This window comes from Mytilus edulis, chromosome 1 (assembly GCF_963676685.1).
Source record: "Mytilus edulis chromosome 1, xbMytEdul2.2, whole genome shotgun sequence".
In the NCBI taxonomy this organism is placed as follows: Eukaryota; Metazoa; Mollusca; class Bivalvia; order Mytilida; family Mytilidae; genus Mytilus; species Mytilus edulis.
Window position 1 is genome coordinate 74,228,134 of NC_092344.1, and position 60,948 is coordinate 74,289,081.

General features: G+C 31.5%; 2 protein-coding genes across 5 annotated transcripts; one reads left to right on the forward strand and one right to left on the reverse strand.

Annotated features, from left to right (window-relative positions):
• The first annotated feature begins 3,899 nt into the window (after window positions 1–3,899).
• On the forward strand, window positions 3,900–20,472 carry LOC139489822 (TBC1 domain family member 22B-like). 2 transcript variants are annotated; one of them, XM_071276674.1, is made up of 12 exons: window positions 3,900–4,096; window positions 5,764–5,820; window positions 6,262–6,476; window positions 7,609–7,797; window positions 10,508–10,578; window positions 11,894–12,022; window positions 12,960–13,025; window positions 16,176–16,296; window positions 16,956–17,138; window positions 17,694–17,821; window positions 18,394–18,489; window positions 19,460–20,472. In XM_071276674.1, exons 1-12 carry the CDS (start codon window positions 4,017–4,019, stop codon window positions 19,592–19,594), a joined length of 1,470 nt encoding a protein of 489 aa, XP_071132775.1. In that variant the 5' UTR covers window positions 3,900–4,016; the 3' UTR covers window positions 19,595–20,472. The 2 variants fall into 2 exon arrangements, with proteins under 2 accessions (XP_071132775.1, XP_071132771.1); XM_071276670.1 differs by lacking the exon at window positions 12,960–13,025 and adding an exon at window positions 13,936–14,001.
• A 12,587-nt stretch (window positions 20,473–33,059) lies between these two features.
• Window positions 33,060–56,771, reverse strand: LOC139489835 (glucose-6-phosphate 1-dehydrogenase-like). Of its 3 annotated transcripts, XR_011656245.1 has the most exons (13): window positions 56,441–56,771; window positions 51,748–51,785; window positions 49,863–49,971; window positions 48,957–49,165; window positions 46,615–46,776; window positions 44,980–45,105; window positions 44,098–44,191; window positions 43,753–43,879; window positions 40,229–40,318; window positions 39,128–39,336; window positions 38,434–38,603; window positions 35,405–36,840; window positions 35,114–35,338 (listed from the first exon to the last, which is right to left on the reverse strand). XR_011656245.1 is itself a non-coding variant. In XM_071276682.1 (12 exons), exons 1-12 carry the CDS (start codon window positions 56,660–56,662, stop codon window positions 33,347–33,349), a joined length of 1,656 nt encoding a protein of 551 aa, XP_071132783.1. In that variant the 5' UTR covers window positions 56,663–56,703; the 3' UTR covers window positions 33,060–33,346. The 3 variants fall into 3 exon arrangements, 2 of the variants coding, with proteins under 2 accessions (XP_071132783.1, XP_071132789.1); XM_071276682.1 differs by lacking the exons at window positions 35,114–35,338; window positions 35,405–36,840 and adding an exon at window positions 33,060–33,446 and having other exon boundaries at window positions 56,441–56,703; XM_071276688.1 differs by having other exon boundaries at window positions 35,114–36,840; window positions 56,441–56,754.
• Window positions 56,772–60,948: the final 4,177 nt, after the last annotated feature.

Consider the following 60,948-nt stretch of genomic DNA (forward strand, 5'->3'; position numbering starts at 1 on the left):
GGTTTTCATATATCTCGTAGCTAATGGTCCCTTAAAATGCATATTTAAGAATTGAATGCTTCTTTTTGTAAATTTATTGGGGTGTAAAAGCGTTGACCGAAGTACATTTTGTATGAAGCGCGGAAGCGCTTCATTCTAAAAATGTACGCACGGTCAACGCTTTTACAACCCTATAAAGTTACAAAAAGAAGCATTCAATACTTATAATTACATTTTTTTAGCTATGATCAAGAAAAAACGAATTTTATATTGTTTTTATTTAATTCACCTGTGCACTTTATTGTGGGACCACGTGTTATCATGAATGAAAAGTTTTATTGAGTGATACAATTGCTTACGGAATAACACGTGATGTGCTGTTAGCTAATCAGAATAAAGTATTATAATGAAACATACATCTAATGTAATTATTAGTCAATACTGGGCAATAATTAAAATGATAAATGAAAAATAAATAAATAAAATAGCCTCCACTAGACCAGGGTGAGACGAGAGCAAGGTACGTTCAAAGTGGAAAGGGATCAAGTTAATATAAATTGCAACACTTGTTTCCCAATCCACTATAAATAAATATGTTTAAATTAAATTAAGGTTCGTTCATATATTTTTCATTGTTTTCTCTTCAAAAATGTCTTACAACTACTAGTAAAATAAGACATGATAAATTACTTCAAAAAAGTTTATCTCGTGAGATAGCACGAGACTACCATAACACATAATCTCACATTTTGTTTTACAGCTGAGACTATATGTCTTTCCTTTTTTAATGTGTTATAGTAGTTTCGGGTCGTCCGTGTAAATTAAGTTCGGAAACTACTTTTCGAGACATATATAATTATATAAATACCCATCAAACTAGGTGAACATTTCAACACGGTAAAGAAACCACATAATATTGGAGGAAAATTGTCTTAAACTTGTCTTAAAATCGTCTTGTGTCCAATTTCATTCCATAGATCTTTATTATTTTAACGGTCTAAGTTAATATTTGTTACTTAGAAAACCTCTTTGAATTATGTATGTTGTAAAAACGAAGTCTGTGACAATATTATAATTTAATTCATTTTAAATGGAAATTTATTTATCAACAACATAGAGCTTTCAAATAGAAATGAGATTAGAGATTTGAGGATATTCCAATAAATGCATCTGTCCCAGCGTTGATATTATATTTCCTTGGCGGGTTTCATCTAATGAAGGGCGTATGTTAGTTATACGTCCCGGCTTGATCTAATGAATTAGATAGCATATATGACATATATCATTATTTCATATCCGTTGAGAATAAGATTCTCTTATTGGATTAAAAGAGGTCACATGACATTCATTATTCTTCAGTAATAAATTCCATCGGTCATTAACAGAAAAAAACGGACCAGAAAACCGGTCGTTAACGAACTTTTACATGATAATGACCGGTGGGGCGTGGTTTCCGTCTGATAATGACCGTTGGGGCGTGGTTTTCGTCTGATAATGACCACTGGGGCGTGATTTCTCTGTTAATGACCGGTGGGGCGTGGTTTCTCTGTTTAGAGAGATGTACCTTTTATAAAACATTTTCCTGTTTTTAATATTATATTTAGGTTGTTGAATTATTTATTATATGTTTTCGTTAATTATAAAATTCAAGATAACTTGATTAAGTATTTATATACTGAAAAATTGCACTAAAATGAATGGCAGTATTACTACGACTGGTCTTCACTGTTTGCCATAGAAATCGTGCAACTACTCGAGTTCGCTGTAGGCATTTTTAATTTATGAGAATTTTCCAAAACATGGTTTCTCAATGAAATAAACATACTAGTTCTTAAAAAAATAGTCATTATCGTGATACATGGACTGCCCGTAGGACAGTCCATGTATCACGATAATAACCAATTTTTCAAGAACTATTATATAAATAAATATTCTTCATAGGTCCACTTTTTATCGTCTAACTTTGCTTATTATTTTAAAATTCATATACATTTATCTATTACAAGATATTTCTCTCTCTCATCATTACCACTTTGTCATATTTTTAATTTAAGTATCAAAAAATGTATTTTTCCATCTTCATTTAAACTGGCAAAGTCATACCAGTTTATAAGAACAAAGGCTCAAAACAAGATGTTTTTTAATTACAGACCAATTGTAATTTTACCACTCATTTCTAAAATCCTTGAAAAACATGTGAAAACACACTTAGTAAAATATCTTAATAAACACAACTTATTGTATAGAATGCAGTCAGGCTTTCGTGCAAATCATTCTTGTCAAACTGCGTTAACAGCTTTAATAGATAAGTGGCTTAAAGCCATTGATGATGGCGATCTTGTTGGGGCAGTTTTTCTAGATCTAGCAAAAGCCTTTGATCTTCTCAATCATGAACTGCTTATTCAAAAATTAAACAAAATTAATACAAATTTGCTTATACTTCATTACGCTGGTTTACATAATATTTGGCTGACAGATATCAGAAAGTATCTATTTCAAATCAGTGACATTATCAGACGTACAAAAACAAAAAACGGGTGTACCTCAAGGATCCGTATGAGGACCGGTGTTGTTTTTAATTTTATTAATGATCTTCCTTTGTCTAATCCTAATCATAACACCGATGTATTTGCTGATGATAGCACCATATCAGTCATTGGTTAAAACAAAAGTTGCATCAGTCAAAAACTTAATACGGTTTTACAAGATATTTTTCGCTGGTGTGAGGACAATAAAATGGCTGTAAATGTATCTAAAACAAAAGCTATATGCATTGGATCTAAACAAAAGCTTTCCGTTACATCAAATGAAAACATTAATCTTGCTTTAAATGGACAACAAATTATAGAAAGTACATGTGAAAAGGTTCTAGGTATTTTTATTTATGCATCTCTTTCTTGGTCTTCTCATATCGATTCTATAATAAAAAACAGTTAACTCTTCTTTAGCTTTACTAAAAAGGATAAAGAAATATTTAAATCACAAAGCTAGACAAATGTACTATAACGCTTACGTTTTACCTCACTTAGATTACTGTTGCTCAATGGGGAAACTGTAATAACTTTCTATTAGATAGTTTACTAAAACTGCAAAAAAGGGCAGCAAGAATAATTTTAAATGAACATGATTACACCAAACCTCCAAGATAATTATTTCACGAATGTAACATTGTGCCAATCACACAAAGAATACTTTATCACAAATCATTACTAATGTATAAGGCAAAACATGGCTTAGCTCCAGAATATATGTCCATGCAGTCGTATTTTATCAGCTTCTGCAAACCAAAAATATAATACGAGATTTTCATCCTCAGATAATTTTATAATTCCAAAACCAAATACAGAGTTGTATAAGTCTAGTACTGTCTCGTACACTGGACCAAAAGTGCGGAATGCTCAAAAATTCAAATACAGTATCAGAATTTAAACATAAATACAAATATATGTACTTTAAACATTACCATCATATTTGTACTGTAATGCCATATCATAATAATATTGTTTATTGTATTTTAAATTGTATATAATCTTTATTTATCATTATTATTGATGCACTGTTTATTTTTAATGTAACTATTATTGTTTTAAAAGAGCCTTATTGAAAATTGATGTAATCCAAATGAGTTACTCTCTTTAAATACAGATATTATTATTATTATTATTAAAATACTGTTTTTAATTGGTGCCGAATAAACTTTAAAATAGGAGGTCGTTTGTATAATTTTTGCTTTCTTTAACGGTTTACCACATATACCTATAACCGATTTCGTGTAGTAAACATGGCTGAATTAGTTAATTGGGTAATTTATGGTAAATCATTTTGTCGAATTGATTCGATTTAACAATTTATGTAAAAAAAGAGTTTTGAGACGACCATTCAAACGCCGAATGGACCACGAATTGGGAGTACATCTCGATCATCGGAAGTAAACGTCAGCCATATCATCAACAACTTTCTGTAAAATAGGAAAACTGAATTATAGTTTATGTCGATGATATTATGCATCACACCGGCGTAATAAGACTTCACAGGAAATGTCTGCTATCAGTTCTAATCCTGTGAAAGACACAAACAAACAAAGCTTCTGGAAGAAAGAATCAAATGTTCCAGGAAGGTATACCGCAAACATACTGTTTATAAAATAGAAGCGTTTGAAACTTTTCCTGTCAACGTGAGCTCAGTGAAAACTATTGACTTCTTTTTATTGGCATAATATATATTTAAACTTACAATACACACAAAAATAACTACATTTATAAAGATGCAGGAAAGCATAATGCATGAAATAGTAACCAGATTATTTGTTATGTGTAACTGTTATTTTTATATGGTCCAATATGGCAATAAAAATTATTGAAATCCACATTCGCTACCAGGATCCCTCTGCACCCTACATGTTTGCATTGTTTTAATGGTTGTGGTTTAGTTGGTGTTAATTTATATGACTTATAAGTTTATTATTATAAGATATAAAAGATGAGTTTTTTTTATTGTTTTTGTTGTGATATTATTATACTTATTGTATAGCTATAACTACCTTGTATGGCGCCGTATAGCTTCTACAGTTGGAGTTGTTAGTTGTCCTTTACATCAGGATCACGTCCGTACAGCTAGGCCGATTTGTAACAACTCATTAGTCCATAGCTTGCCATTCGGAACACTCTGGACTCTTCATGTAGCTTATTCTTGTACCGATGTGCTCCACATTTTAAAAGAAACTAAAGTGTCATTATACAGTTTTGGCTGGACCAAATTCTTTTAGTGCTCTTTGCAGGGCTTCAGATTTTTTTTTGAAAATGCACTTACCCATCGGAAAGTTATCTTATAATTTACTTTCCAATATCAATTTTCACTTTCTCCGTTATTCTCCTCCTAGTCTGAAAAAAGCTTATACAGTCATGTTAACAACAATTAAAAAACGTAAACAACTTTATTTACATTCCTGTTTTAGTCTTATAATTTCTTTCGCAAATTGGCAGAGATGAAATGTGTATGCAAACTTGTGGCTTCATGACCTCCATTACTGTATGACTGTTTACTGATAATAATTACCAACTGATGTATACGCAAGGAAATATATATGTGATAACTTAGGGAACCAGTTTCTTAACTAGATTTTGTCCCAAACTTTCTTTGTCAGCAGGCGCGGATCCAGCCATTTTAAAAAGGGGGGGTTCCCAACCCAGAGGAAAGGGGGGGGGGGGGGGGGGGGGGTTGTTCCAACTATATGCTCCCATTCAAATGCATTGATTGGCCAAAAAAAAGGGGGGGTTCCAACCCCCGGAACCCCTCCTCTGGATCCGCCACTGGCCAGCATGATCAAACAAGAATATTACACACACTAGAAAGTACCACTTACTTACCTGACAGGAAACTGGTACCTGGGTTTTTTCCTACCCAATGATTTATTTACTTTCCCCAGGAAACGGGAATTCAAAAGCCTGACTTTGAAATCTTTTTTCATAATGAATATGTCGTTCATATAAGATTATCTTTCATGTTTTTCATTTAAAATCTTCATTGTTTTTTACTCACCATGCTCATACCAAGCTTTTAAACTTCCGAAATCGAAACGATTTTGTTAGAATTTTGTTTCCTGGTCACACTGCAGTGACAATCATCAGTATTACCAAAGACATACATGTATATATACACATATGTGTCTCTGGTATTAGTGCTGTGGAAGTCAGGTCTTATAGTTGTTATAAATTTTGAAATCTTTGAAATTACCACTGTGTAAATATCTTTAACAAGATCAAAATCATGTCTTTTTTCTTTCAGCATAAAACCTGTTTATGGAGCCCAACATCCACCTCTTCACGAGTCAATACCAAAAAAGTATGTTGTTGATACTACTGAATACACAAATTTTTATTTTAAATATTTTATTTACATGATATAGTATAAAATAAAGAATTAAGAAGTTAATAAATGTAATGTTGTTTTGACCAAGACTGCATACAAGTTTAAAGAAATAGTTACTTTGCTGAACATTTAAATTCGTTGTTTATCTATAACCATCCGACAATGAAATCTACGAAAAATAATTTGGTATTCATTGAAAAATAATCCACAGTATGAAAGGTGAAAAAGGGCAAAATATATGATTTAAGTTTTGGAACCAGTAATTGATACAATATTTCTCTTAACAAAAAATCACACCATTTGATCCAGGACAAATCAACAATTTGTGTTATAATGACAAGGCAAAATCAATTTCTAGGAAAATCATTTATGAATTTGAAACATCATTAGATGCTTTTCGTTATTTTATTGTAGGGAAGAGAAGATGAGAAGTGGTAAAAAGGACGCATTTCATGACTTTGAGAATAAAACATCTGATGCTTGGGATGATGGAGACGATGACTTACTGTTGATGTCAAACATTCCTATGTCAATACGAGATGTCCAGTCAACAGCTAGAGCAGTAATAGACAATCATAGTCGTCAACAAAAGGCCAAAAGTGAAACACAGCGAACAAATGCATTAAAAAGTAAGCATAATACAATGTGAAAATCTAAAGACTTTGAATTAGCAGTCAGTCAATAATTTGAATAATATCTAACCCCTACACATATGAAGGATTTAAAGAACATCTTTGTCTACAAATGAGTCAAACATGTACATGATGTAGATCAGCAAGAATAAATTGTATATAAGAAGATGTGGTATGAGTGCCAAGAAGACAACTCTCCATCCAAGTCACAATGTATAAAAGTTAACAATTATGTGTCAAATGACGCCCCTCAACACAGAGCCTGAAGTCACACCAATCAGCAACCTATTAACATGATGTAGGTCCCAAAAATGACTAGTGTAAAACCATTCAAAGTCAAATAGATAAACCAACAGTCTAATCTATATAAAAAATGCACATGAAATTAGGTTTTTACATGATCAATGCATTAAAATCTACAAATTATATATATTTAAGTCTTATTTTGAAAGACTAACATCATAAAGCCATTATTCCGATAGTCCACTGGTGCGTTCTTTGTTTGCTCTTCTGATCATGTATCTAGCATGTCTAGGTAAAGGTATCATTTAATGAGCTTTTCTGGTATTAACAATACTCAAAGTACCTCTAGTCAGTTTTGTGTATCTCAAAAGTTCAGAAAACAGTCATGCCCAATTAACTCGTGTATCAACCAAAAGGACTGGAGACTTAGTCTTGTAAATCTGAAATATGTAGAAAAATGATTAAACATATCTTGTAAAAATTTAACGCAATATATAATTATGCCCCACCTACGATAGTAGAGGGACATTATGTTTTCTGGTCTGTGGGTCCGTTCGTTCGTCCATCCATCCGTCCGTTCAGATCATCCCGCTTCAGGTTAAAGTTTTTGGTCAAGTTGTTTTTGATGAAGTTGCAGTCACTTCCACTTGAAACTTAGTACACATGTTCTTTATGACATGACCTTTCTAATTTTAATTCTAAATTAAAGTTTTGATTCCAATTTCAAGGTCAACTGAACATGGAAAATGATAGTGGGAGTGGGGCATCCGTTTACTATGGACACATTCTTGTTGGAAGATTTTGAGATAGTATACTGCTGAAACCATTGACAATATCATGATCACACAATAACTATAACGATGTCACATGTTAATGTATTTTTCAGGTCATGTGACAGCTGTTCCTTCAGCATTATCAGGACACGCAGGTCCCGGCGTTGGAGTCCGTCTAAATTATGGATGGCAGCCACCCAAGTCTACACCTATCAAATTCTCTAAACCAACAATTCCCGACAGAGAGGCAGCAAAGTTGGAAAAGTTTAATTCAGTTTTGGCTGGACCAAATACTGATTTAGGTTTGTGTGTTAAAAAAAAAGAAGCATTGGTATATGCACAATGATCCACTATACTTTATGTAATGAAGATAATAACAAAGTTAACTTTACATGAAACCCATCAGACATGTTTTAGCAGTTTGGCACTCATCATGTTCAAGATAATACCTTTCATCCATCTATATTTCTTGATCTAGACAATTTGGTGATATATATCAATGATACAGCAACTCTATGATCTAGTATATATAGTGTTATAAAAAGTTTCTGGGATATATTGGAGTGAGAGAGCAATGCTGTATCATCATATTAAAATCTAAAAGAAATATTCTGTTGTCAACTTACAAGAGTCTTTCATCAAAAGACTAATATAACATATTTCAGTCTATATTATAGTGATTCTAGGAAATTTATGCCAACAACATTGTCGTAGAGTGGGTGGCAAAGTAATGCATTGATGTGGATAACTATATGAATATTTGCATACATGTAGCTATTTTTGGGGAAGACGGCTTCAAGCCGTCAATCCCCAATGGGGTTGACCAGAGTGACATTCCCTCACATTATTCATTTTGTTTTTATAGTGTGGAAAACCCCCCAACAAATCTTACTAAGAATGATGAGATGGGGAGACACAAATGAATAAATTGACTTTAAACACTTTTTTACACATTTCCCTTGTTTCTCTCGAAATTATCGTATATTGAACTCTCCTTTACACTATTTACGTTTCTTTTACAATCCGGAAAAATCAGTATGACGAGATATTCTAAATATATCCAACCTACATTATATTCTATAGTGACGTCATTGTTGGAATGCCACACTATGCATAAGCAGGAATATCCTTCACTGGTTATTTAAATCATTCTCAAAGATTGTGCACTTATTAAAAAATAGTATTTGTTGAATTTAAACAATAATGTTTGCTGTAGATGATTTAAACATCAACATGCAATACTTTAATTTGTAGGTCATTAACTTTTAAAGTAAACAGGAAGTCCGAGGGGCTACATGAGATCGGGGAGAGAAACGATCTTTTCCATTTTTTTTTTTTGTAAAACTCTGTTTTTAGAATCTTCCTCCAATTCAGGAGCACCTCAATTTATGAGCTAATTATCCACTAAAATAAACACTTAAAATGTGACATTTAGTATATGATAAGTAGCTTTTCATTAAAACTAAATTTTGTGTACCAACATAATCATTGTAATAGTAACAAAAAAAATACAAATGTTGCATTTTGTAGTTTAAACCAATTTATTCATGAAATTTTTATAAATATTTCAAAATGTAGGATTTGGAAACAAGCTTCACACAGTTTACATCAATCATATTGTTATTTTTATTAGTACCTGTATCCCTGTGATGAGAGATATAACTGCGAACTTTAAAACTGAATAGATTTTTCAGTCCTAACTTTCTTAAGAAAAAAATTAAAAATTTTAAGAGTACTGTCACAAAAAATGGAAAATGGCCCTAGCGTACAGTTCAGTCGTACACTATTAAGATTTCAAAAATAATTGTAGTTGTTGTTAAATGACAGAATTCAACTAGTTGAATTTTAGATAATTAACTATCAACTTTAATTGAATGTTTAGATTTAGAAGATGCAGATCTCTTCCATTGAATCCTAAACTAAAGAAACGAAATTACATTAAACAACAATTGATTCCAATAGTGTCAACCTTCCACATGTTCTAGCTGTTCTTTTTTTCATTCTTTATATGAAGACTATCAAAAGATAACCCCCCCAAGCCCCACCCCAAAAAAATGAAATAGAAACAAGGGCCGTCTTTCCCCTCAGAGCTATTCAGCTCTTTGATTCTCAATAACCATTGTTAAAACATAACAGAATTAGCTTTTAGCTAAAGATGCAATCATTTATATGACCTGATAATGAGTCATTTAACTAAATGTAATGAAACTACATTAAAATTATTAAAATAAAAAGGAGGAAGCCAAATTTGAACGTACTTGTACTTTATTAGCCTGTAAAAACCAACACTAATCATCAAGGGGTTTACTATGAAATTCAAGTAGTTTTGAATTGGTAATGACAAATGACTTCATTTTATTTTAAGGTAGATCATAAGTAAATATTTTTTGAGACAGAATTTTCTTATACTTAGCCAGAATGAAGATTTTAATATGCTCTTTTCAAATATATAATAAAAAGGAGGGGTCACCGTGCTATTTTTCAAGCTATGAGTCGTTGAAAATTGCCTAAATTTGGTTAGATTGTTCATGGGAAAACACATTTGTGTGCATAAAAAAAAATCTATGAGATAGAATTTTGAAAAAAATTGTGAAAAGATAGGTTTTGTAATATGTTTTAAGAAAATAAAAAGAAAAAATGGTGTCACCGAACTTGTTTTCTAGTTACAAGTAAAAAGAAAAAAATTCCCTATCTGTCCAGTATAAATTTTTTACTAAAAGAGTTATCTTCCCTTAAATGGCTCGTTTGAAAAAAATGATTCTAAAAGCAAGAAAAATTATATTTGTTTAAATATTTTGGATTATACAATAAATTGCCAAGTTTTCTTTATATTATTAAACAGTCTAACCAATAAATTGCAAATCTGTCTTCAAATTTGCAGATTTAGGCAAATAACTATACCGATTTTTTACTGTGATTGTTCAATCCAAGATGGCGGTATACCATAAATCTACCTTAAATGCTTTAAAAGTAGTTATATATTGTTAAATTATATTCTATATATTTCAACAGATGAATTAAGAAAGTTAAGTTGGTCTGGGATACCAAAACCTGTTCGTCCAACTTCATGGAAGATATTATCAGTGAGTATGCATTGTATTGAACAATTGAGAAAATGAATCTGAATTTGAGATAATCATTTTGTGTAATAGGTGATTCAGACAAAACTGGGGATGTTTGGTCAGTATATCATAATAATAAATTGACTAAATTTGTTAAGTCATGTACACTTTTAGTTGGTACAGTTTAAATCACAAACATACATACATACATACATACTTTATAAAAGTAAGAAGATGTGGTATGATTGCCAATAAATCAAGTAGACCAAAGATAGAGCATGTAACAACAGTATGGCACTGTGCAGCCTTAAACAATGATTAATATCCATAGTAATCTGTAAAATGCCACAGCATTTCAAAATATAAAGACAATTTAAATGAAATATTTACGACCTGATTTATGTATGATACAAAATTTTACAGCTCATAGTTTAAGGCAGTTACAGACTTTGTGGTAGAACAAACTTAAAAAATGGAATGTCTTCATTCTGATTTTTAGCTCACCTGGCCCAAAGGGTCCGTCGTCGTCGTCCGTCGTCGTCCTGCGTCCGGCGTTAACTTTTACAAAAATCTTCTTCTCTGAAACTACTAGGCCAAATTAAACCAAACTTGGCCACAATCATCATTGGGGTATCTAGTTTAAAAATTGTGTCCGTTGACCTGGTCAACCTACCAAGATGGCTGCCATGGCTAAAAATAGAACATTGGATAAAATGCAGTTTTTGGCTTATAACTCAAAAACAAAAGCATTAAGAGCAAAACTGGCATGGGTTAAATTGTTTATCAGGTCAAGATCTATCTGCCCTGAAAATTTCAGACGAATCGATAGTCAATTTTTAACAATTTTCATAAAATTTGTAAATTTTTACTAACACTTTCAACTGAAACTACTGGGCCAATCATTAAAGATGGGGATATATGTACGCAGTAAGAATGTTCAGTAAAGTTAGATCTACAAACATATCACCATCACCAAAACACAATTTTGTCACGAATCCATCTGTGTCCTTTGTTGAATATTCACATATACAAATGTACCAAGGTGAGCGACACAGGCTCTTTAGAGCCTCTAGTTAAAATACAAATTGATGAACTTGAGATCCAGTTGCTGTCATAAAACTATATATTAATGAAATACTACAGATGCCACCCAAATCATGTGACCCTTTATTAAAAATCTGTAGTCAAATTAAGTGCATATAATCCAAATAATATATGTGAGCATAATTCTATTGTCATTTTTTTGTTGAAATTGTATATTTAGAAAGCATTAATATTAATTATTCTGAATTCAATTTAATGCGATGGTTGAAATAACCTAAATTTGTGTTTTCAGGGTTATCTTCCTTGTAGTGTAGATCGAAGAGCCCCAACATTAGAACGGAAAAGGAATGAATACTTTGGTTTTATAGACCAGTATTTTGAAACCAGATTTCAAGAAATGCATGAATCAACATTTAGACAGGTATAAGACTGTGAGGTCGTAGCGATAAAGTAGAGTTTAATATACTTAGATTAAAATTAAGGATGTACTTAGGTGAAATTTAAAAAATTAAGAAATTAAACTATAAGTCGAAAGAGCATCAGTTTAGGAACAAAATAAGCTAAAAATATTGATAGGTCATGGGCTCCTTTTTGTGATATTTCAGTTTTTAAAAATGGCGGGAAAAGGCTGACTCAGACTTTTACCTTACATTTGCATTGGTATTATTTAGACTCAAATCAAAAGAAAAAAATTAAGAATCTGCTTCAATTTTAGAACATGACTTTTTACGACCTATTGAAGACTTTTATGAAAAGAAAAATGGGTGTTAAGGGGCAAAATATTTTTACCCTGTATTGTTAGAAAAAATCTAAGGATTCTGAAAATCTGACACACATTTCCAAAACCTCACCTAAGTACATCCTTAAGTGAAAATAAGATCTTTGCTGTAATGATTGATATTTTGATCAACTATCATCTTCATGAAAAATATTATTTAAAGTATTGTGTGCAAATGAGAAAGCTTCGTTCATTCAATAGGGCCGGTAATTTTAAATATTGATGTATTCACAATTACCATTATTGTATAAACATATAACAGAATACCCTTGTCGTGTTAGTAATAACCAATAGGTTTTACATTTACATTAAAATATATCTCGCTCTTCTGGTGATCATTAAGCATAAGAATTTAGCAACATCAATTCATATTTTAGAGTAAAATATTTGATGTCTAAATTCTCCAACTTTGGACTCATCTTGCTACCTGATAATTATTTGGAACTGAAGAAAAAAAAAATTGGTTTATTACAAACTTAATATCCGTAAAGCTGTTCAAATAAAATATTACTTTCAGACACATGTACAAAAATGACAAATTGCATAACCTATAGATTTTTGAATGAAATACTACTTTCAGATACACATTGATATACCTAGAATGAATCCTTTAATACCTATATTTCAACAATTACTTGTACAAGAAGTAAGTTTTCAGGAACCTCTGTTGTCATGGTGATGGCCTTGCCCATGTCTGTATGTTACCCATGTGGCATTACCACATGGTAGTCGTAAGACTTGCCTTATTTCCTTTATTCAAGCATGTCTTATTTGGATTATAGAAAATATTAAAGTTTTGTTTTATTTTATCTCTGCAGTAAATTAGAAATTGAATACTGGTATAATTCCATATAAGGCATGTTTGTTACACAATAGCATGTTGTATGTCACCTTCTGTTTTTAAAGCTATCATGAAAACTTTTTACTTTTTGGGGTACAATTTTCTAAGCTTTTATAGTGCTCCTAAATTATATCAGCAGAGGCAATAATCAGTGAAACATTATACAAAGATTGCATGAGAAGAGGGGAGACATTATATGTGTTACTTCAGAAATTTATTTTAGTCCATCATGCAATATTTGTATAATTGTTGTGGGAATTTATCTTGTGTCTTTACAGACGATTTCAATTATTATGAAGCTAAAGGTATTATCTTTGGTTAGCTTGCTTGCTAGCTAAACCGTGAAGTCATTGTTAGCTAAGGTAAACTACCCTCCTTAAGAGTAGAATTGTCCGACAGATAACTAATCTATCTGTCTGTAAGACTAGGATACTTCAAAATGAGGGTAGTATACCTTTCAAAACAATGACTTCACGGTTCTGCTAGATATTACCTTTAGCTACATACTCATTGAAATTGGCTGTAACAAAAATGAATGTGATGTATTTTTTATTAAAGAAAAAGGCTTCTGTGGAGTTGTGTCCCCCTAAGAAGTTTGGTCATTCTTCACTATAATGATTTTTTTTCAAATAGAATGTCTATGAAAATTGTACCCAACTAAAGTAAATATTTTTCCTTAGGTTTAATAAGATTTTCACGTAAGATTTTATTACAGATATTAAAAGATATACCAAGAATGACCTCGCTAGCACATTTACTGCAGCAAAAGGTTGTTCAAGAAGTGAGTATACAGAACGGGTGTGTGTAACTTTAGTTTACTAACCCTTACTGACACCAAGGACTAACAGTAGTCATGAATTAATTATAACAAACTTATAAATTGTTAACACAACAAATAGTAGACAAAAATATTATAACTTCATACTCATATAGGTCTTAATTCGTAGATATATCTTATTTTATCTATATCAAACCTGTGCACATTTATTTCTATACTTCATACAAAAATATTCCTTTTGCCACTGTTTTTCCAAAAATTGCCACACTTCATGAAAGTGTTTTGCAGATTTTCTTATTCAGTCCATGGGAATATATCCATTTTGTAATAATTTTGATTTTATTATGAATTTATTTGGAATGTATTTTAAACTTGTTTTGGTTAAGATATAAGATTTTCGAAAAAGTAAATTGTGGTTTTTTTTGGGGTAAAGATTGCATGAAATGCAATCAAAACCCTATGTTACTGACTTAATATCTAAATCTTTCAAACTTATCACTATCTTTTTGATACACAAAATATTGTGCATTGATCATAACATTCTATACATCCTATCCTTGAACATTTCCAGAAATTTATCACAGTAATATATGCTCAGATATTCCAGTAAAAAAATAATGCTACACCTATTAAGAAAATTACATAACTTTTACAAGGTGCAGGAATTTAATATCTGTTCTAAAAATATAAATGTTGCCATCTTTAAAAATTGGAGTTATCTCCTATTGTCCAGAACTTTTAGTTGAATCAACTACAACCAATGCTTTATTCAATTGAATATTTATTAATTCTACTTCCCACTGATAATTAGAAGAAACTTTACCATTCATTGCTTACAAGCACTTTGATTAACAATTGTGTCCATGCTATATGTCACAGATGGGATTTGTATTCATAAACTAAATGGTCATAAACATGGACCTCCAATATTAGATTTAAAAAAATTTCATGAGGTGTAAAAAAAGGATTAAAGTTTTATTTAACACTTATTACATCTATTAGTGCATTTACCACCATGATTGATATAAACGAAATATTTTTAAAGTTTCTTTAAGCATGGTAAGGGGTTATATGATTTGAGTGAATATTGACTGAAAAATGTTGCCATATCTATAACTTTGCTCTGCAGTTTAAGAAAAAAAATCTATTTGCTAAAGTGTATTTTTAATCATTTAGCATTGTTTCAGAAATCAATTGCATATTGCATATAGGTTTGAAAAAAAGAAGCTTGATTAAATTATTTGGTATTTACATTAAGATATATTATTTTCCTTAAAATTTAAACAACCGTAGACTTACTAGTAGCTTATAATGTATGCATGTATGTCAAATGTGGTGCATGGTGTATGTATGTTTATCATTATCCATTATCGAATACTTTGAAATATTTAAGTTTATGAAAATTGAAATATGTTTGCTTATGTTGTTATTTCAACATAGGGGATAACTGTTGGTCTTATACACTATTCAGTTAACAATGAAAAATAACTGATACATTTTAGATATACACAAACATTTTTTTTCTACTATGCAAAAAAATTAAAACTGGAATATGCGATAAAATGCATCTACATTCATCACTATCAATTGATCTAAGAAAAAATAATACCAATATTTTCATTTTGCTGATGATATCCTACAGTAAACACAAATGGTTTCTAAAATGATGAAATTTTGAAAGCAGATCAAAACATGAGATGACTTAAAGAATGATGATTAATAGCAGTACTCAACTACAGTTTTATCTAAGGATTGTATGACGAAACACAAAAAAAATCATCCAAATTTGTCCATGTGAATTATAAGTCAATAAATTTTAAGAACATGAAGAGAAACAAAAATAGCTGTATTGACTTTTTAGCTATGATATAATGTAACTCACATTGTTTTTATATGTACACATATTTATACATGTTTAAACTGTATGTAATGCAAGATTGTTCAGTCAAATGATTGAAAGACATGCAGAAGTATTTATTAGGTGTCTTTGTTTTTGGCTTAGCAGATAAATAATAGTAAATGGTGTATTTGATCATTTACAACGCATGAATAAATTGCACCTTCATATTGAAAATAAATAGATAGCCAAATCACTGTAAATCAGTTTTTTTCATCATGCTAAGCGGTTTTTGCTTTTGAAAAATATACATATTTATATATGTTTTTCTCTTCTTCAGATTTTTGAAAGAATACTGTATATATGGGCTATACGACATCCGGCCAGTGGTTACGTTCAGGGAATAAATGATTTAGTTACTCCATTCTTTGTTGTATTTTTGTTAGAATATATAGATAATGGTAAGTAAAACTGTATTTGAATGAGTAAAAATCATATAGTCTTCAGTAATTCTGCAGTTTATATGTTCACAATTGAAAAAGATTAGAAACAGAAAATACACTTTTCTCATAAGTGATTTGCATTATATTGATCAGGCTAGAATGTACAAATATGAAAATGTAGAAAGGCAAAATGAAAACATGTAGACATGGTATCATTATTTATTCAAAATTAAAAATCAATACACATTTTTTTTTCAGATTTTGTCCATGTCATAAAGTTACAATTGAGTTTCTTTAAAAGTCTATTTGATTTTAAAAAGTAAAAAGTAGCTGATTGTAAAACTGTTTCAATGAAATTTTACATAGTATATATAAAAAAAGAAGATGTGGTATGATTGCCAATGAAACAACTCTCCACAAGAGACTAAAATGACAGAGAAATTAACAACTGTAGGTCACCATATAGTAGTGTCTTGCAGTTGTCTGGCCCCTTTTGTCACTTATTCCAGTACTCTTCTATATGATACTGGTCCAAACTATGACGATGTTATACATTCTCTTGAACAAAGTTTCACATTCCATAAAATTTAGATATATTCTACTATTCTATTATTTAAGCACTGCACACTTTTGGAAATTACAGTATTTATATGATAGCAAACCCTTTGTCTTTACAGATTTAGAATCTGAGAACTGTGATCTGACTGAGTTACCACAAGATACTCTTAACATAATAGAAGCAGATAGCTACTGGTGCATGTCAAAGCTGTTAGATGGTATACAGGACAATTATACATTTGCTCAGCCTGGAATACAGATGAAAGTGAATGCTCTTAAAGGTCTCATTAAACGAATTAATGGTAAGTAAAGGAAGCAAACATTTGAAAGGTACCCTGTTAATTAGTGTATGGCAGATTTCATTTATCCAAAAGATATATTGTTTTGACTCCCATTGGATATTTGAATAGAGACTCACAAATACAAAATAAAAGATATAATTGCATATCTGTAAAAATAAGTCAAAATTTTATGCCCAACTTTAATAGGACATTATGTTTTTCTGTCTCTGTGTTTGTTTGTTTGTCCATCCGTCTTTTCGCTTCAGCTTTAAGTTTTTGGTCAAGGTAGTTTTTGATAAAGTTGAAGTACAATCAACTGATTCTTACATTTGTGTCTTAGTACACATATTCTCTATGATATGAACTTTCTAATTATAATGCCAAATTAGAGTTTTTACTCCAATTTCATTGTCCACTGAACATAGAAAATGATAGTGCTTGTGGGGCATCTGTGTACTAATAACACATTCGTTATCTTGTAATATCTAAATGTTTTGTTAATTGCAATTGACATGACAACCTACTTTTTGCTGTTTGTTTATTACATTACATAAATATTCTTCTATTTCTTTCCAGTTCCTTTATATGACCATTTAGAAGAACAAAATGTAGAATTTTTACAGTTTTCCTTCCGATGGATGAATAACTTATTAATGAGGGAAATTCCCTTACGATGTACAGTCAGACTCTGGGATACTTATCAGGTAACAATAACCCACATTTATATTATTTTGTCTTACTAGAGTGTAAATGCAATTATATTGCTGAACTTACAAGAGCCCCTCACCCTTGCAAGCAAATGGATCCAACTTTATTGACTTCATAGCAATCAACAACATCAAAATGCCAAATTCCCTGTAAAGGATTAGTGGTTCTTGCTGGATACCTCTTGATTCCCTCATCAATAAAAAAACCAACTTGATAAAGGCAAGATTGCGGATAGTTGCATTTAAACACCAAACAAACAACTAATAACAAATCTAATAAGAATTTTATTGTAAGCTATAAAGTTCTTGTGAAGATATCCTGTAAGCACAACTTTAAAATTGTGGATTAAATATGTAATTCAATTCATTTTATATGTTTTTCATACTCTAAGGAAAACAATATGAGGAAAATGTACATGAAACAGCAAACAGATGAACTATAAAAAAATAACCAGCATATCTTATGAACATTATTTTATTGTTGTTTTTCATCATGGAAGTTTCTCTATTGTCTTTATAATAATGAAAAACTAGCACCTGATATTGATGTAATTTTGTGTTATTTTCAGTCTGAACAGAATGGGTTTGCTGATTTTCATTTATATGTTTGTGCTGCATTCTTAGACAGATTTTCAGGTGATTGCTTGAGAGAAAAAGACTTTCAGGTATGTAACTTTACTTTTTAACAAACACAATTATCTGATTATACACTTTCAAATAATGTTTAATGAGAGGTTAGCAACCATCTGTCAGGGTGTGTGCCTAAGGAAAGCCCACTGAAAGTGACTTTAGCATTTTTTTGTCATTTCAAGTAATATTAAATATAAAGATAAGATATGAAATGATGCAAATTTCCACCAGAGACTTAATTATGTAGAATCTAGCAAACATAGGTCTTTGTTCAATCTTCAACAATGCGCTAATCCCATACTGCAAAGCAAGCATGTGCTTTGCAGAAATTAAAAAAAAATCGCACTATTTTTCGAATAAAAGAAAGTTTTGGTAGATGTCAATGAGAAAGCAACAAAAATATTGATTCAAAATGAATAAAAGAGACAATTGGAGGTCAGGATATGTTCCTCAATAATAGAGAAATATATTGTCTCTTTGACACATTCCCCATTTGCATTCTCAATTTGATTTTATTATACCCAGGTATATAAATTTACTTGCAACTTCACCTCATTTTTTTATCAACAAAAAAACAGTAAGAAACCAGGAAAAAACCATGACAACGGTTGAAAAGATTTCTGAATTTATGCAGGCGTTGTAATAAATGGCAGGGTTAATCTAGCTTAATTAAATCAATAGTAGATAATACCATAACACAGAATGCTCACAGTAAAAGAGGGGCGAAAGATACCAGAGAGACATTTAAACTCATAGATCGAAAATCAGCAATGGCTAAAAAAGAGAAGACAAACAGACAAATAATAGTACACAAGACTACAACATAGAAAAACTAAAGACTTAGCAACACAAAACCCAAATACAAACTGGGGGTGACTATCTTAAAGTACTGCTGATATAGAAATCATGTTTTTATATGTGTTTTCAAGGAATATTGATTAATCCACATTGTTTACCATCATTTTATGTGATCAGCGATTTTATTTACCATTTTCTTTATTGCAGGGAATATTAATGTTTCTACAGAATTTACCTACACATCATTGGCACGATGAAGAAATAGGAGAACTTTTAGCAGAGGCATTCAAACTGAAATTTATGTTTGCTGACGCTCCTAATCATTTGAACAAAAAGTCATAGCATTAATTAACTTGTAGGTTTTCTTGTTTAAAAGTGCTAACAATAGAAGTACTATGAGATGATTGAAATAAGCTGGGCTTAAAAGTGTGTTTCTTGATTGTCTGTTATGTCATATCTGTCATTCTAGTACTTATGTTTATTTTTATGCTAAGCTACATTTATATTTTTAATAATCACTAATTTTGCAATCGTTTAAATTGGTTTATGTCTCAACATTTTGCCAACATTTCAAATCTTTATTTGATAAGTTTATAAATACATGTAATAATTAGCAATCAACATATCAAGTTCAAGTGTAGTAAAAGGGGTTAGAAACATGTTTTTGGAAACTAAAATATTTGTTTAGTTCAAAAGTGGCATTAAGGGTAAGCATCATAAAGACTTGTTTGTGCTGTATTGCAAAAATTTATATAAGGATTGCTGTTTGTTTTTCTTTTGTCTTTGTTTATTGTCATACATTTGTTGATTCTCTATTTCTTTTGTATAATTCAATTGAATCAATCTGATCTTACACAGCATCTTCTACAGTAAATGAAGTTGTGCATCTATTGCTTGAATTTTTAATGATATTGAATTTTTGTTGTTGTTTTTTACATCAGGGCTATTCCAGAAAAAAATGTATAGGGGGGTTGGAAGGCAGTTTTTGTCAGCACCCGCCACCCAGACAATTGTAATTGAGAATTAAGGTGCATTATAGTGTGAAAAGTTGCTCTGATACCCATCACCCATGTATTATTAATATATCAGTGGTTTTATCAGTTCATGAATAATTCTTTCACCAATCTACAGATTTCTTCCGTTGAAGAAAATAAAATGTTTTCATGTAAATTTTTAGTGTTAAGTAAATAATTTCTATGAAATAAAAAAAAAAAAAAAAATAGCTGTTCCATGTGACCTAAATAAAATCATGGGATGCAAGTACACATTTTATTATAAGGCTTTGTTAAGTTTGGGATTTTATTTGCCAGTTATTTGTGTATTGTTTTCTGCTTTGTGATAGTATCTAATTATTGAGGTGTACAACATTCTAAGTATTTTCAAATATTGTCATAAATTTCAATATGGGTTATCATAATTAGCTTAATTAAAATTTGATTTGATTTTTTGTTTTTATAGTACTCTATTTTAACTTCATTCTTAAGCAGATTAACATTTCAATTATTGCACTCAAATGAAATTTTTGAAGCTTCATTTATTCTAAACATATATGTAAACATAGCACAAACATTTGAACATTTACTCACTTATGTCCTGTTAAGTAATTTCTAAATATTGTAAAAGCATAAAAATATAGTATATACCAATACACATAATTAACAGCGCCTGGTGATGTTTGATAGCCTGACCGGTTTCGGTCCATAAAGGACCTTCATCAGAGGCAGAATGGTGGATTAATGTTTGAGTTAACCGGCGGTTGAGTTAACCGGCGGTTGGGTTAACCGGCGGTTGAGTTGACCGGCGGTTGAGTTTACCGGCGGTTGAGTTAACCGGTGAAAGGGATTTTTCACCGGTTAACTCAACCGCCGGTAAACTCAACCGCCGGTTAACTCAACCGCCGGTTAACTCAACCGCCGGTCAACTCAACCGCCGGTTAACTCAACCGCCGGTTAACTCAACCGCCGGTTAACTCAACCGCCGTTTAACCCAACCGCCGGTTAACTCAACCGCCGGTTAACCCAACCGCCGGTTAACTCAACCGCCGGTTACCATATCTATATAAATAGGGTGCAAACATTAATCCACCATTCTGCCTCTGATGAAGGTCCTTTATGGACCGAAACCGGTCAGGCTATCAAACATCACCAGGCGCTGTTAATTATGTGTATTGGTATATACTATATTTTTATGCTTTTACATTTTTCTCACTGATACACATAGTTAATATGGCTTCTACTAACGAAAGCTCCATGGAGCTAATGTGTTTAGAGACTACTTATGTCAGTACACCTTTCCTATATTGGCTTATTTCTAAATATTGTTTGTTAAAACTCATGCCAATTCATGAATTGGAGAACAATTGTTTTGTTCTGGTACCTTATTACACTATATTATTTTCTATAACAAATGATTCATTGAGATGATGAAATTGTATTACATTATGATGATTGAGGGAGGGATGTAGTGAAATTATTAAAGGGAGACAATGTGTATGAATTTGTTGTCTGAAAGATGATTGAACATATATGTATTGAATGAAGTTGTAAATGATTGTCTGTGATAAATGAAAGTGAGTGAAAGTTTTTGATTATAGTGTGATATTCATATGGCATTAACATGATTAATGTAACGGTTGTACAAGGTGCATATTATAAGTTTAATTTTAAAGTATGATGGAAGGTAACTTAAGAAATCATTTTATTTCTACTGATGTATAATTTGTAATGTATATCAATGTTGAATTGAAATACTCAAAAAAAGTAAGAATTTGTGTGAGAGGCGTGAAACTGAAATGATGTCTATTAATAATACCACCAAAACTGCATAGTCACTTCTGCTTCAACAGAAAATAACACATAATTAAAGAAATAACTTAACTTTCAGTTTTCATAAGTCAGACCCTCTATTTTATTGCTAACCGAATTGCTCTATGTAAATTGTTTTTGGTTTGGTTTTTTTTTTGGGGGGGGGGGGGGGGGGGGGGGTTAGATGATTTTTTGGAGGTTTGGTAAAAAATGTTTTCATTGAAAATTCCTCAAATTTGAAAAAGAGTACAGACATTCTGCATACCTAACTTAAGGTAAATTACTATTCTCATTTGAAATGAATTCTTTGAAAAATGACCAAGTGTAGTTTGACATTGTTGAAATAATTTTTTCTGTAAACACTGCATTTTGAGATTATCTGGTTTGACATGGTCATGTATAAAAATCATTTCATTTCAGATTCACTTTAAAGATATGTCTGTCTCTATTCTTTATGCAAATTTTCTGTATGAGGTAAATTGAAATAATGAATTTAGAATTCCATGGTCTAAGAATACATTCCTATGGAAAGGTGCATTATCTTTCTAAAGGACAGTTGTTATATAATAAGAACCTATTTAGCCAATTCTCAATAAATAAAAGCAATTATAAATCTTTTTTAATATGTCTGAATGGAGAGAAGATATAGAGATTATTTTAAACCTTGTAAATATGAATATTTGTTATGAATGATGCTGTAAATAGACTGAAAGTTATTGTTTGGGATAAATATATTTTATTTGTAACATATATGCTACATTTTACATTCAGAAATCTAGAGAAAATAAATTTATATTGAAATATGTCTGTGTCTTTTTTGTTCAATGCACATTATCTGGATCCCTAAATTTTTTAAGCATTTAAACTAAAGTGAACTGACCTTTTAGGAATGAATGCTAGAAATAAAAATTAATGAAGAAAATATATAATAATGGTAAAATGTAAATCTCTTCAATACATCTTCATGTCACATTTTCCCTTGTGCTTTCTCATTATCAGATCAGTTTCTCACATTTTATAGGTCAATGGTCAGATCTAAATCTTGTTTTCTTGGAGTACACTACTTCATCAGACGCGGATCCAGAGGGGGTTCCGGGGGTTGGAACCCCCCTTTTTTAAAATGGCTGGATCCGCCCCTGTTCATGGTTAAAATCCCTGACATTTCTACCTAGACATTCAGACTGATTTTATAAGCATCATATTTCCCCTTTGGATCCTTCTGTCTAATAGATTCTTAGATCATGGACAGGATCTGATACCAGAAAATTTTAGGCAGCCACTTCACATGTTCATGTCCATTGGTCTCAAATTTATTTATTGAAATGGTTGAACTTCATTCATAGAACCTTACAAATATCATTAACATCACAGTACCCAAATTGCAGCTGAAATCTAACAAGTTTTCTTAAGAGACTAAATACATGCAAGTTGTCAGTATTCACCTCAGAAACTTACAAAACCTTTGAATAGACTTATTAAGAAGGGATATAATTATGATACTGTTGTCAAGTCATTAAAGATTGCATATTTTGGCGTTAATATTGAGTCACTGATAAGGTCTTTGCATCGGAACTAAAGACATTTATTCTAAAAACAGTTGTTGGCATGACACGGGTTATGTTCTTCTCATATATGTTATGATGGTATGATACTAAACCCCTAACGGGAAGGATTGTGCCTGATGTTCATATGATGAAATCATAATCTTTCAGTCAGTTTAATTGAAGTCTGGAGCTGGCATGTCAGTTAACTGCTAGTAGTCTGTTGTTATTTATGTATTATTGTTATTTTGTTTATTTTCTTTGGTTACATCTTCTGACATCAGACTCGGACTTCTCTTGAACTGAATTTTAATGTGGGTATCGTTATGCGTTTACTTTTCTACATTGGTTAGAGGTATAGGGGGAGGGTTGAGATCTCACAAACATGTTTAACCCCGCCGCATTTTTGCGCCTGTCCCAAGTCAGGAGCCTCTGGCCTTTGTTAGTCTTGTATTATTTTAATTTTAGTTTCTTGTGTACAATTTGGAAATTAGTATGGTGTTCATTATCACTGGACTAGTATATATTTGTTTAGGGGCCAGCTGAAGGACGCCTCCGGGTGCGGGAATTTCTCGCTACATTGAAGACCTGTTGGTGACCCTCTGCTGTTGTTTTTTATTTGGTCGGGTTGTTGTCTCTTTGACACATTCCCCATTTCCATTCTCAATTTTAAGTTGTGTATGTATAATTTACCATTATGCATATCTTTCAACATCACTATTTGCCACTAGATGTTAAGCAACTAACAATCAATCAACCAACATAGCTTAAGCTAAATATACTTAAATATGCACTAAACAATTTCATTATATTCATTATAAATGAGCAATTAAAAAAATGATTAGTAAGTGTCACGTACTCAGGGTAATAACTGATGGGTATCGTACCAAAGTTTACCCCTAGATATTGAAAGATGCACCGTTTCTTATATATTTATCTTTGACTTCTTAACTTCTACAACTATCCTGTGCACTATCTGACCTGTTCCCAGTGGCGGATCCAGAACTTTTCCTAAGGGGGGCCTGCTGACTGACCTAAGGGGGGCCCGCTCCCGTCATGCTTCAATGATTCCCTATATAATCAACCAAATGTCCCCCCCCCCACCCCACTGGATCCGCCTATGGTTCCACCTGTGCAATGCTTGCAACGTATTTACCTGTGCACTATTACCGCACAGTCGCCTATGCACCTGTTACCCGGTGCGTATGTACAACTTTAATACTTCTGCAACCTTATTCAGGTACGCAGATAGATTCTTATTCAGAATCTATTAAATCTTTTATAAAGTGTAAATAATTACCTTTTTCCTTCTTTAAGGCGTCTGAATTATCCATCAAGCGACACTTGTTCTGACAGCACATCAGCTTATATACTAAGGTTTTCGACCATACCATTTACTTTGGACAATACCAAAAGTCTTATTCTTATGAATGTTTATATATACCTAAACCCCTATTGCTAAACGTTTGAGTGACAGCCCTTATGTTTACAACTACTGATCAGAATATTTCTGGGTTTGCTAACCACAACCTGTCCGTTTCTGATTCTTAATATTATAAATTTCCATAGCATTGTAAACAAAACAAAACCGCAAGTAGAGAACTGTTCAATTTTCATCATATAAACCAGTTCGTATAACAATGTTTCAACTTGATAAAAGAAATAAGAAGATGAATATCTAATAAAATAAAACAGGTGAACCATGTTCATCACATAAGCATAGTCAATGGTCAAATTGTTCTAAAAATTTGGAGAAAACAAACAAAGCATAGCCATTGTTAGATTTTTTATGGAAGCATGTGAATTTGAGGCATATATGCCATTTAGGTACTCCTCATTACAGAATCTTGGAATGGTTGGAACTTTGATTAAAACCCATTTTTCTATGATTCAGTATGAATTTGATATTAAATTTGTACAACTGGAGAGTAATTTAAGGATACATCTACAAAATGGAAACTTTTGTCTGAATCTCTAATAAACATAGGTGGAAACAAACCATGTCAAAATAGGTGCAATTTGGGTACCCTCAAATACATATTGTTCATGCAAAAATAAGTTTTAATTAGTTTTATTTTGTTTTATATTCCTAACCAGAGAACTGTGTTTGTCTTTTTGTTTTTTTGTTTTGCCATGGAGTTGTCAGTTTGTCTGATAAAGAAAGGCAACAGTAGTATACCGCTGTTCAAACTCATAAATCCATGGACAAAAAACAAAATCGGGGTAACAAACTAAAACTGAGGAAAACGTATTAAATATAAGAGGAGAACAACGACACAACACTACAATGTAACACACACAGAAACGGACCAGAAAAAATCCCCCGAGAATAACAAATATAACATCAAAACCAAATACGTGAATTTGGGACAGACAAGTACTGAGACACGTCTTATCGCAATGTGAATTTACACTCAAAAATAAGAAAAAACAAACGATGCAATGTTAAAATGTAACACACACAGAAACGAACTATAATATAACAATGGCCATATTCCTGACATGGTACAGGACATTTTTAAAAAAGGAAAAAATGGTGGGTTGAACCTGGTTTTGTGGCATTCCAAACCTCCCTCTTTTATAGCCATTATAATTTATGATTAGGAAAAATAATTCTTTAAAGATAAATCAGTAATTGGGAAATACAAGACTTTTTTTTTTGTTGGTACATTTTTTTTGCGAAGTGAGGGAATATTCATAAAAATTTGTATACCATGACATAAACAGTTACAGTGACCTGTAAATTGTTCATATCTTTATGCATATTTGTCTCTTAGGCAATCATATCATTTCCTTATTTTTAATTTTCATTTGAAAAAAGACAAAAGAAGAAATGTGATGATAATCTTTTTATTGTTAATTGTTCATAATAGAAATATAAAGACTGCTTAACAACAGAAAATACAGAAACTACAAGTACTTCAAGAAACAAATATAATACTAATCAGGTCAACAGTTGGAAGCCAGGTGTTAAAAAAACAAAATATACAACTGCTATAAAATTGAAATATATTAATCATAGTAAATTATACTTTAACATTGGTCAACACTTGTGTAAATTGGTGAAACACTTGATTCTAAAAATGAAACAAAATAGCAAAAAAATTCCTAATAAGTGCAAAATTTAGGAATACTTCAAAATCATAACATTTTTACATTATGCTTAGTTTTTTAATTCTTCCAAATATAATAAATAATAAGACATATTTTACAATTCAATCCAGTTGAATAAATTGTATAAAAAAATAAAGCTCTGCTTTAATACTTACTGTTTGTACCCTGTTTTCAGTTGTATTATATTATTACATTATATATCATGGCAAAAGTGAATGTTTTTGTTATTCATTCATTTACTGTAAACGAACCAAATTTCATAAGTAGGATAATAATGCAAAAATGGTCTGGAATATGTCAAACTTAGATGAAATTATCAACATAAAATCCAGTGAAATATACATGAACACAATTATTTACTTTTCACACTGCAATTTCTTTTTGGCTACATTTTTAGTTTGAAATTGAGAATGGAAATGGGGCTTCAAAGAGACAACAACCAAACCAAAGAGCAGAAAAGAGCTGAAGACCACCATTGGGTCTCTAATACACGGAGAAAATCCTGCACCTGGAGGCCTTTGGTTTGGTTTTGTTTTGATAAACAAATTTTAATTTTGACTTTGAACATCTTTCCCCCTAACTCAGAAATATCCTCTTCTCAAAATGCTTAAATTTCTATATTTCATTGTACTTGCTTGATTAAACAAAAACTATACAAATATTTATAAATGGTGCTGTCTATGAATTAATGTAATTGATGTATATATTGTACAACAATAAAATTCAAAATGATGACATGAATGACTTACTACATGTATAATTATAAATATGATTTAATAATATATCTAATGGAAAAAAATATTTTTATCAATGGAATGATATATTTTCTGCTATGGAAAAACATGTAAATAAAGGATGACTTGTTCAAAATACGAAGTTGTGAATATACTATCAATTCAACAAAAAGCAAAAAAACAAACAACAAGTAAGCAATAAATATAACTGTAAAAGCAAAAAATAAAACCTACAGGTTGAAAATCAAACTAAGACAGCTATTAAAAAGCTAGCTTTTTGGACACGGATAAAAGTTTCTTTTTAACTGAATTTTTGTGTCAGCCTTCAATAATTTCTTTGGAAATTGGTACAAGAATGAAAAAGAGATGTGATTGTGATATAAGCATGTAATTATTGAAAAATAGGTTTTGGCAAAAAAAAATATATACAAGCATCAGCATTACTCATAAGACATCTGAATATATTCAACATCACTTTTTGTATAATACATCTTGTATATCTTTTTTGTATAAGAATGCATTGCAAGCAATATTGAAAACCAAAATTGTTATCCATGTGTTTTCTACGTATTAGGGAGTACATTGTATAACCAAGATTAGACACACAAAAAGTTCTACTGTTATAAGAAGATTCCAGCTGAAGGTCTATTTTAAATCCCTAGTTTTCAACCTTTAAAATAATAGATAAAAATAAATAATGCTGTAAGTTTTTGATTCAAATTAGGTAATAAACATATCAAAATAAAACAACAAAAATCTGGAAACAACAATATCACAGTTTATACTAATACTAATAAATGTACTAATAACTCTCTGATGCAAAAATTCCAATGAAAAATTAAAACACTAGTGGCATGTTAGAGTTGGTCTTGACACATCAAAAAGGATGTTAGCCATAGTTGCCATAGATTGGGAAAAATCGTAAGAGTACCTTTTTATGACTTTTTAAGCTATAACAGATGTAAATTAAATTCATAGCATCTTGATAATGATTAGAAAAAAAAGGAAAAATGTTTGTTATTTCGGCTGATCATGATGTAAATGATAGCACAAAATTTTAATCATACATAACGTAATAAAACCACTTTAATAAAGCAAAAGGAAAATGAATCAAGAAGATGAGAGGTATCTATTAATGTGTCAAAAACCCAACAACACCAACAATAGAAAACTTCTAGAGGTCTAAATACTGCTTTTAACAGCAAAAAAAGACAATTGACATGATTCTGAAAAAAATACATGAACATGAGAAAAATGAGGTATGTTAAATGGCAATTTATCTGCTAGTTCCAATCTGTAAATACAAGCAGTGTCAACTAATTGAATAGATTAACCAATATCATTAGAATGTAATATCATAACTTTTTTTTTCTTTTCACGAACAAAAAGTACTACTAAAGAAATTTTTATCCTCAAAAGCCAACTTTGGTCAAACAACAGCTAAAACAACAAATATACATTTTTGCACAACATAAGGGAATGTCTCTACATAATAAAGACAAGAGACTGCCAGTGTATATACTCCTAAACTAAAAGTTCTACAATCAACCAAATCTCTACACGTCTAGTAGACAGGTTACAATTTGAAAGAGAGAATAATTGTTCAATATGAACAGAAAAGAGATGGACAACAGATGACTAACGATGGCAAAATATTCCAAAAAATTATGCAAAACCAGTGCATTAATGTAAAACTACAGACATAAAATATGACATGAAAAATGTAAGCTATCGTTACATGTTTAGATATTATTCAAATCAAAATCTATGTTATAAATGTAAGTGTTGTATATCCTGCTCCCCTTTTGTGTTTTACAAACTAGAGGCTCTAAAGAGCCTGTGTCGCTCACCTTGGTCTATGTGCATATTAAACAAAGGACACAAATGGATTCATGACAAAATTGTATTTTGGTGATGGTGATGTGTTTGAAGTTCTTACTTAACTGAACATTCTTGCTTCTTACAATTATATCTATAATGAACTTTGCCCATTAGTAACAGAGAAAAATATTTGGTAAAAATTTACATAAATTTACCAAATTAATGAAAATTGTTAAAAATTGACTATAAAGGGCAATAACTCCTTAAGGGGTCAATTGACCATTTAGGTCATGTGGACTTATTTGTAGATCTTACTTTGATGAACATTATTGCTGTTTACAGTTTATCGCTATCTATAATAGTATTCAAGATAATAACCAAAAACAGCAAAATTTCTTTAAAAATTACCAATTGGAGGGCAGCAACCCAACAACCGGTTGTCCAATTCATTTGAATATTTCAGGGCAGATATATATTGACTTGATTAACAATTTAACTTCTTGTCAGATTTCCTCTAAATGATTTGGGTTTCAGAGTTGTAAGCAAAAAACTACATTTTACCCCTGTTCTATTTTTAGCCGTGGTGGCCATCTTGGTTGGATGGCCAGGTCATCGGACACATTTTTCAAACAAGGTACCTCAAAGATGATTGTGGCCAAGTTTGAATTAATTAGGCCCAGTAGTTTCAGAGGAGAAGATTTTTGTAAAAGATAACTAAGATTTACGAAAAATGGTTAAAAATTGACTATAAAGGGCAATAACTCCTTAAGGGGTCAACTGACCATTTCGGTCATGTTGACTTATTTGTAAATCTTACTTTGATGAACATTATTGCTGTTTACAGTTTATCTCTATCTATAATAATATTCAAGATAATAACCAAAAACGGCAAAAATTTCCTCAAAATTACCAATTCAGGGGCAGCAACCCAACAACAGGTTGACCGATTCATCTGAAAATTTCAGGGAAGATAGATCTTGACCTGATAAACATTTTTACTCCATGTCAGATTTCCTCTAAATGTTTTGGTTTTTGAGTTATAAGCCAAAAACTGCATTTTACCCCTATGTTCTATTTTTAGCCGTGGCGGCCATCTTGGTTGGTTGACCGGGTCACGCCACACATTTTTTAAACTAGATACCCCAAAGATGATTGTGGCCAACTTTGGATTAATTTGACCGATTAGTTTCAGAGGAGAAGATTTTTGTAAAAGATTACTTAGATTTATGAAAAATGGTTAAAAATTGACTATAAAGGGCAATAACTCCTTAAGGGGTCAACTGACCGAAATACTTATTTGTAAATCTAACTTTGCTGAACATTATTGCTTTTACAGTTTATCTCTATCTATAATAATATTCAAGATAATAACCAAAAACGGCAAAAATTTCCTCAAAATTACCAATTCAGGGGCAGCAACCCAACAACAGGTTGACCGATTCATCTGAAAATTTCAGGGCAGATAGATCTTGACCTAATAAACATTTTTATCCCATGTCAGATTTCCTCAAAATGCTTTGGTTTTTGAGTTATAAGCCAAAAACTGCATTTTACCCCTTTGTTTTATTTTTAGCCGTGGCGGCCATCTTGGTTGGTTGACCGGGTCACGCCACACATTTTTTAAACTAGATACCCCAAAGATGATTGTGGCCAAGTTTGGATTAATTTGGCCAAGTAGTTTCAGAGGAGAAGATTTTTGTAAAAGATAACTTTAACGAAAAATGGTTAAAAATTGACTATAAAGGGCAATAACTCCACAACGGGTCAACTGACCATTTTGGTCATGTTGACTTATTTGTAGATCTTACTTTGCTGAACATTATTGCTGTTTACAATTTATCTCTATCTATAATAATATTCAAGATAATAACCAAAAACAGCAAAATTTCCTCAAAATTACCAATTCAGGGGCAGCAACCCAACAACCGATTGACCGATTCATCTGAAAATTTCAGGGCAGATAGATCTTGACCTGATAAACATTTCTACCCCATGTCAGATTTGCTCTAAATGCTTTGGTTTTTGAGTTATAAGCCAAAAACTGCATTTTACCCCTATGTTCTATTTTTAGCCGTGGCGGCCATCTTGGTTAGTTGACCGGGTCACGCCACACATTTTTTAAACTAGATACCCCAATGATGATTGTGGCCAAGTTTGGTTTGATTTGGCCCAGTAGTTTCAGAGGAGAAGATTTTTGTAAAAGTTAACGACGACAGACGACGGACGACGGACGACGACGGACGACGACGGACGCCGGACGCAAAGTGATGGGAATAGCTCACTTGGCCCTTCGGGCCAGGTGAGCTAAAAAAATGAATATTCAAAAGACAAAATTTATAGACATACTAGTAGGTCTTAAAAAATTTTTATTGTGTAATTATATTTCAAGTTAAAAATAGAATTAATCAGATATAATCAGCAGGGTCTTAATTATGCCTGTCACAATCTGGACAGGCAACAAGGCAAAATTACATTTCTTCAGTTATCAATATATATATTTGGACTAAAAAAACTTTCACACATATGATCTACATTCAATCTTTAATTGTACAGTAAAAGTTAGTTTCTTAAACCTTATTAAAAAAAAAAGTTAAAAAAAAACATCTAACAGACAAAACTATAACTACAGCAAACCTTTCATTTATTTTATGTACTTCGAAATTTTTTAATACCTTTTTGAGCAATATTAATATTTATCTATTTGCAAATGGTTGTATGAAAATCCATTACATCTTTCCATTATATGCTTTTTGGTTTGATATAATTTTAACTAATTCAAAGTTAACTTTACAATCAGTATAAAAACATAAATGAGGCCCCTCATGGGGGGGGTCCTAGTAATCACATAATCACCATTTTTTTGCCAATATAATCACATAATCATTAAATATTTGCTTATCTTTAGTAATCAAATAATCATAAACTAAAAATACAGTCCTAGGTAATCAAATAATCATGAAATATTTGGCTTAATAATCAAATAATCATTAAAAAAACGGCCAAGTAATCACATAATCAAAAACCCCATGAGGGCCCTCATAAATATATAAGATATATATTTCATAGAAACATATTATATGTGTAACAGAAAACATTGCAATATTGTTTGTAAATAAATATATATAAACAAATCTCATATAATTTTTGGCTGGTGAAAAAAATAAATTTCTAGGTTTAAAAAACACGCTGAGATTCAGATTTGACAATTGAAAAGTTTGTTCATCAAAAGTTATAAAATCTGGAAATAAAAACAATCATAAATATATTGTGTTTCAAGGTAATCAACAATCAAATAAGAAAAAAGTCTCTCAACCAAACAACATTTATAATTATAAAGACTGTCTTAATTATCTCCCTTTACTGCTTTGAGCAAAAGATTAAATGTCTATTGTCTCATTGATCCAACCTATTAATACTGTAGTTCCTGACTTATTCTTCTCATCAATGATGAAATTTAATAACAAGTTTCATTAAACCATTTAAAAAAACACTCATGTTAAAGTTGATATTTCAGTGTATAAAATAATTAATGTCAAAAAAGATTTGGGAACTTCAGTTCCTAGTTTAAGATATATGTTGTTACAATTGACTTACATAGAGCACTTTTTGTTTTAAAATCTGTGTTTAAAAAAATTATAAAAATAGCACTTTTATTGGATATTTGTTTTATATAATTATTGCAAAAATAGTCCATTTTGTTAAATGCATGTCTTATTTGTTGTAAAAATAGCACTTTTAATCATTTCTAACTGTAGTTATTTTCCATTAAGTTAAATCTATCACTGTTTTTCTGGAGCTGGTCAAATATTATCATGAGAGCAATCACTGTTAACTTTTCATTGTTATCAGTCTGTCTTGGAAAAAAACATCTTACTCATGAACTTCAACCTCGGTTTTACACACACCTGCTTATAACTAAATAACTGTTCTTTATATACAATTTTGAATGTATTTCTAACAAAGATTCTGAATAATTTATATCACAGATTGATACCCTGTGAGTCTGGAATCGTAAAAAATCTTCATTGCTGCCTCTACAGTAATAAGTACTGTCATTCAAACTTTGATCTGTTCAGAACTTTACAATTTGCCAGCAGGTTCTGGCTTACTCCATTTGTATGTTCCAGTGTAGATAAAATCCCTGTCATGACAAAGTTTATCACTTTCTTTTGGACCACGGCTGAAAAATAAAACATTTTGAAAATATGTTCAGATTTGCATGAAATTGAAATAAATGAATCTAAGTCTATTTTAAGTCTACAAACAAAACTGCTGTACATAGCTTTTAAACCTGTTTAAACTCAGAACAGTATCCCATTCAGCAAAAGGAGTATACAATAACACAAAAATATCAGTCAATACTTAACTATGATACCAAAGTTTCCCCAATGATTGATTGATTGACTGATTGGTGCTTAACGTCACTTGTGCTATTTCATGACTGTTAGTTTTCATGGTGGAAGCCAGAGTGCCAGGAGAAAACCATAATCCTATTTAATTAATATTGGGAGTCAAAAACAACTGCCTCATACCGAATTTGACCTCATAACCTCAGTGTTGTGATTTAAGTCTCTTTGACTTTATAAACTGACTGATTGAAGTTTTAATGATACTGCTGTTCACTCTATCCTCTATAATTCAAAACAATACCTAAATATTTTTCATGTTTTTCGGTATAGTTTGTTTTGTGCATTTCTCCAGATTATTGAGTTGCTGAATAAAATCTTCTATGAATAGACCATTTTCATATTACAGACTTTTGACTTGAAATATATTTTTCTGACAGGTTACCTGCTCTGTGGTTGGACACCCTGGTACTTGGTCAAGCAGGAGCAACGTAAATAAGTAAATTGAAGATTTTAATCAGTACAATTTGGAGGGAAAGTTTACTGTTTAATGCTTTCTATACATGACTTAATCATGAGAAAGCAGTAAATTTTCCCCAATAATTGCACAATTTATAAAGTTAATTTTACTTATTTTGGTTGCTCGTAATTGACAGAGTACCAGGATGTCTTACCACAGAGTTGTTACCCTGTGGAAAAAATATAGAAGCCAGAGTCAAAAGTCAGTAATATGAGAATAGACTATTACAGCTAACAATATTAGTTGTAGATGGCATGATTTTTATTTAGCAGGATAAGTAAATTGATATAGCTTTCATTAATAGGAAAATTCTTTCTAAACTTTAATTTTCTATGAAACCCTTTTATAGAGTCAAGTGCTTCTTCTATTAAGTTTTTAGTGTGTTTTTAAATGTACCTTTTGTTAATTTACTGATTGACATTAAAAAGGGGGAGAGGAAATATCATAATTTTTTTTTACACCTCCACATTTCCATATGCCTGTCACAAGTCAGCATCCTCATCAGTAGTGGACAAATGGTATTAGAAGTGGGGTTTTCCAGTTGTTATTGTACAAAAAACCAAAAACACCAATTTGTAAGGTAACTATATATAAGGGTATGACTATTGAACAGTAAATTTTAAGACCTTCAAATTGAACTTAACCAGTATTTAATGGTCTATGATGTTGTGTTTAAGTTTTGAAAGATTTGTTTAAATAGCATTATGGTTATCATATGGAAACTGCTTGTTTGGTTTTGAATCTATTGTGATCTAGTGTCACTGATGAGTTTTATGTAGAAGAAAAGCATGTCTGGAGTATCATATAATAAGCCTGGAACCTTTGATAACTATTAAGGTAAGTAAAAGGCATAGCTCTGGAACATAACATTAGAACAAACGAACAAGGTGAACACAATAAAGCTCCAACTTCTAGATTGGAGATATAACCTAAAAAAATCTAGTTAGTGAGGTGTATTTGTTATTGATATGTAAAAAAAACTTGGTATGTAAATATATTTATTAATGATAAATGAAAAGTTAACAGAAACAATATATATCTCAGAAATTTATAACGTAATAGAATATACTTTACCAAGTACATAATAGACCCATAAATCTACAATGCTAGATTTTCCTTGTAACTTATCAATGAACATGTTTACAAAATTCTAGAAGATGTGACATAACCTTCATGGTAAACCAAAACTTTGACCTGATATGGGAACTAGAAATGAATGAAAAGGCAGACTAATGGGTGTGTGCACATACTGGAAAACATAATGCCCCCTACTTTTAAAGTTGGGACATAAAATATTTTATATAAAAATCCAATCTTAACCATTTTTTTTAAATTCCCATCTTTGATGCCAGAATTATTTACAATTTCATTTCACAATAAGAAGCTTTTATTAAGTTCACTGATGAAAAGGGTATTGGTTAAAATAAACACAACCTTATATGACCCTACAACATTATGCACGTGCCTGACCCAAGACTGGAAACTTTTCAGTGGTTGTCTGATTTTTTGTAATTTGAAGAATTTCTTGTTGTGCAGATGATCTGTGGTAGTCCTTTGAGACTTATTATGATTTAAAGCTTTATATATTTTATAGACAACTGTCTATTATTGAAGGCTGTATGTTGCCTTTTTGTCAATAAGTTCAAATCAAAGACTTATTAAAGCAAATGATATGTAATGCCTCTCCGCTAAGCATGAGGCATGAAGGTGCAAGACTGCTTGGCTCAGAGTAATAAAATATCCAGGTAGGGTGACATGTGTTTCTACGAACTGTTACTTTGTGGACTAGCACATTTAAAATCTGTCTAAGCATGTAGGTCTAGTTAAAAGAAGGGTAAATTATACAGCTGGATGTTAAACAGCCATAAAATGCTGTCTCATGGACATTTATCATTATCTTCTTTTGTTTATATCTTAATATCTTGAGATTCATACTTCCAGAATGAATGTTCACATGTATAGATCCTCATGAATACATTAGAAATCCTTTGACGTTACAATTTCTTAAACTTTCAACAATGTCAAAATTATCTCTTCTCGTTTTGTTAGAAAGTTGGAAATTAGTAGAATATTTTAATGTACAAAAGACAATTAATTTCAGATAACTATGCTACAGTACATTCTATATATATTTTGTATTCCTGCACCATATTAACAGATAACAAATACATGTAAAACTATTTGAATAAATATATGAAATATAATATAACTATAAAATATGAGATAAATTGCTTTTTTTCTATTGTTCTGTTTACATCAATGTGTCCTACTTTTTGCTCAATCTACCTACTATATTGCAGTTTGCATTCACACGAGAATTTGGATTAAGAGTGAATCTTCTGAATAAGTAGCATTTTTTCAGATTCAACACTGAATTGGTTTCTGAATACTTTTTTTTTTTTAAATCAATTTCACATGTTTGAGAAAACAATTAATATTCAAAATGAAAAGAATAATATTATGCTAAGAAAAAGCTGTGTCATGTATTCATGCTTCATTTTAAGCAAAAGTATAAATTGAAATGAAAAATAACATATCACAATTTGTAGAAATCTATAAAAAATATAGTTCTATTCTCATTGTTCAGGAATGTAACAAAAACGATTTATAAGCCTGCTTTAGTCTCTTTGGACTCTGTCCATCTGTAAGTCCCTGTGTACTTGAAATCCCTATCTGCCATGAATTCATCTGATTCTTTTGGTCCACGACTGAAAGGACACACAGAAAAACACTACACTTACAACAACCAAACCAAAATATAAGACCAACACCAAGGTATACCAGGGTTACAATATATATATAAAAAAAACATACTACAAGAAAGATATTGAGATACAGTAAACTGACCACAAGTAAAATTGTTCAAAGCTACTGCCACACATAGTTGTTCAGTAATTGTTTATTCCATGCAAAATATATTTAACATACTGTGGATTCGTTAGTATTTTTTGGGATACTAATTTTAGTGGATTTTGATTGTACTAGTATAGGTCAATCAAATTTAAATGTTCAATGGAGTACACATTTTCTATCAACTTGCAATGTAGACTTTGGTAAAACCAAAAAGTCAAATATCCACAAAAACCTGTACCCATGAAAAATAAATGAATCCAAAGTAGATCATACCATTATGTCAATTTAGTTAAGATCCAACTATTCTAATTATATAATATTCTAATTATATAATTAAATAAGTATGAACTATTATTTTTTAAGAAAGAGAGGACAGTTTTTCACATCTGTATTTTTTCTTCTTTATGTGAATTCTGTTGCATTTGAGTAAGCAGCGAACTATTTGGTGGTTCAGTTAAGAAGAAAACAGATCATGTAATTTCTTTTTCAGAATCTAAATCTTCATGAGTAATGTGATTGGTTAAACATCCAAGGTACAGAACCTTTTTAATCAATCAGCAAAGTTTGGTATAAACTCTTGTGAAAAATTACACAGAATTCATTAGATTCTGAAAACATGGAACCAGGCGAATTGCTACTTTTAATAGTAAATATAAGGACACAACATAATGACATTTAATAAAAACCTCATGCCAGTAAATGATTTTTTTTTCAAGAAAAAAAGGTTCATGCTAATATTGGAAATAACTGCAGTTAGTATCTTTAAGAGATGTCAGGTAAGTACCCTATCCAACAAGAAAGTTGTGGAATTTATAATATTTAAGGTCACATGAAAACAGAAAATGTTTGAAGAATATGAATTTTATCATGCATCTGATTATATAATGATAAAAATGTCTTGCTTATGGTTTATTAGTAAATTAGAATTACCAAACAGTTGTAATTTCAAAAACATCACTTGAATATATATTCTAAACAATAAAATACACAAGTTTGTTATGTGAAGACATTCTTGATATCAAAAACCAAATCTGAAAACTAGCATGACCAGTTTGATTAGATTTCTGAACCTTTTCATCATTTCTGTTAATTTATCCTTCTGTATACACTTGCTTTCCAAAATATTTATCTTTAAACTTTGGGACCTAATAAAGAAGACAATGTCAAGTCCATTGTCTCTGAGTGCTATAACATCTCAAAGAGTCCATCTCCAATTGTTTTATATACAATTTAATATTCAATTATATTCCTTATTATTAGTTCATCAATCTTTAATAGAAGTATGGTATATTATAATTAAAATTATGTGGTATGAATTTGCAAATTCTAAATTATTTTCTCTGTTTAACTCTTTCAAGACAAACAATATATTACCTGCTTAAAATCTATAAATATACATTAAAAAAACAACATCCAAAGCATTACACCAAAACAACAGAGTGTCTTACCTTCCATAGACATAAGTAATAGGTTTTGGCTTCTCTGTTTCAATCTTGTTAAGTAATGGCGTAAATATTCTCCAGGCTTCATATAATTCATCAGATCTAACGAAGTTTATCTGGATACCAGAAAATACATCTAAAATCAACCTCTCATAGGCATCTGGAAGTTTGAGATCCTGTCAATTATAAGTAATTCTATATGAAACACCTTATTTTTTCAATTTAAATGCATATAAAAATAAAAAGATGTGGTATGATTGCCTAGCTATGAGACAATTCTACACAAGAAATCAAATAATGTTATTTTGCAGAAGTCCTATTTCTTGCTAAATACTTTCTACTTCACAAACCGTTTTTGTTTTAATTGGTCTCATCCATGCAGTCTTTTTCATCAATCTATTAAGAATTCTTGATGTTGCACAATATGATATGAGTTTATACAATAATTTAAGACAATCGTACAGTGACCATCAGTAATTTATATATTTTCCCTCAAATATCAAAGTACATGTCTAATATAACTTCTTCATGTTTAACATGGTTTAAAATTACAAATTCTTCTTCACATGGAGAAATTCTACAATTAATCGACCAGTACTAAACTTTAAAAATTAGTTTCTTATAAACTAAGGACTTCAAATAAGTACATGCATTCCCATCTATAAATTACATCTCTTGATTTATGTACTATAGAACTTGCCTTGTATCTAGAAGAATAAGAGAGATCCAGCTCTGTTTCCTCACAGTTGAAAGACATCCCTGGTGACTTTGCCATCATTTTTAGATACACAGCTTCATCTGGCTGTACTCTTATTACCAATTCATTTCTCTTTACCTCCCCATCAGGGAAAATATCTCCAGCAACATCTTTGAATTGTATCCTCACTTCTGCTTTCCTTTCATTCAATGCTGAAGAAGAACAGTTAACAGGCTATTATTTGAACTTGGAATTATTTTTAATTATGGAATTCGCATAATTTCTTGTGTTTAAATTTTTTTTATAAATTCCATGTTTATTTTGTATTATGATCTTTTGAGCGGTTAATAACACTTTCCATACAATGTATTTTGGTTAGATAGTGTTGTGCGCGGCACAGTACATTCTATTGAAAATATACTATTTTCTTTGTAATAGAAAGTGTTGTGCGCAGCACAGAACATTTCAGTACAGAATAATCATGGAATTTATTGAAAATTTCAATAACAAGAAATCAAGCAAATTCCATAGTTAAAAATAATTCCAAGTTCAAATAATAGACTGTTAGTTAGTGTTTTACACTATGCATGAACCAGGTACCAGGAATAAATTGAATTTCCATTCTTGAGATTACAATTTCCATTTATCCTTCAGTCGTAATTAAACCTAGATGACATTGGGTATTCAGTTTAAGTCATTTTTGCTGATATAGCTCATAACTCTGCAGTATATTTAAGCATCCCCATCTTTTAGCGCTACTGATGAAGTTAAATCCAGAGAAGCATTTTGGAAGTGCAAAATTTTAAAGTGTTTACATGGTGTGATATCACTGAAGAAGAATTTTTCAAGATGTTTAACTCTTCAAAAGTAAAAGCTAGGATTCATACGTTATCTATTTTGTATGTAACCATATTCTTAAAACTGAGCAGCCTTTCAATAATAAGGTCAAAAGTAATGCCCATAAATCTGGTACAGTAAAGATTTGTCTTTAGTTTTCAGAAATGTCTGATGTGTAATGTAATGGTTCCAATTGACTCTATTATTGCATAAATCTGTTTGACAAAGACCATGAAGACCATCTTTCTATTTTAAATATATACTTGCCTTTTCCACATCTAAGTATAAAAGGTACACCATCCCATCTCTCATTTTTCACATGCAACACAGCAGTAGCAAATGTAGGAGTTACAGATCCTGAAAATAAACAAAAGCTTTGTGAACAAAAATTAAAATATAAAATATGAAACATCTGTACCATATTCTGCATGTCTCACAGAGATAAAAAAAAAAACTAGAGGCTCTAAAGAGCCTGTGTCGCTCACCTTGGTCTAAGTGAATATTAAAACAATGGACACAGATGGATTCATGAAAAAATTGTGTTTTGGTGATGGTGATGTGTTTGTAGATCTTACTTTAATAAACATTCTTGCTGCTTACAATTATCTCTATCTATAACAGTTCTTTCTGTGGAAAATGTTATTGAAAATTTTCAAATTTTAAGAAAATTGTTAAAAGTTGACTATGAAGGGCAATAACTCCTTAGGGGGTCAATTGACTATTTTGGTCGTACTGACTTATTTTTACTTCTTACTTTGCTGTTTACAGTTTATCTCTATCTATAATAATATTCAAGATAATAACAAAAAAACAGCAAAATTTCCTCAAAATTACCAATTCAGGGGCAGCAACCTAACAACCGATTATTTGATTCATCTGAAAATTCCAGGGCAGATAGATCGTGACCTGATCAACAATTTTACTTCCTGTCAGATTTGCTCTTAATGCTTTGGTTTTTGAGTTAAAAGCCAAAAACTGCAATTTACCCCCATGTTCTATTTTTAGCCATGGCGGCCATCTTGGTTTGTTGGCCGATTTACCTGACACATTTTTTTAACTAGATACCCCAATGATGATTATGGCTAAGTTTGGTTTAATTTGGCCCAGTAGTTTCAGAGGAGAAGATTCTTCTAAAAGATTACTAAGATTTACGAAAAATGGTTAAAAATTAACTATAAAGGGCAATAAATCCTAAAGTGGTCAACTGACCATTTTGGTCATGTTGACTTATTTGTAGATCTTACTTTGATGAACATTATTGCTGTTTACAGTTTATCTCTATCTATAATAATATTCAAGATAATAACCAAAAACAGCAAAATTTCCTTAAAATTACCATTTTAGGGGCAGCAACCCAACAACGAATTGTCCGATTCATCTGAAAATTTCAGGGCAGATGGAACTTGACCTGATGAACATTATTACCCCACGTCAGATTTGCTCTAAATGCTTTGGTTTTTGAGTTATAAGCCAAAAACTGCATTTTACCCCTATGTTCTATTTTTAGCCATGGCGGCCATCTTGGTTGGTTGGCCGGGTCACCGGACACATTTTTTAAACTAGATACCCCAATGATGATTATGGCCAAGTTTGGTTAAATTTGGCCCAGTAGTTTCAGAGGAGAAGATTTTTCTAAAAGATTACTAAGATTTACGAAAAATGGTTAAAAATTGACTATTAAGGGCAATAACACCTAAAGTGGTCAACTGACCATTTTGGTCATGTTGACTTATTTGTAGATCTTACTTTGCTGACCATTATTGCTGTTTACAGTTTATCTCTATCTATAATAATATTCAAGATAATAACCAAAAACAGCAAAATTTCCTTAAAATTACCATTTCAGGGGCAGCAACCCAACAACGGAATGTCCGATTCATCTGAAAATTTCAGGGCAGATAGATCTTGACCTGATGAACAATTTTACCCCCATGTCAGTTTTGCTCTAAATGCTTTGTTTTTGAGTTATAAGCCAAAAACTGCATTTTACCCCTATGTTCTATTTTTAGCCATGGCGGCCATCTTGGTTGGTTGGCCGGGTCACCGGACACATTTTTTAAACTAGATACCCCAATGATGATTATGGCCAAGTTTGGTTAAATTTGGCCCAGTAGTTTCAGAGGAGAAGATTTTTGTAAAAGTTAACGCCGGACGATGGACGCAGGACGACGACGGACGACGGACGACGGACGCCAAGTGATGAGAAAAGCTCACTTGGCCCTTCGGGCCAGGTGAGCTAATAAGGTCATAATAAATTTTAATTGTCTAACAAGTAAAAGTGTTCAGTGATGAATCTGAAAACAAACGCATCACACTGTATAGCTGTGTATATCCTTAACCACCAGGTTTACTTACATACTGGCCTAAAACTGTATCCTTTATATCTACTAACTATGGTGTGACAATTACCTTTAGGAACTGTAGGATCATCAAGATAACCTTGAGCCTCATCTCCTTTACCACCAGGTTTACCTACATACTGGCCTAAAATTGTATCCTTTATATCTACTAACTATGGTGTGACAATTACCTTTAGGAACAGTAGGATCATCAAGATAACCTTGTGTCTCATATCCTTTACCACCAAGCTTACCTACATACTGGCCTAAAATTGTATCCTGTATATCTACTGACTATGGTGTGACAATTACCTTTAGGAACAGTAGGATCATCAAGGTAACCTTGAGCCTCATCTCCTTTACCACCAGGTTTACCTACATACTGGCCTAAAATTGTATCCTTTATATCTACTAACTATGGTGTGACAATTACCTTTAGGAACAGTAGGATCATCCAGATAACCTTGAGCCTCATCTCCTTTACCACCAGGTTTACCTACATACTGGCCTAAAATTGTATCCTTTATATCTACTAACTATGGTGTGACAATTACCTTTAGGAACAGTAGGATCATCCAGATAACCTTGAGCCTCATCTCCTTTACCACCAGGTTTACCTACATACTGGCCTAAAATTGTATCCTTTATATCTACTGACTATGGTATGACAATTACCTTTAGGAACTGTAGGATCATCCAGATTACCTTGAGCCTCATCTCCTTTACCACCAGGTTTACCTACATACTGGCCTAAAATTGTATCCTTTATATCTACTGACTATGGTATGACAATTACCTTTAGGAACTGTAGGATCATCCAGATAACCTTGAGGCTCATCTCCTTTACCACCAGGTTTACCTACATACTGGCCTAAAATTGTATCCTTTATATCTACTAACTATGGTGTGACAATTACCTTTAGGAACAGTAGGATCATAAAGATAACCTTGAGCCTCATCTCCTTTACCACCAAGCTTACCTATATACTGGCCTAAAACTGTATCCTTTATATCTACTGACTATGGTATGACAATTACCTTTAGGAACTGTAGGATCATCAAGATAACCTTGAGCCTCATCTCCTTTACCACCAGGTTTACCTACATACTGGCCTAAAATTGTATCCTTTATATCTACTGACTATGGTATGACAATTACCTTTAGGAACAGTAGGATCATCAAGATAACCTTGAGCCTCATCTCCTTTACCACCAAGCTTACCTATATACTGGCCTAAAACTGTATCCTTTATATCTACTGACTATGGTGTGACAATTACCTTTAGGAACTGTAGGATCATCAAGATAACCTTGAGTCTCATCTCCTTTACCACCAGGTTTACCTACATACTGGCCTAAAATTGTAGCCTCATCTCCTTTACCACCAAGTTTACCTACATACTGGCCTAAAACTGTATCCTTTATATCTACTGACTACGGTATGACACTTACCTTTAGGAACAGTAGGATCATCCAGATAACCTTGAGCCTCATCTCCTTTACCACCAGGTTTACCTACATACTGGCCTAAAACTGTATCCTTTATATCTACTGGCTGGATGCTCTTCAATACTTTAACCTGAAATACAAAAATAAATGTTTAAGCAGAATGTCTGTTTTTATAATTTAAGTAGTAATTTTTATAACGTCCTTTGGTGTGTAAGACACATTCATGCATAGTACGCACCCCCCTTTTCACTATACTATATCAAATTCTAGCCAGGTACTAAAAGACATACAAGCCTGCAAGGGAATAAAATGAACTTCTATAATCCGACATCCCAATAGATAACAGACCTTTTCATTACGTATGTCCTCAGCATTTGTAGTAGGTGGTTTTTCCATAGCTACTAGGGTTAGTATCTGCATTAAATGATTCTGCATCACATCTCTGTTAAATAAAAATTATATAAATATATACCCAATCCAAATTAATATTTATAAACCATATGAAGTTCATGGGTACAATGTAGATTCTTATTCCAAATCGACATCATTTCATATAGGATAAATATATTTTATTTGAGTGTCACACATTTATTGATACAGTACATATACAAAATGACAACTTTTCTTTGGCTTAAACAATAAAAATGTTTGGTCCAAAATATATACAATATAATGTCAAAATGAAGTTTAACGCTTTTAAATTGATATTATATGTATCATGGCAAAACAATCTAAGCTACTTTCAATCAACAAAAAATATTGTTATTTCAAATTAACATAGCTAAAACCATTTCCTCCTTCAACAGCATCTACATAATTGGTTATTGTTTTTATTTTTGAGGTAATGTTACTGTCTTAATGTTCAATGATGTATATGTATTTATCAAATATCTTACAACTCCTTTTATTTAAGGAATGACTGTAATATTTTTTCTGTCTTTGAAGAAATAACATAAAAAATTTGGTGCACACTGAATAACGCGCGTAGTGGGTTATTTAACAGTGTGCACCACATTTTTTATGTTATTTCTTCAAAGACAGAAAAAATATTACAGTCATTCCTTATTAATTTTTTATTATTCATAATAAACCATGAAAAATGTTGTTGACGTCACGGTCACATGACTAAATTATGTCTATGGGATAACAACAAAATAACGTCAGCCAATCAGAAGTCGTGTTACATAGATTTAACACAGATAACTATGATCATTTAATAATAACTGGTACCTGATGATTCCAAACTCATCAAAGTATCCACCTCTTCCTTGGGTACCAAATGGTTCTTTAAAGCTAATAACAACAGAAGCTATTCCATCTCTGTTCCAGACAGGACTAAAAATTCTGTTGGCAAATCTGCAAAGAAGATACTGTATATATAAAGATGAAATATTAAAAAACATTCCAATGCATGAGGCAGAAAATCAAAGGAGTAGGTCCGGTAAGGGCCGATTTAACTGATTTAGTCATTAAAAACGCTCCAATTCAAGCTTAAATATGAAAAATCCATCTAATATGCCAAAAAACGTCACTTTTCAGATGGTATTTGTCCGGTAAGGGCCGATTTTGGCCTCAAATTTCAAGTTCATCTAACGAAAGATTTTGGACACTTTTTAAACACTTAAGTGTCTATTTCAATTGATTCAATAAGTTTTTGGGAAAGATTTTAACTGATTTAGTCATTAAAAACGCTCCAATTCAAGCTTAAATATGAAAAATCCATCTAATATGCCAAAAAACGTCACTTTTCAGATGGTATTTGTCAAAAAAGAAAGTGGCCTCATCCGTGTTCATCCTCAACCTTTACATATGTTATGTATTATTACCAAATACAACTTACATTTCAATATTATGAATGAACACGAATGCGGCCACTTTCATTTAAGATGGAAACCGTCTAAAATTTAAATAAAATGCTAAAATTGTGAAGATTTCAGTAATTTAGCATGACTTAATGATGCTAGTACCCGATATATGTACATTGTATTGTCAAAAACAGCCCATATTTATGTAGCAGAAGCATTCTACTTTCCAGTAAATATCTAAAAGATTACATTTTCACAATTTTGTAAAACTGCTATATTTTGGGGCCAAAAAGGGGTCTTACTGAACCTTCTCCTTTCAAACTTATACATATATTCTTTCACTACATTTTAAAAAGGCAATGCAAAATTAGATGAAGTCCAGATTCCCCAATCACTTTTAGAATAGAGTTATTACTATTTAAAACAGGTATGTTTCAAACCAAAAAGCTGGGAAGCGAAAGGCATAAAATATTTAAAACAGTTAAGATGAAAAAGTATGTTACCAGTGGCGGATCCAGAAATTTTCATAAGAGGGGGCCCACTGGCTGCCTAAAAGGGGGCGCTCTTGCCATGCTTCAGTGATTCCCTATAGAAACAAACTAGTTTTTTTCCCAAAAAAGGGGGGCCCGGGCCCCCTGAAAAACCTGCAAAACTCTGTCCTTGGTAACAGACAAAAAATTTGACTAAGGACAACTTTACCTATAAAGGAAGTCACAGTTTGAGTATTATACAATACAATATACTGCTTTTGACGTATCAAATTCTCTACATGGCCACCTGATGATTCAATTTTAATAGAATTACCAAAAACAGATCTCTATTTGTTCCATATACATTTGTACAAAAATGACCCTATGAGGATGAGATATCTAAAATTGTCTACCCTACTAAACGTTATTTAGCCTTAGAAGCCTTAGAAGGGTTGGCAATTTCAGATATCTCAAGACTCATAGGGCTGTTTTATTATACAATCAATGGCATTAATCAGCAGTGAATAATAAGGTTATTAGCCAATATAAATACCAAATTATACTGTGAGGTGATAATTTAAATTGTATACCTTAAAACCATGAGATTCTGTACCATTTCTTTCCCAAGGTAATGATCTATCCTGTATAGCTCCTCCTCTTTAAATAATGCTGACAGATGATTGGACAGTCTGTTTGATGATTCTAAATCTTTTCCAAAAGGTTTCTCAACAATCACTCTTGTCCATTTATCACTGAAATAAATTATATTTTATGTATGAAGCAGATTAAGATTTCAGAACTATACATTAATGATTGAGGAAAAATGAAGGAACCTTAAGTGAGCAAGCACAAATACTTCACAAATGCCATATATTTTTAATATGAAATTTTCAAACGGCTCCCCATCTGAAAAAAATCCAACCAATTTCGGAGAGGAAAATGCTGCAAAAAATGAACACATGCATGTATCAATTCTTTCATGACATATGGAAAGAGTCAACCAAAATTAAAATGAAGATTCCACAATGACTTTTTTATGAAATATTAAAGTAAAAATATTCAGGAAAGTTTTTCATAAATTTTAAATAAAGTTTAACATTAAATTTACAATTCTATGAAAATACAGCAAAAGATTGATTGATTTAAGTGTTTAACACCAATTTAGTCACTATTGTGCTATTTTGTGGGGTTCAGGTTGTATTGGTGAATGGAGCTCAAGTGCCCAGAAAGAACTACCAGCCTTCTACATGAAAACTGACAATCCTAGCCAAATAAGATTGGAGTCGAGACTTACCTCTTTGACATACATGTAGCTTTTAGATTGAGGGTGACAGATTCATACACAGTCGGTGGAAGAGCTAGATAAAACCTTACCTCTTTGACATACATATAGCTTTTAGATTGAGGGTGACAGATTCATACACAGTAGGTGGAAGAGCTAGATAAAACCAGTGGCGGATCCAGGGGGTGGTCCCACGGCGCACCGGACCACCCCTATGACGAACCTCAAATTTTTTTTAAAGTGTCTATTTTTTCATTAACTAGCTAATTAACAAATTAACAAATTAACACTTAAGATCAATCCTTTCATCGCACTAATTGGTTATGGATTATCTGGATACCTGGAGGTGTCACAATGATAGAATACGGATCAATGCGTTTCACCTGCATACATGTAATTAAATTGTCAAAACAGCTTGTCAACATGAAGAAGTTGACTTCTTATTTTGAAAGGTAAATAAAACAAAAATTTGTATTTTTAAGTGAAATTTCCATATATAATTGCATTGTCCAACTAACGGAGTCTCGTCTCGGTTTTAAATTTCATTTATGTACATTTTGAAAAAACAATCATTATGAATGAATTAAATTAAATTTGTTTATCTATCTCTTTGAGCCCCCCCCCCCCCCTTTCCTCCTTTTCTCCTCCCTTTTCCTTCCTAAAAGCTTTAAATGTTTAAGCACGACTGAATGACCTACTATATATTTTAGGTCGTCAAGCTGCCCTAGTCCCAAACGCAAGTTGGAGCAAGATGACAATGTTCAGCCTAGAAAACGTCACAATTCAAATCTAGATGAACTTTGTGATAGTCGAGGGAGCTCATCTGAGGAGTCACTTTTTGATACAATTGTTAAACCTTCATGTTCACACGCTTGAGACATTGCATTTTTCTACTAAATATGATGTTGGTAATTTTTCATATAAACAGCAACTCAGTGAAGAACCTCTTTTAGATATGGCCTATGCTCACGACAGGCTTACAAAACATTTTGGTAAAGACGGTAAAGAGGCCAAAATATCACATGAATTTGCTAGGGAAAAGGCACTCAATTTTCTTGCTGTGATGGAAAATACCAAAGATAATATTAGAACTCAATCAAACACAAAAAATGCCGAAGTTGTAAGAAAAAATCGCGAAATCTTGTCCTCTGTTATCAAATGTGTGATTTTATGTGGGAGGCAAAATTTGACTTTACGAGGGCACAGAGATGAATCCAAGCATATTGTTGACAAAAACACTAATATTGGCCTTGCTGGACTTTCATACCATTCAATATTCATTTGGGACCACCCCCAAATTTTTTTCTGGATCCGCCACTGAAAACCTTACCTCTTTGACATACATATAGCTTTTAGATTGAGGGTGACAGATTCATACACAGTTGGTGGAAGAGCTAGATAAAACCTTACCTCTTTGACATACATATAGCTTTAAGATTGAGGGTGACAGATTCATACACAGTCGGTGGAAGAGCTAGATAAAACCTTACCTCTTTGACATACATGTAGCTTTTAGATTGAGGGTGACAGATTCATACACAGTTGGTGGAAGAGCTAGATAAAACCTTACCTCTTTGACATACATGTAGCTTTTAGATTGAGGGTGACAGATTCATACACAGTCGGTGGAAGAGATAGATAAAACCTTACCTCTTTGACATACATGTAGCTTTTAGATTGAGGGTGACAGATTCATACACAGTTGGTGGAAGAGCTAGATAAAACAATCTATTACAGCTGCCTTTTTGTTCTATGGCTTTGTTCAGTTTAGAGAAATCCCCAGGAGAGTCGTAACTACCAGCTATGTATTCATTGATTTTGAAAAATTGCTCTACTTTTTGTTCCTCTCCATTTTTTACCTAAAAACAAAGAAAATACATACCTACAATGAGGGAAGTATCATACAAATAAACAGAAAAAAACAGCTGAACAGTGAGATATTGCTTGAAAATAATACACAATGTATTCTGTGTATTCTGTAAACAGGAAGTTGGTGAGCAATGGTTGTGAAAACACATCACAAGGTATAGCATGCTCACATGAAGGTTGCTTTCAAATTTCAATCCAGAGAGCCTCAATTCTAAGTTCCATAACAAAATTATCCTGAGGATACATTTATTCCTTACAATGCATGTAATCATTTTCAAAATATAAAATGTGATGTTCATTTTTAGAAATACTTGAAAATTTACTTTACTAGGAATAAAAGATGGTGTAGACGTCACTGATATACAGCAATTGGACAACACAGGAAAAATCATAAAACTCATCTAAGAGCCAAAAAAACGTCTTCAAGAATAGTAGAGACATGTAGTCAATTTACCATTAAGCTTAAAATTGTCCAAATTGTAGATGGTTGTAAATAAATCTAAGAGAGACAGACTGCTGAAGATTTTCTTAACACTAAGCACCTTATATATGTAATCAAGAACAACCATTGACAAAGTTCTGGGCTTTGGAGATGCTCATAGAATGCACAAGGATGTGAAAAACATTCTAGTCATCAATGCTCTGCCTTTTTTTATTTATACATGTAACACTTGTGTTTCTGTTTACCTTCATGAAGGGCAGTGCTTTCTTTTTGATATCATCCACAGTAAGCTTACTTCTGGAATAACCAATAAAATATGTCTTTGGTGGTAACAATCCATCTCTAAACAGCCACCTACAAACATAAAGTTGTGTTATTTACTTTGTGCTACAAATAAAATGTGCATTTGGTGAAAAAGTCAATTAAAAACTTTAAGCTTAAAATTTCTATTTACTTACATTTGTTTAATTAAACAACTCTGGGGCGGATCCAGCAAATTAAAAAATAAAGGGGTGTGTGTCCCAACCCAGGATAAAGGGGGTGGGTGGGGGGTAACTATATGTTCCCATTCAAATGCATTGAACGTCAAAAATAAAATGGGGGGGGGGGGGGGGGTTGCTTACCAATGTCAGAATTATTTTTTATCCCTATCAAGCTGAAGCTTACCACAAACATCATGAACATTAAAATTGTCTTAAATATTGGAGATTACCACAACACTAAGATATTTCATGTTATACTTTTAATATCATCTCTCCTGATATGCACTTGGAAATTATTAGGACCAGCCTTATCATATTTATGTATTTCAACAGATGGTTTACCAAAATTCAAACATATTTGCCTTTAAAATATTTCATCGAAAAAAAACATTATTATATGTAATACAAGCAAAACAGCATGCATAACACTTTTTATAGAAATTTTTTCATATCATTTTTGTCAATTCAACTTTTACCTCAGAGTACAAAGGATTATTTGTTTTTCATTTTCTCACGATGAAAAGTTACTTTTAAAAAATAATAAGGGAAAAACAAACAAAGGGTTACAAAATAGAATGAAACACTATCTTTTAATAATTTATCATGGTTCATTTTAATTTTAAATGTCACGAAAATTTGAAATTGAGCTTTCTTTATAAACCAAAGCTAAATATTTGAAATATTTTTTATTTGTTTTTCAAGGGTCCAGTTTAAGCCTTTTTATATACTGGCCAGCGGGACTAGTGGACTGAAAAATATACTAGTCGTGCAGGACTTCAAAAATGGCATTCATATGTCAAACACCAATATAAATGATAGATGTTCATTTTTATTTTCATGCTTTCTTATACACATGTACATAAATGTAAGGCAAGTAAAAGAGAGTCTTGATCCTGATTTTGATAAAGGCTTTGATAATCTCAATGATTTTCTTTATCACAATCAGGATCATGGACAGAAAAAATGTCAACATTGTCTTCAACATCACCACAATCCTATACTTTATTCCCTTAGATTTTTTGTGCAGTTCTGATTGTTCATGAGCAAATTTTTTTATGTAAACAAACTAAGATTGTGATGCAACCAGCGATTTTTATTGACAAAAACCACCAGTTGACAAAATCTACTGGTCCGACGTAAAGTCTACTGGTCTTAGAACACCAGTCCAGCGCTAATTTTGATCCCTGTTTTTATTTTTCAACAACATTATTAATATGTTGTAAATAAAACATAACACTAAGACAATTTCAATTTTGACCAACTCTAATTATTTTAACAGGAACTTCATTGTGATCATTTGTCAACATAAATTTTTCAATTTTTTACATACATGCATCATAATTTTTTTTGGATCTAGAATCCAGGCAATTTTCATCATGATGCATATAGAAACAAACAGAATTACAAAAAGGTAAGAAACCATTAAGCATGAAAAATCTATTTTATAAAGATAAGAAGATGTGGTATGATTGCAATTGAGACATATATCTACCAAAGTTCAAATGAAATGGATGTAACGCAATTTAAGGCAATTGTACAGACAGTTGAAAATATTCAAATGTCATGTTTCTACAACACACCTCTCTTTAAATAGCACTAAGATGTCTTTTTTGTGTACCTTTAAAGGGATGATTTTGGGATTACTTACCAAAGTGTAGGGTATATTTTCTTCTTTGCAAGATCTCCCTACAATAAATAAAAGAAATACAGCTTAATATATTTTTTTTCATATTTGTTAACCACTTTTTTTCCAAAAAAAGCAAACAAAGTTCATTTTTATAAAATTTCCATTATTTTATCTCATACATGTCATAAGGAGTTGATTAACAATATCACTTATCTTACTCATATCATTCTTGATGCTTACAGTTTCTCTCAATCTATTTAATTTTGGATCATGGTTCAGACAAACATGAAACTGGCAATAAATCCTGAAATGTCAGCTGTCTGATAATTTTAGGAAATAGTAACATGGTAAGTAGATGGATCTTGTCATTCATAGAATTTATGTCCATTTAATATTTTCTCTAAATCTTATATAATTTCACAATAAAACAACTGTGTCCATTTAAATTCTAGCAAAAAAGGTTTTTTTTCAAATTTTTTTTTTAACAAAAATGAAGGTTTTCCAAAAACTACAGTTGTGTTTCCCTTTTTCACCATGAGAACAATAAAAATCATAAAACATAATTTTAGGAATATATCTCTGATTAATTTTACCCTTGTGCTATTTTTTTTTTAAAGAAATCCAGTCAAACCAATTTTGAATTATTGAACAATTAATCAAATGTTTGATTAAGAACTTTTTAAATAAACATTAGGTCCCATAACTCAATTACAACTAATAGAAAATAGAAAAACTTTTTTTATATAATCATGATTAACTCTTTGCATAAACAAAACCAATTATCTATATTCATGAAGGCGATCTTGAATTGTCAAACAAGAGACAGACAGACAGAGTGATTTTGTAGAGCACCTCTAAATTTGGCCCTTATATTCTGATATTAGTCATAAAACACACATACTTAACCATGTGCAAATATCTAAGACTTTTTATTTACTTATGTCAGCTAAAATCTTTAAATATTAACTAAACTACTTTAATTGACCTTTCTTTATTTTAAAACAAGATGTCATGAAATTAAATATTTTATTACTTTCAGCTTTTTTTAAAGACTACTGGGGCATAAGTAACAATAAATCTTATCAAACTTCATGCATGCTTAGATCTTATGTTGTATATGACATCCTGTTACAAACTTCCTAGTACCGGTATATACCTATGTATGTATGTGTGTGTCATTGTATATTGTATATATATGTAAAGTAAGCTAACAACATGGACAAAATCTACTACCATCTAGACATCTATATGGAAATAAAGAAGAAATAAGGTGTTTTATCCTGTCAACTGGTTATTGATTTCACGTTATTTTAATCATCGTATAATTGCGACATTATTGAATATTTCTAGACTTTAGTTAATCATTTACAAACTTCATTACCATATAAAACCAATAATTTACTGACTTTGAACAGTTGGTTAAAATAAAACTTTTTTCATAAGGAGATGTGGGTTGGAATTGCCAATGAGACAACAACCCCAAAACACCAAACAAAAACCCCAGAAAAGATGAGCCTAACAAACAATCCTGAACAACAAAGAAATAATTTAATCAAGTATACTATAACATGTATAAGTCAGTCTCTTAAATTGCTCAATAATCTAGACACTTTGTGAATAAACATCATGGACTAGTAAAGATATGCCTTCAATACTTTTATGTTACAGACTTTTGACTCCAACGGCAACCTTTATACTTTTTTCGCTAACTTACCTATTCTGTAATAAGACATCCTGGTATTCTGTTAAGTTAGAGCAACCAAAGAAAGTAAAATCAAACATATAATCAGTTCAAGTGTGGGTCAAAGTATACTGTGTATTCTTTTATTTTCTTGAGTACCAATTTTTGTGGATTATGAAAAACTTGGATGTTCGTTGAACATTGAATTTCATGGTTCACCTGTACCACCGAAATCCATCAAGGTTGTTATCCAACGAATAATAATGATTCCACAGTAATTTCTACTAATAATTTTTTGTGTTGTATAATAATAACAAAACAGAACTTATATAAATGCAACATTGTGGCAAATTTTTCAAATAATGCTTTTTCATCTAGTACTACACATGATTGATGGCGTTGATAAGAGTTTATTTATACTTACGTTTTAGGTTCTGACAATATTTATAGAATTCATTATTTAATTAAAAACAAATGATGACCTGGATGCATAAATCACCATTTGGGAATTATCCATAACTGCCTTATAACAGTGCAAACTGTTTAAATTATATCTTTCTATGCCAAAAAATAATTTTTCAACAGCTGCAATACAAACCACACTCGCCAATTTTATACTGTAAGCTATATACATGTAAATATATATGTATGCTATAATTGCAACCATACGTTTTCAGATGAAAGTCAGCATGCAATACTTCATCTCATCTTCATGAATATGATAGCACAAAAAAGAGGAGGGGGCAACAATCAGCTTACAATGCTATTGGTCTATTCAAAAATAATTATTCATTTAAATACAAATTTGCATATATTTGCCACCATTTACCTCTGCTAATGTCTGAAACACAATTTCAAAGGTATCAATAAGCTACTGAGTATAAAATTACTATAAACAATGATAATCAAGCATTCTGTGAGTGTTGCACAGTAATATATATACATGTAGTCCTCTGCCAGTTAAAAATTCCTTGTACTAGAACCAAATTCTAACTTGATCTATAACTTGTCATTGTGTAAACATTATAACAAATATGAAGTCAATTTCTTCAAGCATGACGAAAAACATTGTATTGAAAACTGATTATATAAGTGAATTTTCTAAGTCCAAGGGACTTAACTCTGCACAAAATCATCAGACCAGAACATATTTCAAACTTGAACTGTATACCTTTTATCAAAATCAATATCTTACAGCATGAAGAAAATAAATGGGGAATGTGTCAATGGGACAAAGATGATGCCCTGCTTGCAGTTGCATATTATATAACATGTATAAAGTTATAAACGAGCATAACTCTAAATGTTAAAGTCACATCACCAAAATTTATACTTGATCTGAGTTTGTGGTAATAAGCATTGTGTATCAGTTTCACAACATTTAGTTGCGGCAAACTAAAGTTAGAAACTAAAAATTCATCCACTTTTTCCATTTGTAAAGGGGCATATCTCTAGAACGATTAAAGTCACACCACTAATATTCAAACTTGATCTGTATCATGTGTATTGTGGTAATGAACATTGTGTATAAGTTTCAAAACATTTGGTTTATGCAAACTTAAGTAAGAGAACTAAATGTTGAATTTTTCCATTTATAAAGGGGCATAACTCTAGAACTATTGAAGCCACACCAGCAAAATTTAATCTTGATCTGTATTGTGTGGTAATAAACATTGTGTATACGTTTCATAACATTTCAAACATGAACTGTAACTTGTTTTAATGTCACTATATACCCATTATCAAATCAAGATCTTCAAGAATGACGAAAAAAAGTGCAGAAAACAGATTGTTTGAGTGAATTAAGTTCAAGAGCCATCACTGCACAAAATCATCAGACCGGAACAAAATTTAAAATCTTCAAGCATGAACTTAAAAAGTGTGGACAGACAGACAGACTGCAAACCTAAAGTCCCCTTCGACTTTGTCAGTAGAAGACTAATAAGCAAACTACAGCGTTCTTTTAACTCAGTATGGTCCACCCTTTTATTGGCCTCAGGTAAGATAAGTTGTATAAGTAACTGTGTTACTCTCATTGTACATGTAATCAATAAACAATGATAAAGTAGTTATTTCAGAAGTAAAACTTACTTCCTGGTCTGCCCTTTTCGGCTGTGAAATTCAACGGAAAGAAATGTAATGTTGAAAGATTTGAAAAGTCTAAGGATTTGTATAATACTTTTTTTACTAATCATGCTGATAGAGACCCTTCAAATGTCTAAGTACAAATGTATATGAAACAGATAATGATGTACATATCACTGGATCAGCTAGACTCTTAAAATTCATCTTGCTTTAAGCATGTTAAGGTTACAACCTTAAAAATGATGTGAAAGATGCGTTCAAAAATGTATATCCCCTGCTAGCTACTATATGGTAGTATGCCTACATTAGGCTAGCATGGGGATGTGTCACAAATTTCAAAATCTATTAAAATTTTCCACCTTAATCCTGTTAATTTCAATCATTTCTATCATAATTAAGGATAACTAGGGTTTGCAAGTGTCTTCTTTTATAACCAGTGTCAAAAAATTATTTTTTATGTACAATGTATCTTGTTACTTCAATTACTTATAACATTAAAACATAACATTAAAAATGTTTACCATTTCATTTTTTATACATGTAATTATTCAGAAATTATTTAACAGACTATTGAATTATCATCAAACTTTAGATTGACTCATTGGAATGAATTTGCAAGTTGAATAAACTAGTAGTGTCAAAATATAGGACAAGAAATAAAACAACACTTTATAATACATAGAAATCTATGTGTACATGTATATGTGCATTAGCGTAAACAACAAGATAAACAATTTGCACAATGACTGTCAAACAGGAATATTCTTATGTGTCTTCGTTTGATCTAATCTCTTACTTGCATAGCGCATGTGGGAGATAAAATTCAAATATCTTGTACAACTAAAAGAAATGAGAAAGAAGAAATGCAGTACAACTGAAAGCATTTAACAATGACATTTCAGATCAATGTCATCGTTTTTAGGGACTAACAACACAAAGTGTACTTACCGATGCACCTAAAACAACAAAAACATGAGATGCTGCTCCACCCTCATAGGCTAATTCATCCCTCAGGATGGAAAGCATATCAACTTTCCCTTGCACTGCCATTTTTCCAAAATACTCGTCTGCTACAGGAAGTAAAATGTCGACTTCCGTTTCCCTAAAAGTGGGCGTGTCACATTTAAGACCCCTCTGTTTTTCTAATTCTTTTTTGTATTGCCTGTACATTAATTTCTGTGTCTGAAAGCTGTTGGTATCAATGGTCAATACTTTCTCATATCAAGGGTTTAATCCATGATCCGATTACTGACTAATGTCCCTAATATTAAATGATACAAAAAATTAACCGATTGTGTGACCTTTATTTTAAAAACACTTCAACTTCATGTCATTATCTAGAACTTGATGTTCTCACGGAGAATAGTTTCATATTGATTTTATATATATATATATATCTATTTACTGTTTCAAACTGTATATCGATCCTTAGTTACACTTGCAGTAGGTAAAAGAAGTCAGAAATGTATATCGTGGCGTTCCTTGTTTAATTATTTTTTGCAAGAATCAGATGATATTTCAGTTAATAATAATTTCATTAATTGTCATTAAACATTTACAATGTTTGTGGCAATACAAGAACAAACAAACAATAAAAGAAAAAAAAAAAAATAATATACGAAAGTTAATCTAACATGTCTAATAGACCCCAAAACATAAGTGATAAATTTTCGATATTACAATATTCGATATCCATGTTACAATAAGACCTCTGCCCTCAGTTCTTATGACCTTTTAATAAAAAAAAACAACAACAAAAAAACCCCAATAATTCTAACATGTCTAAAGGAAATGGATAAAATAATTTTTGATCATCAGGATAATGAATAAAATGTTCATCACCTAATTGTATATCATTATATAAATTTTGTCTCATATTTTCGTTTACCTTGCAATAGAAAATAAAATGAAGTTAATCGGCTTCAGGGTTTACTGATATAACTGCATGGAAATGTGGTTTTTAAAATTGGTTTCCTTATCCAAATCTCTAAAAATAAATATTCCAAATCATGCAAGGTGGCATATGATGATCCTGGTATGCGAGTGGCTTATTTTAGAGTGGCTACTTTGTGGTTTGACCTATCAAAATATTACATGTTAAAAGACTTTCTCATACCACATGTTATGGTAAATTTAACAAAAACTTGGACTAAGGCATTTAAAAGAAACTTATAGGCAGTATGGTTACCTATACGTGCTTACATCCACTTTATATTGCTTTGAACTCTGGTGCATATATATATATAGCTCTCTTATTGGCAACAATTCCACATCTCCGTACTCATGGTATTTTTATATTGTACCGTTGAATTCTCCAATCTTTCTGCAAACACGTATCCAAGGAGACTATGAATACATCATATATAAACAGCAATACTTGCTGCTTTCCTGATTTGGGTACTGTTTCACAAGGAAACTTTCATGATACTTTACTGATAGGTGTTTTCAAATTGATCTCGTTTTATGTCCAACTACAGTCGTATTCGATCTTGGAAAGATACATCTGATCAAGACCAATACAACTGTAAGATAACATAATATATACGTGAAGGTTCAACATGGAAACATCCTTTTCAGGATACCTTTATTAAACGGTCACTTAAATTGCCCTCTAAAGCTGACCAATAACGAATATGACTGAATGAAGAATAATACAGTTTCAATATGAAATCATTTATTTCATGACACCTGACTCTGAATCACTAACATGTCGCGTGAGTCTAATGTTATGCTGTGATACCACTGTCACGACTGTCGCATACATGAAGACTAAAGTGCGATTTGAGCGCTGACAGATAATTTAACCCCTCCTCGCCACGATCTTTATGACGGTTGCTGCTCCAAGCAAGACACTATAGTGCAGTGGTTAACGGTGGGGTTTTTTTCGTAATCGTTTTGATTAGGTTAAATCTTGACCAGGCCGTTACGTTTTCTTTACGAATGGTGAATTCGCTGGGTCTTTTATCGCTTTCTATTTGGTATGGGTTTTGCTCATTGCCGATTAAAGATCGTCCGGTGACCTAGCTGTAATTGTTCCCAAAATTATCTGAAATAGATATTGTGGTCATAACAGATTTTTAAATTCATAACAAAAGAATTGCATGGTATAAAATTCGAGAATATTGATGCTCGTTACTTTGAGTTACGAAGTAATATTAATACAATTCTCTTGTGATCCACTTTCTATCTTACAGAAATATACAACTATAATTCGTTTTCTCTCATTTACAAACAGAGTTTGAGACAAAATATTACCATGGTTACAGTAATGTTTTTTAAGTCTTTTTTTTTAAGTTAGAGGAGGTCGTGTCTGACTTTTATTTATAACTTCTGGTTTTAGAGGATATATTAATGGAATGTTCGGAATGCTAATGCACATGGAAAGAACATCACCATCCATATATGTATGTGAAATTAAATTATCTAGCTTCTTTGATCTTCTTGTTTTTGACAAGTGTCTGAACTGGGAACCGCGACTCTTTAAGAACAGGTCGGCAAGGAGATGCGCACATGTCGTTCCCATAGGAGTGCTGACATTTTGTTGAACAAAGTCTACCTTCAACTGAATTCAACAAATATGTTGTCAATAAGAAACGCCAGCATACTGATCACTTGTTCTTCTGTGTAGCATGTTTTACCTTTTTGTTCACTATTCACATTTATTATTTAAATAATCTTAATTAAGGAGGTTCGCCATTCAGTTTCAAAATAATAAGCTTTTCAATCACCACACTAGAATAAATTGAAAGGGGATTTTTAAAGGAACCAAAAGAACAAAAATAATATATAAGTCAATGTGCATGCTTTCGAGATACCAGTTATTAAAATTCTGGCGGGAAAACGCTCTCTTTTGACTTTTCAATGCTTTATCATTGACAAGATCACGTACTCAAAAACTTTTAAAAAAAATAACAAAGATTTTATAAGACTTTCACAGATGGCTCACAATTACACATGCAAAAGATTTACAAAAAAAATATAAACTATGCTGTTTTGTATCTCAAAGTCATAAATTTATAGCGTATGCGAGACCTATACCTCGAACTTGACATGCACGGTCATCTCAGTACCAGAATCTTTGACAAGAGGGGCGAAAGATACCATAAATCAAACTCATAAATCGAAAATAAACTGACAACGCAATGGCTAAAAAAGAAAAAGACAAACAGACAAATAAAAGTACACATGACACAACATAGACTAAGCAACACGAACCCCACCAAAAACTGGTTGACAATTGAGACGATTTTAATTTTGAAATTATCAATTCCCCCCATATTAGTAGCAAAATACCAAATTCAACTGCATATCGGATATACATCTGCCAACTTATTCGGTATTCAAGAGCTTGCAGCTCCTACTAGAGCTTTCTTACAAATTGACGAAAGGTACGAACAAACGTAAAGGGAGCACGTATTTCATTTCTACAAAAACAGTTAAAAGAGTCTTTGTTTTATCCAGTAAAACAGCATTCTTTTCTAAATCAAGTTTATTTAAAAAAAAAAAATAATAATATCGCAAATAATACACGATTATAATATAATCTAACAGAGAAAAATAGTGTCAAATACACTTACGTCCGATACGTTATTTACGTAAACCACGAGTACACACATTTCCACGGGAATTTTTTAAGCACGAGTTTCACGATTAACATTTCAATGACATTATTGAAGATCGTTAGTCTAGATTCACATTTATTTTTATTTGTTACAGTACACTTTCAACAAATTATCAAAGTGGAATATCGAGATTTGCTATAAAAAGATGATACAATAATTTTAAAAAGTAATGTTGAATAAATCTAAAAAAAAGAAAAAAAAAGACTTTGTATATCAAGAAATAAATCTACAGTTTTGCTCCATATATATTGTGGATTTTATAATGACGATTTAACAGTACACATGTTTGGAAGATAGACACGAAGTTGTCACTTATCGTCCAGTGGCTAATATTTCATGAATGTTCAGGACTTAGACAAAACGCAGTTATACGCTAAAATAACCGTTCCATTGCTCCGGTGTATCATATATCACATTAAGGCGATGATTCAAAAGTTATAAAATGAGCACCTGCATATGCATATGACATAGTATAAAGATCATCCTATTTTTTTCATTTTATTATTTTGAGCGTTGCAAATTATGAATCAAGGAAGTATTTGTATTTCTGTTAGGGAAGAAGACATTTGTATTTGCTTTGACATTTTCTTAGGTTAAACAGTGCAACATTGTAATATTAAAAGTGGGGGAGGGGTCGGTTTTTAGTTTTCATGGGGACATTTTTTTCGTCTGACAACTCTATATTTAGAATAATTTGTAGTGTTACGTCCTCCGACCTGGTGGTATCAATAATCATATTCTAACCTATCGTACGTCCCGAAATCCTAAATATATCTCAAGAAATATCCAATTTAATAAGTGTCGTAGCATGCACGATTATTGTCCGAAGTTCCT

Coding starts and splice junctions, on each gene's coding strand:
- LOC139489822 (XM_071276674.1), top strand. CDS start 4,017: ATGTCTGCTATCAGTTCTAATCCTGTGAAAGACACAAACAAACAAAGC. Junction 12,023..12,959: donor ATGAATCAACATTTAGACAG/GTATAAGACTGT, acceptor TACTACTTTCAG/ATACACATTGATATACCTAG. Junction 18,490..19,459: donor TGAGAGAAAAAGACTTTCAG/GTATGTAACTTT, acceptor TCTTTATTGCAG/GGAATATTAATGTTTCTACA.
- LOC139489835 (XM_071276688.1), bottom strand. CDS start 56,662: ATGTACAGGCAATACAAAAAAGAATTAGAAAAACAGAGGGGTCTTAAA. Junction 46,777..48,956: donor GCTACATGTATGTCAAAGAG/GTAAGGTTTTAT, acceptor AATTTATTTCAG/TGATAAATGGACAAGAGTGA. Junction 44,192..44,979: donor GATGAGTTTGGAATCATCAG/GTACCAGTTATT, acceptor TTTATTTAACAG/AGATGTGATGCAGAATCATT.